The sequence below is a fragment of the Nycticebus coucang genome, chromosome 4 (assembly GCF_027406575.1).
Source record: "Nycticebus coucang isolate mNycCou1 chromosome 4, mNycCou1.pri, whole genome shotgun sequence".
Classification (NCBI taxonomy): Eukaryota; Metazoa; Chordata; class Mammalia; order Primates; family Lorisidae; genus Nycticebus; species Nycticebus coucang.
In genome coordinates, this window is record NC_069783.1 from 63829417 (window position 1) to 63900947 (window position 71531).

Here is a 71531-nt window from a genome sequence, read left to right on the forward strand (position 1 = left end):
GGTGATGGATATCCTAATAACCCTGATTTGATCTTTACACGTTCTATGCATGTATCAAAATATCACATGTACCCCATAAACATATGCAATTATTACGTATCTTTTTTTTTTTTTAAGAGACAGAGTCTCACTTTGTTGCCCTCGGTAGAATGCTGTAGCATCACAGCTCACAGCAATTTCCAGCTCTTGGGCTTAAACTATTCTCTTGCCTCAGCCTCCGGAGTAGCTGCGACCACAGGTGCCCGCCACAACGCCCAGCTATGTTTTGTTGCAGTTTGGCTGTGACCCTGTTTGAACCCCCCACCTTCGGTATATGGGGCCGGCACCCTACTCACTGAGCCACAGGTGCTGCCCATACCCATTATTTTTTTCTAATTTCTTTTTTTTTTTCTTTTCTTTTTTTTTGCAGTTTTTTGGCGGAGGCCAGGTTTGAACCCACCACCTCAGGTGTATGGGGCAGGTGCCTACTCCTTTAGCCACAGGCGCCACCCGCCCCAATCCATTTTTTTTTAAAGTAACCCTAGGGAAATTAAGAGAGATGGACCTTATGCCTCCGGGCCAATAGAACTTAGTCTTACCAGGCTCTATTTTTATTTCAATAAACTCATGTTTTTATTTTAGACTTGTTTGTGAAGCTTCAAGGCCTGAAACAGCTTGTGAAAAAGCTCATTCTGTTCCAGACACTGCTTTTTGGGCACTTGGCCACGGAATATATCCCTTTTTAATTTTTCATTACATTTAAATGTATCACTGGCCTCACAAGCTTTGTGTTTGTTCTCTTTTCAATAGCAAATTATTAAAATCAGATTTTAATAACAAAGTTGAGGCTATAGAATATTTTATTTAGGTTAAATATACATAAAGTCTGAAATTTAATCGAATTTTATGCATCTTATTCGGATAACCTGAATAATTTTTAAATTTAAACATTAATTATTGCTGTCATTCATTTTTGGTGACAACAGATGACTTGGAGGTTGGAGCTTTCATTTTGATATTGGATACTACAGTTAGACACAATTTTTTCCCCTAAATCACATGGAAAGAGAAACTCAAGTTTAGTCATTTTATTTATTTTATAACTTATTTTAAAAACTACTTAGGGGCACTGGACACTTATTGAAAAGTTAGCTACTAAAAATCAAATTCTGAGAGCAAGAGAAATGATCTATCATTATGTAATAGATTCTATAGGCACTTTTTTTTTGAGACAGAACCTCAAGCTGTCGCCCTGGGTAGAGTGCTGTGACATCACAGCTCACAGCAACCTCCGACTCCTGGGCTCAAGTTGAGTCTCCTGCCTCCACCTCCCAAGTAGTTGGGATTATAGGCGCCTGCCACAACATCTGGCAATTTTTTTGGTTGCAGCCATCATTATTGTCTGATTCAAACCCGCCAGCTGGATTCAAACCCGCCAGCTCAGGTGTAATGTGGCGGTGCCTTAGCTGCATTAGTCACAGGCACCAAGCCTCTATAGGCACGTTTTATCACAGGAGTAGAATTGCTGGGGTATGTGGTAATTTGTGTTTAAATTTTTAAAAACTGTGAAACTGCTTTCCAAAGTAGCTGTACCATTTTACATTCTTACCAGGAACCTATGAGGATTCATTTTTTCACATCTTTGCTAAACTTTGTCTTTTTGATCATAGCCATTCTAGTCGGTATGAAGTGGTATTTAACAATTTCAATTTTCATTTCTTTAATGATTGAAAACAACCATTGGTAAATCTTTGATAAAATAACTATTTAAATTGCTTACCCACTTTCAGGTAATTTGTCTTATTTAGTTGATAAGTGTTCTTTGTTCTGGACACAAATCTTTTGAACATAGTTTGCAAATATTTTCTCCTAGTTCAGAGCTTTTCATTTTGTTTTACTCATACATGAACTAAAGTTTAAAATTTTATTTTTTTTTTTAGAGACAAGAGTCTGACTTTATCACCCTCCGTAGAGTGCCGTGGCATTACAGCAACCTCCAACTCCTGGGCTTAGGAGATTCTCTTGCCTCAGCCTCTCGAGTAGCTGGGACTACAGGCACCTGCCACAACGCCAGGCTATTTTTTGTTGCAGTTTGGCCAGGACCAGGTTTGAATCCACTAACCTCGATATATGGGGCCAGTGCCCTACCCATTGAGCCACAGGTGCTGCCCAAAAGTTTAAAATTTCTATTAAGTCCAACTATCAAATTTTTTCATTAGTCAGACACTCTGTTGAACTCAATACCAAAAGATTTTTCTCTTCGTTTGTAGAATTTATACTTTTAGGTCTTTTATCCATTTAAATTAATTTTGTGTACAGTATAAAGTAAGGTTCAAAGTTATTTTTTTCCTCCTATGTCATTTGTTGGAAAAATTACCCTTCCCCCTTTGAATTACTTCACCACCACCATTTTGAAAATCAATTGACCATGATGCAAGGGTTTATTTCTTTTTTTTTTTTCATTTGTCTTGTATTTTTACTGCCATGAAATTGTTTTCTTATATGTCCTTCAGTCCAAACAGACATTCACTGCCACTTATAAAGTGAAGAATGTAAATGAGGATATATGACTGTTTCTGTGAACAGAGTTTGTGAAGTGCCTTCTATTGTAGCACTTTAAGTTTATCACATTTTGTTGACTTCTGACATTCCATTTTCCTAGATTACAGGAAAGATCTGTTTATGTAGTTTGTTTTTAAAATGTGCCAATGCCTGTACATTAACAAGATTTTTAAAATAAAGTTATATAAAACATTTAATTTATTGGTCTTTTTGGGGAATTAGATGCATCGCCACTGTATTACAAACAGAGCCATTAATCTTGTAGTTTCAACATTAACTGGTTCACTTTCATGACGCCACTGAGGAATCAATTTTTTCTGCACAGGTTCAAGAGAAAGGCCTTTTGAGAAGTGTGCAAGTTCCTTTTGTATATTTACAAAAGCTTTATTCACTCTGTTAACTTTTTCAACATTCATAATATTTATCTTCTTAAGGTTAGTGGTAACTGGTTTTGCTTTGTTTTTAGCCCTAAAGTTTCTTTGGCTGGCTATGTAAAATACATTCCTGGACTTTTGTTCTCGTAATTTGTTCTTGGCTGTTGTCAGACGTTTGATCTCTGCGTGCTGGTTTATTTCTTAACTATCTTTTCCATTCCATTTCTCTGTATCTCTATACCAACATCACACTGTCTTCATTACTGTAGCTTTATATTAAGTTTTGAAATCAGGTAGTAGAAGTCCTCCACCTTTTTCTATTTCAAAAATCATTTTACTGGCTCAGCGAGTGTACCTCAGGGGCTAGGGCGCCAGTCACATACACAGGAGCTGGAGGGTTCAAATCCAGCCTGGACCTGCCAAACAATGACAACTACAACCAAAAAATAGAGGACCGTTAGGGCGGCACCTATGGCTCGAAGGAGGAGGGTGCTGGCCCCATATGCCGGAGGTGGCAGGTTCAAACCCAGCCCCAGTCAAAAACTGCAACAACAACAACAACAACAAAAAATAGACAGGCATTGTGGTAGGCACCCATAGTCCCAGCTGCTTGGGAGGCTGAGGCAAGAGAATCTCTTAAGCTCAATTGTTACAGGTTGCTGTGGGCTGTGATGCCATGGCACTCTACCCAGGGTGACATAGTGAGACTCTGTCTCAAACAACAAAAAAAAAAACAAAATCATTTTACTGATTCTGGTTCCTTTGCATTCTATGTAGATATTTTTAGGATCAAATTTGTCAATTTTTAAAAAGAAAAAAGCCTGCTGTCATTTTGGTTTTTGAGACAGTCTCACCTTGTCCTCTTCTGTAGAGGGCGGTGGCATCATAGCTCACAGCAACCTCAAACTCTTGGGCACAAGTGATCCTCTTGCCTCAGCCTCCCAAGTAGCTGGGACTACAAGCACGGGACACAACGCCAAGCTATTTTTAGAGACAGGGTCTTGTTCTAACTAAGGCTGGTCTTCAACTCCTGAACTCAGGCAATCCACCGCCTCAGCTTTCCAGAGTGCTAGGATTACAGGCATGAGCCTCAGCGTCCGGCCTACTGCTGTCATTTTTTCCTTTTTTTTGAGGTAGAGTTTCAAGCTGTCGCCCTGGGTAGAGTGCTGTGGTGTCACAGCTCACAGCAACCTCAAACTCTTAGGCTTAAGCAATTCTCTTGCCTCAGCCTTCTGAGTAGCTGGGACTACAGGAGCCCACCACAAAGCCCTGCAATTTTTTTGCTGTTGTTGTTGTAGTGTTATTGTTGTTTAGCTGGCCCGGGTTCAAACCTCGTTGTATGTGGCTGGCGCCCTTACCCACTGAGCTACAGGTGCTGCCACACTGCCCTCATTTTAATTGGGATTATCCTGTATGTATATATCAATTTGGAGAGTATTTTTTGTTGTTTGTTGTTGAGACAGTTTCACTTTATAGGCATGAAGCACTCCCTGCAGCCTAAGAGTATCTTGAGGATATCAGCAAAGTCTTCAAAGACATGAAAAACTGGGCTTTAGAGCATGAGCAGAAGAATAAAAAAGTGTGGTTACAGACACAATAGGATCCAAAGTATAGAATAATAAATAGCTACCACTGAATGAATTCCTACTCTACGCACAGAATTTTATCCTCATAACCACACAGGGAGTATATGTTATCATCCCCAATGCACAGAGAAGGGTATGCCTAAATCACAAAACTCTTGAGTGGCAGCGATTTGAAACTAGGATTGTCTGATTTCAAAGCTAAGGCTCTGGGTTCGAACAGATACTTAGGTGTGTATGTTAAAGAGGTGTGAAGCTAAGATAGGGAGCTACTGGAAGAGGAAAGCAGTGAGTGATGAGGCTGGAAACGTAGGCACCCGCTCTCGCTCACCTGACCACAGAGCAAGTTGGGCAAGAAAGGGCTGGGCTAGAATCGGAGGTACCGAATAAACCTATGTGTGCTATCCATGCCAGTTCAGTCTAGAAAACGCCTAGAAGCAATGACACATAAAGCCTTCCAGGTTTGCTCCCAGCCCTTCCGGCTGGCTTCCCCGCCATATTCCACTGCCACCTCGCGGTAGACCCGCTGTCCTTCACCTGCCCGTGTCTTCGGCAGAATGTTAAGCGACTCCCTTAACTCCTGCGACACCTTAGGGGGAAAGCCGCTGCAGCCGCAACACCAGCCGCCATTAACGCCCGGAAGCTAGAAGAACCCGGGTGGGCGGCAACCGTGAGAGTAGAGCGGAAGCTGGGGGCGGGGCCTCGGCACTTATCTTTTTTTATTGGAACTTACTGCTGCCAGTTAGCGGCCTCTTACCTCTTGTCCCGCCCCCTCCGCGAAGCCTTTATTAAATGACGGGCGGAGTCGGCCGGCAACTTCCGGTTAGGGGAAGAAATTTGGGCGGTAGGAGGAGCCGTGGAGAGGGAGGAGGAGGAAGAGAACAGGGCCGGGCGGTGGCGGTCGGTGTAGGTTGTGTGGTGGCAGCGGCTTTCCCCCGTGCGGACGATGGACAGCCAGGGCAGGAAGGTGGTGGTGTGCGACAACGGCACCGGGGTAAGCGTCTGGTGAGGAGGCTGCGGCGGCCACAGGCCCGGGCGGGGACGTGCGGGGGCCGCATGAGGCCTTAGCACCCCGGGCTGCACCTCTGGGCCCTCAGGGCGAAGGGGCGTGGAACGGCACTTCCACCTCCGCTGGCGTGGGGGTGAGGGAAGCGGGCCGGGCCCTGGTTTCCCCGGAGCCTGCCACCCCCAAAGCCCACCTCCCCTGTAGCCCTCCGGGTCAAGGCGGCGAGCGAGACTGGCTCTGAATGCGGATCCCGCTTGCTGACCGGCAGGGGCCAGAGTGCACTAGCGGGGACAATTATTGCCAAAGTGCCGGGAGGGGGTTGTGTATTTGGAAGGAGGTTCTGTTCCCCTGGCTCACCGGTGTGTAAAAAGAAGAACAAGAGGCCTTCCTCTTCCTGTATAGTTGAAGATACCGAACGGGAGACAGGAAATGAGTTTAACTTTAAAAAGGGGAAGTGCTGTCCTGCAGTGGGCTTTTGTGCTTTCTCAGTGTTTGTTGGGGTTTTTTCAAGAAAGTGGGAGGCCAGATCGGCAGCGCATCATTTACTTTTTGTTGTGCATGCTGGTAGTTTGGCCCAAGTGCAGGCCCTCAGAGAACAGCATATTCCATTAGATGATTACGGGAGACCTAGGATCTCCTTCCCCCGCAAGCCCCAAGTGTTAATTCCACTGACCTTGGCGAGGGGGGGCGGGGGGTAATCAGTTTTGCCATCCCAGCCCCTTTTCCCCCCCTTAGATTGAGAATACAGATAATGTTAGTCTTTAAGATTCAAAAATAGTAAAAATTTGTCTAACGCTCTGATTTAGAAACTATTTGAAAGTTGTTTCTTTCAAAAGTCTCCCTCCCCCCTTCCATTTTAAAAAATGTATTTTGAAGAGCAAAGTCAGCAAATTAGGAGATGGAAATAGTTCTTTTTGAATGAGTTCTGTGTGATGCTAACCATTTTGGATGTCGCAACATTTGTGACTTTTTCCCCTTCCATAATGTTACATATGAGTTAAAGTAGATTTTATTTGAACTTTAAAACACTGGAAACTGGATTGTTAAGGGTAAAAAAGAGCTGGTACTCAACTGTCATAATAGGGCACTTGATTGAATTTGTTACAGACTTTTACAAGCAATGATTATACTAACTTCATCTGAACTTTGTTAAAAATGGACTGGAGTAAAGAATGTTGTCATATAATGGAACTTTTATTCAAAGTGTAGTACTTGGCTCAGCGCCTGTGGCTCAAGCGGCTAAGGTGCCAGCCACATACACTAGAGCTGGCAGGTTCAAATCCAGCCCTGGCCTGCCAAATAACAATGACAACTACAAACAAAAAATTGCCTGGTGTTGTGGCGGGTTCCTGTAGTTCCAGCTACTTGGAGGCTGAGGCACAGGAATTGCTTAATCCCAGGAGTTGGAGCTTGCTGTGAGCAGTGATGCTTTGGCACTCTACCCAGGGCTGACAACTTGAGGCTGTATCTCAAAAAACAAAGTGTAGTACTTAAAGAAAATGCCAATCTGGGCAGCGCCTGTGATTCAGTGGTTAGGGCACCAGCCCCAAATACCGAGGGTGGTGGGTTTGAACCTGGCTCTGGATAGCTAAAACAGCAGTGGCAGCTGCAACAAAAAATAGCCAGGCGTTGTGGCAGGCCCCTTTAGTCCCAGCCCAAGAGTTTTGAGGTTGCTGTGAGCTGTGATGCCATGGCACTCTACTGAGGGCAACAAAATAAGACTCTGTCTCAAACAAAAATGTAGATCTAATGCTATGGAAACATCTAAAATTTATTAAGTTAAATTTTTTTTTTTTGGTAGAGGCAGAGTCTTTATCGCCCTCAGTAGAGTGCCCTGGTGTCACACAGCTCACAGCAACCTCCAACTTTTGGGCTTAGGCCATTCTCTTGCCTCAGCCTCCCGAGTAGCTGGGACCATAGGCGTCCACGACACCCGGCTATTTTTTTGTTGCAGTTTGTCCGGGGCTGGGCTTGAACCCACCACCCTCGGTATATGGGGCCCGCGCCCTACCCACTGAGCCACAGGCGCCGCCCAGTATTAAGTTAAATTTTTTAGAATGATTCCATTTACATGTGTGTTCTTCTGTAAAGATATTTACATGTCAGGCTGCGCCTGTAGCTCAGTCGGTAAGGCGCCGGCCCCATATACCGAGGGTGGTGGGTTCAAACCTGGCCCCGGCCAAACTGCAACCAAAAAATAGCCGGGCATTGTGGCGGGCGCCTGTAGTCCCAGCTACTCGGGAGGCTGAGGCAAGAGAATCGCTTAAGCCCAGGAGTTGGAGGTTGTTGTGAGCTGTGTGAGGCCACCGCACTCTACCGAGGGTCATAAAGTGAGACTCTGTCTCTACAAAAAAAAAAAAAAAGATATTTACATGTCCGCAAATTTGTATTAATATCTATATATAAAAGTTTTAGAGGGATGTATAAGAAATATTCATTTTGGGCGGCGCCTGTGGCTCAGCGGGTAGGGTGCCGGCCCCATATGCCGAGGGTGGTGGGTTCAAACCCAGCCCCGGCCAAACTGCAACAAAAAAAAAAAAATAGCCGGGCATTGTGGCAGGCGCCTGTAGTCCCAGCTACTTGGGAGGCTGAGGCAAGAGAATCGCCTAAGCCCAGGGATTTGGAGGTTGCTGTGAGCTGTGTGACGCCACGGCACTCTACCAAGGGCGATAAGGTGAGACTCTGTCTCTACAAAAAAAAAAAAAAGAAATATTCATTTCATAGTGGTTACCTATGAGGCAAGGGATAATGGAGTGTGGCAAGATGGGAGGACTTTGTTTGTGACCTTTCTGAATTATGGGGAAAATGTAGTTTTTTTTTTGTTTGTTTGTTTTATTGTTGGGGATTCATTGAGGGTACAATAAGCCAGGTTACACTGATTGCAATTGTTAGGTAAAGTCCCTCTTGCAATCATGTCTTGCCCCTATAAAGTGTGACACACACCAAGGCCCCACCCCCTCCCTCGTCCCTCTTTCTGCTTTCACCCCCATAACCTTAATTGTCATTTTGGCCGGGGCTGGGTTTGAACCTGCCACCTCTGGCATATGGGACCGGCGCCCTACTCCTTGAGCCACAGGCGCCGCCCTGGTTTTGTTTTGAACAAAGTATGTACTGTTAAACTGTAATCTAAATGAATTATAAGCACATATTACATTTACAGTTAAAATTCAGTTAGAAGTGCTTTTTAAGAAAGTATTAGCCTAATTTCCACTTTAGTCCCAAGTTGACCTCTAAATAAATTTAAAAACTTTAAAATTGCAGGACACAGTGGCTCATGACTGTAATCCTAGCACTCTGGGAGGCTGAGGTGGGTGGATTACTTGTGTGCAGGAGTTCAAGACCAGCCCAAGCAAGAGCGAGACCCCATTTCTACTAAAAATAGAAAAAAAAAACTGGGCATGGTAGCTGATGCTGGTAGTCCCAGCTACTTGGGAGGCTGAGGCAGGAGGATTGCTTGAGCCCAAGAGTTTGAGGTTGCTGTGAGCTATGATACCAGGGCAACAAAGTGAGATTCTGTCTCAAAAACAAACAAAAAAACTTTTAAGATTGAATTTATTACTCTTTAGAAACTCAAGCCATGGGTGGCGCCTACGGCTCGCGAGTAGGGCGCCAGCCCCATATACCGAGAGTGGCGGGTTCGAACCTCACCCTGGCCAAACTGCAACAAAAAAAATAGCTGGTGTTGTGGTGGGCACCTGTAGTCCCAGCTGTCCGGGAGGCTGAGGCAAGATAATTGCCTAAGCCTAAGAGGTGAAGGTTGCTGTGAGCTGTGACACTACAGCACTCTACCAAGGGCGAGAGAGTGAGACTCTGTCTCTAAAAAAAAAAGAAAAAAAGAAACTCAAGCCAGTTATGGCTGGGTGCAGTGGCTCATGCCTATAATCCCAGCAGTCTTGGAAACTAAGGCTGGAGGATTGCTTGAGGCCAGGAATTCAAGACCAGCCTGGGCAACATAGGGAGACCATGTCTCTATAAAAAAAGTTAAAAATTCGTTGGGGGAGGTGGTGTGGGCCTGTAGTCCCAGATACTCCAGAGGATGAGTTGGGAGGATCACCTGAGTCCAGGAGTTGGAGGTTGCAGTAGCTGTGATTATGCCACTGCATTCCAGCCTGGGCAAGAGAGCAGGACCCTGTCTCTAAAAACAAAAGTTAAAAAAAAAAATTGTAAATGAAATGCAAGCCAGTTCTATTTTAATGGATTTCATCTCTTAAGGGCTTATAAGTAATGAAGTCTATATTCGTAGTATATATGAGTTTTAGGTTACTATTTTGTTAGTTTAGCTAACTAGAGAGCTGGTTTGTAATGTATTATTTATTAGCCTTAGGTCTAATCCATAGCTTCATTGTATTGTTTTTTCTTCCAGGGGAAGGACTTAGGGAGGCATAGGTGGGGAGGTATTGAGAAACAAATCCAAAATTTTAAAAAAACTGTTCTTTAAGATCAAAGATCAATTACTATGACATAAATGGAAAAAGTATAGTTAATTTACTTATTTTTTAAAAAAGCATAGTTAAGTAAAAAATTATGTATTTTCTGTTACTTGCCTACTTGCTTTTAAATTTTATCCACATTTTTTAGAGACATGATTGATTTCAAATGAAGAAAAAGCTCTGGCAGGGCAAGGTGGCTCACTCCTGTAATCCTAGCACTTGGGAGGCTAAGGCGGGTGGATTGCCTAAGCCAGAGCTAGACCTCAACTCTAAAAGTAGCTGGGCATTGTGGCAGGTGCCTTTAGTCCCAGCTACTAGGAAGGCTGAGGTAAGAGAATTGCTTGAGCCCAAGAGTTTGAGGTTGCTGTGAGTTATGATTCCAGGGCATTCTACCAAGGGTGACAAAGTGAGACTCTGTCTCAAGAAAAAAGAAACAGCTGTGATTTAATACATAAATCATAAAAGAGAAATGCTATTATTTCTAAAATTTAGAGGACTAGGAATCATTTAAATTATGTATTTTATTTCTTTTCTTTCTTTCTTTTTTTTTTTTTGTAGAGACAGAGTCTCACTTTACTGCCCTCGGTAGAGTGCCGTGGACTCACACGGCTCACAGCAACCTCCAGCTCTTGGGCTTAATGTGATTCTCTTGCCTCAGCCTCCCGAGCAGCTGGGACTACAGGTGCCTGCCACAACGCCCGGCTATTTTTCGGTTGCAGTTTGGCCGGGGCTGGGTTTGAACCCACCACCCTCGGTATATGGGGCCGGCGCCCTACTCACTGAGCCATAGGCGCCGCCCTCTTTTCTTTTTTTTTGAGACAGAGCCTCAAGCTGTCACCCTGGGTAGAGTGCTGTGGCAACACAGCTTATAGCAACCTCCAACTCCTGGACTTGAGCGATTCTCTTGCCTCAGCCCCCCAAGTAGCTGGGACTACAGGCGCCCGCCACAATGCCTGGCTTTTTGTTGTTGTTGTTGTTGTTGTAATTGTCATTGTTGTTTGGCAGGCCTTGGCTGGATTCAAACCTGCCAGCTCTGGTGTATATAGTGACTGGTGCCTTAGCCGCTTGAGCTATAGTTGCTCAGCCTCTATTTTTTATTTCTTATAGTTTATGTACTTTTGGACATAGTCATCTTGATTTTACTTAGGTACCAGAAGTTATAGTGATTCTTTTACAAATTAAATATTAAAGAAGATATTCAGACTTCTCAAAAATTTGTAGAAATTGTTACCCTAAAGTGTTTTCATTTGCTGTCTAGCATACTTTTAAGTTTTGGAATTATGAGCTATTTGAGATTTTGATGATTTTGGCGGGGGGGGGGGATGGGGCTGGGTTTGAACCCACCACCTCCAGTATATGGGGCCGGCCGCCCTACTCCTTTGAGCCACAGACGCCACCCGATGATTTTTTTTTTTTTTAATCCTTCTGGCATGCCCCAAATTGAATGCTGTAAGAGTAAGTTTATCCTTAAGATTACATGCCAGATGTTGGTCCTGGTCCATTTTCTCATCTCCCAGCTCAACCAATGTCTCGTTGGAGTGACCTAGAGGAGGAAAACTCATCTGATTCCAAAAATTTATGCATTTCTGCCTCTTAACCATCCAAACCTACCTTCTAAAATTGAAACACTGAAAGTAACCCAGGTAGGTGAAAATTTGAAGATATGTGAAGCTCTAGGTTTAGGTCCCCTGCAAGAGTTGGGCCTAGGCCCCTGGTGTTAGGTATCCTGAAACTAAACTTGGATGATGGGTGGTGCCTGTGGCTCCATACCAAGGATGCAGGTTCGAACCTGGCTCCGGCCAAACTGCAACAAAAAAATAGCTGGGCATTGTGGTGGGTGCCGATAGTCCCAGCTATTTGGGAGGCTGAAGCAAGAGAATCACCTAAGAGTTGGAGGTTGCTGTGAGCTGTCACACCAAGGCACTCTACCGAGGGCAATAAAATGAGACTCTGTCTCTAAAAAAAAAAAACTTGGATGATTTCATCAGCAGTGAGTTAGTTCATCAACAAAATGAAGATTGTCCCAGGGCCTACAGTGTTGCTGGCACAATACTTGATAAGGCCTAGTCATACAGAGAAGCTTATAGTACTATAAAAATTATATTTCCATTTATAGTTTGTAGAGACATACGTCATTGATTGTGGCCTGCTTTATCAGGCTTAATGCTTATTTAATTTAGTAGCCAGACAGTGAATGAAGGTTTATGCTCGTTTATGTTGAATTTAGGAGTGTTTGAAATAGAAACAAACCAAAACCAAATTTGGCTTTACCCTGCAAAATGTTTTGATGTAAATAGAATAAATATTTTGGTGGCCTAAGATCAGAATGGTCACTAAGCAACAGTTAAATTAATAAGTACATCAATACTATCAGTTAAAATTTGTAAGGGAAAAATGCAAATTAAGTAACTCTAAATGAGGCTGTATGCATCCCCAGTTTATTTTTTTGAAGGGTAAAAAGTACTTTTAACTTTTAGAGCAGATGTAGATGAAATTTTTCATTTTTGCTTAAAAGAACATGTTCTTACCATTTGTTGACTCAGTGGGAAGTAAGGAAGCTAGTTTAAACCACAGTGCTACAAAGAGGAAACTATATATGGTAAAATCTACTTCTTAAACACAACCTTACGCCACGCAAGAGAACTAAGTCACCAAGCCTTAAAATGATTGGCATGGGGAGGAATTTTAAGAATTTAAACAAGGCCTTGCTCTCACTGTAATCCTATCACTCTGGAAGGCAGAGGTGGGAAGGATCCCTTGAGCTCAGGAGTTCAAGACCAGCCTGAGAAGAGTGAGACCTTGTCTCTACTAAAAATAGAAAAATTAGCTGGGTGTGGTGAAGGGAGCTTGTAGTCCTAGTTACACAGGAAGCTGAGGCAGGAGGATGGCTTGAGCCCAAAAGTTTGAGGTTGCTGTGAGATAGGCTGAGGCAACAGAGTAGATTGTGTCTCAAAAAAAAATTGATAGAAAAGAATATTTTTGGGCGGTGCTTGTGGCTCAGTCGGTAAGGTGCCGGGCCCCATATACTGAGGGTGGCGGGTTCAAACCCGCCCCGGCCAAACTGCAACCAAAAAATAGCTGGGTGTTGTGGCGGATGCTTGTAGTCCCAGCTACTCGGGAGGCTGAGGCAGGAGAATCGCCTGAGCCCAGGAGTTGGAGGTTGCTGTGAGCTGTGTGATGCCATGGCACTCTACCGAGGGCAATAAAGTGAGACTCTGCCTCTACAAAAAAATAAAAAATAAAAATAAAAAGATTTCTCATGTAATAAAATCATTTAAATTTAGTGTACTTAATATGGCCCTTAAAAACCTTTAGATTCTCTTTTCATTCTTTCATTCTATAATTTTCTTTGAGAATATTTATACTCATATAAGTGAGCATTTTCAGCCTGATAAATGGATACTTTTGACCCACTAAGTGTCCATATCTGTGCAGTACTTTGAGGTAACATAAGAATTTAGTATTCAAATAGTATTTACTTCCTATATTTGGGATATTTGCATAAAGTACAACTAACTGACATTAGGCTGGTGATCGTGACAAATTTTATTTATATAGAAACTTGGGTATGGTTGGGATAATGATGAGAACACATTCTCTACCCTTCCATGTTGTTTCAGTTTGTATGAAGTGAGCTGGTTTTGACTTAAGAATAAAAAAAGAGTTTGTGATTTGGGAGAGAAGAGTGTATGGCAGTTTGTCTTTTCTTTCTTTTAGTTGGAATATATTAAAAAGTACTAGGTATCAATCTTTTACCCCAAGGTAATTGTTCCTCCAAGTCTTTCTAGGTCACATTAATAAATTATTTGAGAAGATACAGAGGAAAAAATGAACTAGTACTCCTGAGTTCTGCTAAACACTCCTTTTGGATGGGAAGTATTTTCTAGTTCTTTATTGTCGACCACTGTAAGTGAGGAGGTAGACGTGAGCATGCAGGTTATCTGTTGGACTATTGCATATGCCATCATTTCACACTGACTTCTGCCTTGAAAAGTAGTCCCCTGAGGATTGTATTATACTTTTACAAGTGGGTAGCTGGCTGGGCGTGGTGGCTCATGCCTGTAATTCTAGTGCTCCGGGAGGCCGAGGTGGGTGGATCACCTGAGCTCATGAGTTCAAGACCAGCCTGAGCCAGAGCGAGACCCCATCTCTAAAAATAGCCAGGCATTGTGGCAGGCGCCTGTAGTCCCGGCTACCAGGGAGGCTGAGGCAAGAGAATAGCTTGAGCCCAAGAGTTTGAGGTTGCTGTGAGCTGTGATGTCACAGAGCTCAACCAAGGGCAACAGCTTGAGACTCTTGACTCAAAAAAATAAATAAATAAAGTGGGTAGCTATATCTGAAAAGTGTGTTTCTAAAGTATAAACATGAGGTGAGAGGATGGGAATTCAGGTGATATTAAGAATGTGAAACTTCCTAATTTCAGATGATATTTCATAAAAGGTTACTCTGTTTATCATGACTTTGACATATTTAAAAAGCTCTGTTTTTGAAAGACAAATGAAATTGGGTGACAGGATGTTCTAGGCTATTTATAATTGAATGTGGTTCATCAACATTTCCAACAACGTTTCTGTAGAGATCTTGGAAAATATAATTTTTTTTTTTTTTTTTTTGAGACAGAGCCTCAAGCTGTCACCCTGGGTACAGTGCTGTGGCATCACAGCTCACAGCAACCTCCAACTCCAGGGCTTAAGCGATTCTCTTGCCTCAGCCTCCGGAAAATATCAAATTTTTATATTTTGGAGGGCTAGTCAAAAGTCAGTGAGTTTAATATGCTGCTAAGTTTTACTACATCCAACCCAGCAGTTCCTTGTCCATAGTAGCTTTCTGTCAAGAGGTACATTAATATTTTCTCTCCGCCTTTGTGTTATTACTGTCAGGCATCACATTCAGGTATTGTTTTCCTCCTTAAATTTTCTGAGAATGTAAGATGCCCAGAGCCATAGAACAATAGACTTTTTTTTTTTTTGAGACAGAGTCTCACTTTGTCACTCTGGGTAGAGGGCTGTAGCTTCACAGCTCACAGCAACCTCAAACTCTTGGACTTAAGCGCTTCTCTTGCCTCAGCCTCCCAAGTAGCTGGGCCTACAGACGCCTACCACAACGCCCAGCTATTTTTTGGCTGCAGTTGTCGTTTGGCAGGCCTGGGCTGGATTTGAACCTGCCAGCTCTGGTGTATGTGGTTGGTGCCCTAGCTGCTGAGCTACTAGACTTTTTCTGAATACTGAATATACATAGTGGACATAAAGTTTGTGTACAATTTAAAATAGTTTAACAAATAGTTTAATAGTTTAAAATAGTTTAACAGGGCTATGATCCTAGCATTCTGGAATGCCAAGGCAGGTGTATTGCCTAAGCTCAGGAATTCGAGACAAGCCTTAGCAAGAATGAGACCCTTGTCTCTTAAAAAAAAAAAAATAGCTGGGTGTTGTGGTGGGCACCTGTAGTCTCAGCTACTTGGGAGTCTTGAGGCAAAAGGATCGCTTGAGCCCAAGAGTTTAAGGTTGCTGTGAGCTGCAACCCCAGGGCACTCCATTGAGGGCCACAAAATGAGACTCTGTCTAAAAAAAAAAAAAGTTTAACATAGTGAATTGCACACAAATTTTATGGATACCCTGTATTTTAAAATAATCATAGTGTCATAGTGTCTTGTCAACAGTGAAAAAATATTTTTTTTTTTTTTTTGAGACAGTCTCACTTTGTCACCCTCAGTGGAGTGCTGTAGCAGCATAGCTCACAGCAACTTCAAACTGGGGCTCAAGCGATCTTGTCTCAGCCTCTCAGGTGGCTGGGAGTATAGGCACCTGCCACAATGCCTGGCTATTTTTAGAGATGAGATCTAGCTCATGCTCAGGCTGGTCTTGAACTCCTGAGCTCAAGCAATCCACCCGCCTCAGCCTCCAGGTGCTAGGATTATAGGCATGAGCCCGTGCACCCAGTCAACAGTAACATTTACTGGTGAGTTACTTAATACATACTTATTACATGCCAGACATTGTTGTAGGCACTGGGGATTCATCAGTGAACACTCAAATCCTTGGACAGCTTACACTGAATAAAGGCTTGTTAAAGGGAGCGAAAACTATGATTACATTTCCTTTTTAATATAGTTTCCTTTTGAGGAAAGTTTTAATTGCCTTTTCCTTGCAGGGTGTGCTTTTTCTAAACAGACTGGTTTCATTTTAAGTTTTACTATAATTGTTAGTTAAATCTAGAATATCTGTTTCTTATGCATAAAATGGAAGTATCAGAATCAGAGATAACGCTCTTCCTGGAGAAGTATACCAGATATGAGATTATGTTATCTGGTATTACTAAATACAGAATGTATATATTTAAATATAAAAATGTAAAAAGCCAAGAATGCCTAATGAATGTTTACTTTTGTAATATGGTGATGTTAGTCCAAATGCCATTTTATTTTCTCCTTCTGGTAAATGAAAGTGCTTAAATGATTGCCAAAGGTGAATGAAAGTCTACTTTAGAGTTAAAACTTAGTTCTGTTCATTTTCTAACATTTCTCTCTCTCTCTCTTTTTTTTTTTTTTTAACATTTCTCATTTTAAAAATAGTTAGCATTTGTTCAGTGAATTTAACCATCCCATAGGACCTCTTAGATATTGGGCTTCTGCACAGACTGCTCAGCTAAGGTCCCTGTTCTTGTGGGACTTCCCCTTTAGCAGGGAGACTTAGGCACTAACTAAACAATACATAAATGTGAACTCTGGGAGCAGTCAGTGCCATGAAAGAAATAAAGGGATCGATACTCAATTATTGGGGGGGAGTAAAAGGAGATGATACAATAATAAGTTGGTTAGCTACTTTAAAAATACTGTATAAATGCAAAATGGTGTTTTTCAGGTACTGTTTTAGAATAAATGTAGTAAATACCTTGATGCTAACCTACTTTTACTGTTTCTTTCCAGTTTGTAAAATGTGGATATGCAGGCTCTAACTTTCCAGAACACATCTTCCCAGCTTTGGTTGGAAGACCTATTATCAGATCAACCACCAAAGTGGGAAACATTGAAATAAAGGTAATATTTTATTTATTGATACATGACAATCAAGGCATGTAACGTGTTCCTTTAATAGTAGTTTAACAGTTCTTTTAAGTAGTATTAAAGTGCAATGCCATGGAGAGCAAAGGGGGAGGGCAGAATTTCTCATATTTTAAATTTATATTGACACCTAAATAAGAGCACAAAACCTGAAGCTAGTCTCATCTGATTTTGTTTATATATGGCTTGATACTCTTACTCTTTGGAGTAAAATACTTAGGTTTTTTACATTGATACGAAACACTGTGTTAGTGATTTAAAGTCCAGTTAATTAAAAAAAAATCAACTGGATATTTTAAAAGAAATCAACCTGATATTTTTATGTTTTTCAATGGCATATATTTGTCATTATATATTATTGTCTCTTTGGGTCCTTACAGTTTTTGTTTTCATGGTCAGATCCCCTACTTTTTTATATAGCAGGAAAACACAGGATGTAAATATCATTGGTTCCTCTTTTCGCTAATATAACTGATTTCCATAGTGCAGAAGGAAGTCATAACAAGTCTTTATTTGGCTTTGTATTATTTATCTTACAATATGGAGAGAGGAGGGAACATTTTTACTGCCTATTTGCTATACTTAACATGAAAGATTCTGCATTAAGGTTGATAGATTTTTTTCTTCCTTATTAAAGGGATGAGGTATCAAGTGGGAGTTATATTATTTTAGAAGAAAGAAGGAAATAGAACAATCAATAGGGCAGTGGTCACCAATTGACTTTAAGTTCTTTAAGTATTCTTGGGATCAAGTTTTACACAGAATGCATTAGAAGTTAGAGGCTCTTTTAGTGAATTATCTGTGAACAAGGTAGCATTGTTGGTCCTATCTGGAAAGTCTTTGGCAAGACTTCAGTGAACTATAAAGTTATGAGTTGTTTGAAATGTGAGTTAGGGTGTACCTTTTTGGAACCTTTGTTTGAGATATCTAGAAAGGTGGTAATAGGTGTTAGAGATTGCTACTTAGCTCTTTGCTTTTGGGACTAGAGAATTGAGATACATAAAGAATGAAAATAGAAACTTGAAACTTATGTTCTGTATTAGTTTTTTAAAGACTTAAAGTAGTAAATTATTCTGGCCTTTGTTGTGTTCCAATAAATAAAATGGGACACTTAATGTAAGTTTTTTTTTTTAAGGGTCTTTTTTTTGGGGCATTTTATGGAATTCTTTATTTTTTTGTGTGAACTTTCATCCTGATGCATTCTATCTTAAATGAACTTTGACTTGAAAATTTAGCTTAATAGTAGGATAAACTACTACTTAATTAAGTTGGAGGTAATACTTTTTATTCATTGTGAGGTTTTTAAAGAAAAATGTTTTTTTCTGTACTTATGAATAATAATGTTTTTGAGATAAAAAGTTGTATCATGTATAGCCATTTTTATTCTCTAATATAGGCACAAATAATTACACATCTCGTTACACCCACCTTATTTTTAAGGCCAAGTGATAGAAATCAAACTTGTCAGTATGCTAATACATTTTTGGTAAGGAATTTGCTAGTAGGATTTGCTTTTATGGTTTGTAATTCTGTGTTCTATTGGCTTAGTTCTGTTCACTCTGCCATCTTTTAAGCCTCCCAAGTTAAATCATTCTTCCGGTAGAAAACAGTAGAGCTTAGAAAAACAACTCTAAACTGTCTAATTCTCTACTTACTCAACTAGACCTTTGCTGTTACCCTTTAGTTTTCTTAATATTCTTAAATTCAGTAAAAGAAACTTGACTTTTGGGAATTTGTTTGCTTAGTACTGTGACTTATACATTTTGTGTCTTGTTAGCTAAAATGTGGTGGTATACGAAAAGAAATGGAAATTTAAATCGTTTAATGAGTTAATTTCATTCAGGAATAACTGTCCATGTTAACTTGGCCCTAATTATTAACACCATAAAATATAGTAATACTGCATCTGACCTCAACCTAATTTGTCTCTATTGCTTATATGTTTAAAAATTTCAGTGAGGATTTTATTTAGGCCTTTTCTGACTCTTACTTCTACCTTCTCTCTCTTCACCTTTCTTGACCCGTTGAAGTAGAATAACAAAAAGATGGTAAGTGAGGTTACACACATGCTCTCTGTTTGTTTTCCACTTTTGCTTGGTGGGACAGTAGTTGTTGTTTTGTGTCCCTTTAGTATTGGGGAGGGGGGTAATTCCATATTTTTATTTTTAAGTACTTTGATTTTTAATCTTTTTCATTGCTTCAGTTCGGTAGCAACTAATTAAGTCCTATACTTTCCTGATTGCATACAATGGACCAAACAAGACTAATTACTAACATAGTTTTGTTTGTTTTCCTTGTTTTTCTTATAGATGAATGTTATTATTAAAAATGGAATGTGTTGTGCATAATGTTAGAACCAAATGGCTTTATATAGGATAAGTGTGATTCAGAAAATTGGGATGAAGTTGTTAAATTTGTATAAATCCACTTTTTGACTGTTGTTAAGTTAAACAATGAATATCTTAGCCTGTGTATATATTTGCATCCAATACAGTATCATATGTGTACTTAGCAAACTGAGTAAAACTTTAATATGCCAATGAACTGCAGATAGAAAAAGAGGAGTAAATTAAAGTGACTTGTTTCCCTATCCTTAACTGATGAGCAGATTTGACAAAGTCAGCATAAAAAAGAGAAAGGTGGTCAGCTCCTGTGGCTCAGTGAGTAGAGCACCAGCCCCATATACCGAGGGTGACAGATTCGAACCCAGCCCCAGTCAAACTGCAACAAAATAATAGCCGGGCGTTGTGGTGGGTGCCTGTAGTCCCAGCTACCTGGGAGGCTGAGGCAAGAGAATCGCCTAAGCCCAAGAACTGGAGGTCACTGTGAGCTGTGTGACGCCATGGCACTCTACCAAGGGCAATAAAGTGAGACTCTGGGGGAAAAAAAAAAGAGAGAGAGAAAGGTAAAGCAGCAGTAAATTTTCTTCACGAACAACAAATTTTTTTTCCCCAAAAAAAATTAGCATTGCGTGGTCCCATGTTATTTTCAACTAGAAGCTTCCTGGGCTCATCTATATCTAAGGTAGCTAATTCTGTGATAGTCTAGTGCTTTTTTTTTTTTTTTTTTTTTTGGTAGAGACAGAGTTTCACTTTATGGCCCTCGGTAGAGTGCCGTGGCCTCACACAGCTCACAGCAGCCTCCAACTCCTGGGCTTAAGCGATTCTCTTGCCTCAGCCTCCCGAGCAGCTGGGACTACAGGCGCCCGCCACAACACCTGACTATTTTTTGGTTGCAGTTTGGCCGGGGCCAGGTTTGAACCCGCCACAACACCCGGCTATTTTTTGGTTGCAGTTTGGCCGGGGCCAGGTTTGAACCCGCCACCCTCGGTATATGGGGCCAGCACCCTACCGACTGAGCCACAGGCGCCGCCCGTCTAATGCTTTTTTAGAAGGTATTTTCAGGGCTTTTTTTGTTTGTTTGTTTTTGAGATAGAGCCTCAAGCTGTCACCCTGGGTAGAGTGCTGTGGCATCACAGCTCACAGCAACCTCCAACTCCTGGGTTCAAGCGATTCTCCTACCTCTGCCTCCCAAGTAGCTGGGACTACAGGCACTCACCACAACGCCTGGCTATTTTTTTTGGTTGCAGCCATCATTGTTTGGCGGGCCCTGGATAGATTTGAACCTGCCAGCTCTGGTGTGTGTGGCTGGCGCCTTAGCCACTTGAGCCACAGGCGCTGAGCCTTTCAAGTTTATTTTTAATGTTGTTTGTAAGAAGCACTTAAGAAAGGCCGGGCGTGTTAACTCATGCCTGTAATCCTAGCACTCTGGGAGGTCAACATGGGTGGATTGCTTGAGCTCACAGGTTTGAGACCAGCCTGAGCAAGAGCAAGACCCCATTCGAAAACTAGTCTGGCAGTGTGGCAGGTGCTTAGAATCCTAGCTTCTCCGGAGGCTGAGGCAAGAGATCACTTGAGCCCAAGAGTTTGAGGTTGCACTCTACCGAGGGTGTCAAAAACTGCCTCCAAAAAAAAAAAGCTCTTAACAAAAATAAATGTCAAGCATTTCTAATGATGTAATATATTTTAACTAGTGACAGTAACTTTACAAAGTCTTCTTTTGAATAAACAAAAACATTTAAATTCTTGTATTCTAAATAAAAGATCATGCATTTGTTTTATTATTTTAAGGAAATTATGAAAAGGATGTTCTTGAGAGAAGAGTGTAGGCTTAATTTAACTTTTTTTTTAAAAACATTTTTTGGTGGAATTTCCTTCTAGGGATTTAATTGTGGTTTTACATTTGTGTTTGCTCTATTTTCTATCTTGAGGTGACATTGTTCAAAATGATTCTTGGCAAATTTATCTGTGCTACCCACTATTCATAAAAGGCATAAAATATAATAAGTGCCTTTGCAACAGCATTTCAGATGGTTACTATTATTTTTCATTCTTTCAGGTAATAGGTGATGGTTTCGGCTTGAGGTCCAGAATGGGGGCAGGTGGTAAAAACCTAAGGCCTAGGCTCATGCCCGTAGCACAGTGGTTATAGCACCAGCCACACACACTCAGGCTGGCAGGTTCCAACTTGGCCCTGGCCAGCTAAACAACAATGACAACTACAACCAAAAAAATAGCCAGGTGTTGTGGTGGGTGCTTATAGTCCCAGCTACGTGGGAGGCTGAGGCAGGAGAATCACTTAAGCCCAAGAGTTTGAGGTTGCTGTGAGCTGTGACGTCATGGCACCCTACTGAGGGCAACAAAGTAAGACTCTGTCTCAGAAAAAAACCTAAGGCCTGATTATTGCTTATAGTTTGTATCTGAGTGATGAGGGCAAGTTACATAATATGCAGGATTTTGGGGTTTTAAGAGTTGAAACTAGGGAAGATTATAGATTATAGGATTTTTTGATTAAAATTTTAGGTGTAGTAAATTGTTAATTAAAAGCTTCAGTACTCAAGAAATTTTGTGCTTTTCAGATAAGTTAATACTTTTAAGTGTCCTGTTTAAAGACATTTAAAAGGTAAGAATACTGAATGCCAGACTTTTTGCAGTTAATCCTTTAGAGTATGTGGGGCCCTAGAAGTAGACACGTGAGGCTTTTATTTTGAGATGGAATTGGGTCAGATAAAGTCCCTGTTCTTACATGGAATAAAAAGTAAATAATCTGTTGAAAAAATTGGTTGAAATATTGATTGTATAATCCTTCTAATTATCTATCTCATCTGTTTTCTTGAGCAACACTAAGATATAAAGGAAAGTAATTAACAAAGTCAAGTATTAAGTTAGATTTGTTAATGACCAAAAATAGCATAAATTCTTGAAGTTGTACCCTGTTTCCCCGAAAATAAGACATCCTCCGAAAATAAGACCTACTTACAGGAAAGATAGGACATCCCCTGAAAATAAGACCTAGCGCATCTTTGGGAGCACACCTTAAAATAAGATTTTGGGGGAAACAGGGTAGGTTTCTCACTTAACATTTTGTTATGTTTAGAATACATAACTATGTTGAAAGAATTTCGCAGTGAAACCTGTATACCTATCACCTAGGTTCTGACATTAATACGCATTATACTGGTTTATCACATATTTGTCTATCGCTTTCTCAGTGCATCTTGTTTTTTAATGTTTCAAAGTAAATTGCATATATCAGTATACTTCTCCCTGAATATTTCAATATGTTTATGTCATTAACTAGAGTTCACAAATAAAAATTTTTGCATATTCCTCATAGAAGATCCTAAACAGTTAAATATTTAAGAAATTTGAATAATAAGTTGTGGTAAATTAACTTTATAAGAGATTAGTCACAACAAAATTTTAGTGAACATTTCTAGCATCTGCTTTAACTTTGTTTTCCTTTTTTGTGTTGCTTTCGGTGGATTATCGAGAAATCTGTTTCTTTTGTTGTTGGTTTTTTTAGAGACAGAGTTTCACTTTATTGCCCTTGATGGAGTACCGTCACAGCTCACAGTAACCTCCAGGTCCTGGGCTAAGGCGATTCTCTTGCCTCAGCCTCCTGAGTAGCTAGGACTACAGGCTCCTGCCACAACGCCCGGCTATTTTTTTTATTGTTGCAGTTTGGCCAGGGCAAGGGTCAAACCTGCTCCCTCGATATATTGGGCCAGCGCCCTACCCACTGAGCCACAGGCACCAACCACTCTCTGTTTCTTTTTTAATAGGTCCTCACTCCAGTTTTACCTATAATCATTTTGTTTTTAATTTTTATTTTTTTAAAGTTTAAAAGTGGCTCACACCTTTAATTCTAGCATTTTAGGGGAGGCAGAGGCAGGAGGGCCACTTGAGCCCAGGAGTTTGAGGTTGGAATGAGCTCTGCTGATGCCATTGTACTCCTACTTGGGCAGCAAAGCATGACTCTCTCAAAAATAAACCAAAAAGCTCAATGTATATATGTTTTCAAGCCTCTGTTTTAAGATATCTCTTCTTAATTTTTGCTGCTTTTTTCTTAATTTCCCCATACTTTAACCTTTAGTAGCAAACCTAAGTAGCACATGGCTTTTTCTGGTACTAGGTTTTAAAATTGAGCTGTTTTCGAAAATAAGATTCCTTCCTTTCTCCCTCCCTCCCTTCTTTCATGGCTTCCTTCTTTCCTCCCTCCCTGCCTCCCTTCACCCTTCCCCCATCCCCACCCCACCCCATTTGGCCGGCAATAAAATAAGTTTACATTCTAAAACATCATTAGCCTTATTATATATACAAAGTGTGACTTTTCAAATGTGGGTCATCTTAAGTATGCTATCATTGGAGACAAGACTTGTGAGTATTACGCTTCATGTGTGATAGCATAGTTTTCCAAAATTACGTTTTAAGTTTGAGAATGTTGCTTATGAGATACTTTTAAAGAATGAATTGCTTCTCTGTGTCTTATTTTATTTCCATGAATTCTCATTTGTCTTGGTGAGACCTATGTAGAAACTTAATTTATTCTGCTTCCATATGTAGGTAGAAATTTCTGAAATTTGTAAGTTAGTTGGTACACATATATATATAATAGAGTAATAAAACAGTCCTTTTTGCTTCTGTCATTATGTTTTATAGTCCTTATATTTATCATTTTGATATTTAGTACAAAGAAATGAGCTGCATGCATTGAGCATTTTTCTGCAATTTTTTTTCCCTGATGTGCTATTTCACATATCACAGGCATTATTTTTTGAACATTTGAGCAAAAGAAACAGATGAAATCTCATATAAAACCCTCCAAAATATGAAAATGTGGGGTTTATTTGTGCTTATGCTCTATCTTTTGGAAACATATTGTGTTAAAGGTAAGGTCAATTTATCAATTTAAAGCACATTGACATAAACATTTATTAGCCATTTTTAAACTTTGTAAGACATTGTTTTTGATAGAAAAGATTTTTAATTTGTGGAATGAAACACTTTATCTGAAAGTGCCAGAAAGATTAAAATTAATTATTCCAAGTTTTCTTAAATATCATGGGAATATAATTTTATGCAAAAGTTTGGACTAAAACTTTGATATAATTTTCTAGGATCTCATGGTTGGTGACGAGGCGAGTGAATTACGCTCAATGTTAGAAGTTAACTACCCTATGGAAAATGGCATAGTACGAAATTGGGATGACATGAAACACCTGTGGGACTATACATTTGGACCAGAGAAACTTAACATAGATACCAGAAATTGTAAAATCTTACTCACAGAACCCCCTATGAACCCAACCAAAAACAGAGAGAAAATTGTAGAGGTAAGTTTTTAGATGGACTATGCATATATGTGTTTCTATTTGTAATGTTAAAACAAATATTCTTATTTTTACTATGGATAAAGGGAGTAAAATAATTGTTTTTTTCTAGAATCAGGATCCTATTTATTGAGCATATACTACATGCTAGTCATTATTCTAAGTAGACTATCAGTAAACAAAACAAGATCCTTCTAGTAGGGGAAAATAGACAAAATAAGTTTTTAATTTAGTGAGTTAATTGAGATTTTAATTAAGTAGTTTAATTAAATAGTTCGTTAGTAATACATTTGACCCTTGAGCAACACAGAGGTTAAGGGAACCTACCCTCCCACCCCCCAGCTCCAGTGCAATCTCAACTACCCCTCAAATACTTACTAGCCTGTTTTTGACCTTCAGCCTTACAGATAACATAGTCAATACACATTTAGTATGTTGTATATATTGTATGTCGTACTTTCAGAATAGAGTAAGCTAGAGAAAATAACATGTTCTTAAGAAAGTCATAAGGAGGAGAAAATATATTAATTACTCATTAGATCAAAGTAGACCATCATGAGGATGAAAGGTATTGATCCTGTTGTCTTCACTTTGGGTAGGCTAAGGTAGAAGAGGATGAGGAGGGGTGGAAGAAGTGGAGAAGTTGGAAGGGAAGGTAGCAGAGATTTACTGAGAGAAATCTGTATATAAATAAACCTGCACATTTCAAACCCGTGTTGCTCAAGGGTCAATTAGAGAGAGATACTAAGGGGGGAAAAATAGAGCAAGTTAAAGGGATTTAGAAGTTGCAGTTCTACATAGGTCATGTGAAGGTGATGTTTAAACAAAGACAAGGTAAGGATGTTAGCCAGGTTAATACAGGGAAGAGCATTCCAGAAGTCTTAATGTAGGAACAAGCCTTACATGCTAGAGAATTAGCAAGGAAGCCAGTGTGGTTGAGAGGAGAGCAACAGAAGATGACGTTGGCTAAGTATCTATGGGGACTATTGCAGGAAAGGATGTGCTATGATTTAGGGGGTTTTTTTTGGCTGTTGTGAGTGGACTATACCATAGGGAAGCAAAAATAGAGACTGTCAGTTTAGGGCAAAAGATATTAATGGTTAGGATCCTGATGGTTAGTAGTAGAAGTGGTAAGAAAGGACTGGATTATAGGTCTATTTTGAAGGTAAGGCTAAAGAATTTTCGATGCATTAGGTATGGATAACAGAGAATGGGGAAGTTAGGGATGAGTCTGATCGTTTTGGCTTGAGAAACTGGGAGATGAAGTTACCATCAACTGAGTTAGGTGGGGAGTGAGAAAAATAGAACAGAATTTGAGGGAATGATCAGAATTTTAATTTTGGACATGTTAAGTTGGTGGTCTTCATTAGACATACACACAGAAATGTTAAATAGTTTTATATATATATAAGATCAAATTCAGGAGAAAAGACTAGGGCTGGAGATAAAAACTTGATGATGGGGTGCATTAGAGAAGAGTTAGTAGACAGTGGTGAGAGGACAGGGCCAGAGAGAAAGAGCCAGTGGAGGAGATTGAAAAGGCTAATGAGGTAAGCAGTCAAGAAAGGCAAGAAGCCTTTGTTCCTAATAGTGTAGATAAGTAATTTATTTATTTTTTTAATTTTTTTTGTTGTTGGGGATTCATTGAGGGTACAAGAAACCAGGCTACACTGATTGCATTTGTTAGGTAAAGTCCCTCTGACAGTTGTGTCTTGCCCCCAAAAGTTGCGGCACATACCAAGGTCCCACCCCTCTCCCTCCTTAGATAAGTAATTTTTTAAAGATTCTCTTTCATTTTATTATAGATAAGGTAAAAATTTTTGCTAATTATATTTTAGTAGCTTTCCAGTCATTCCTTAATGTAAGTATTTGTCCTACTCTATAAATATGTTTGGGTGTTAATGGAAACTTTGAAAAGGGTTTAGAAGAAATTCTTGTTAGACTATACATATATATATATATTTTTTAATTTCAAATTAATATGAAAGTACATATAGTTAGATTCCATAGTTTGCATTTGTAAGGCTAAAGTCTGATTTGTAGGTGTGCTCCATGTGCCTGTGCAGTAAGTACATCATTTGGGTGAAGACGATATTTTTGTTAAAGTCTAAATTAAAAATCAGTTTTTGTTTTGTGTTTTGAAAATATGAGGCCATCGTTTTAGTTGCAGAATCCATGTTGTTTCTTATGGTTCATATTTTAATACTCTTATTTACATGTGAGAGCAAATTTGACTTGACTGATAATACCCTACTTTAATCTCAACAGACTTTTAAGTTGGTATATGCATATATTCTATCATTCTTCCTTTTTTTTTCCTGTGGAGGGGAAGAAAGGATGATGGAATACTAGTAATACTATTAATAATTGCTTAATTGATTTTCTTTTCTTTTAGAGACAGAGTCTCGCTTTGTCACTCTTGGTAAAGTGCTGTGGCATCACAGCTCACAGCAACCTCCAACTCTTGGGCTTAGCGTTTCTCTTGCCTCAGTTCCCAAGTAGCTTGGACTACAGGTGCCCGCCACAATGCCTGGCATTTTTTGTTTGTTTGTTTGCAGTTTGGCCTGGGCTGAGTTTGAACCTGCCACCCTCGGTATATGGGGCTGGTGCCCTGCCCACTGAGCCACAGTCGCCACCCATGCTTAATTGATTAGTATGTGTTTCAGAGTTGTAAAATTTGAATTCTGTATAATTCTCATTGTGGCAAATTGTAATATTTCTTTTTTTTTGTATTTTTTTTTATTTTTTTTTTTGTAATATTTCTTAATATTTAGATATTCAGAGTAATAGGTAGCCCTACCAGTCAAGGAACGTGGTGTGCTCACTAGAAATCACCAAAAAACATCATGAAGAATGTTCCCAGCCTACCTGGGTTACAGAGAATGTGCATGGGTTTGACCAGTGAAGGCACAAAGAAACTCCTTACTGCAGGGTAGTTAAACGAGGAGTAGAGTTACAGCCATGACTCTAGTAGGGTTGCTTTCTGTATCTGCCAACAATTATTAACTTTTGTATTTGCCATCCCATTTTACTTTTTTTTGAGACAAAGTCTCACTTTGTTACCCTTGGTAAAGTGCCGTAGCAACTCTGAAACACATACTAATCAATTAAGCATGGGTGGCGACTGTGGCTCAGTGGGCAGGGCAGGGTTGTTTAGCAGCAACCTCATACTCTTGGGCTTAAGTGATTCTCTTGCCTCAGCCTCCCAAGTAGCTGGGACTACAGGCACCCACCACAAAGCCCAATTTTTTTTTTTTTTTTTGAGACAGAGCCTCAAGCTGTCGCCCTGGGTAGAGTGCTGTGGCATCACAGCTCACAGCAACCTCCAACTCCTGGGCTCAAGCAAGTCTCCTGCCTCTGCCTCCCAAGTAGCTGGGACTATAGGCACCCGCCACAACGCCTGGCTATTTTTTGGTTGCAGCCGTCATTGTTTGGCAGGCCCAGGCTGGATTCGAACCCGCCACCTCAGGTTTATGTGGCTGGCACCTTAGGCGCTTGAGCCACAGGCGCTGAGCCCACATTTTTTTTGTTGTTGTTGCAGTTGTTGTTGTTTAGCAGGCCTGGGCCTGGCTTAAACCTGCCAGCCTCAGTGTATGTGGTCAGCGCCCTAACCACTGAGCTATGGGCACCAAGCCTAATTTTTCTACTTTTAGTAGAAACAGGGTTTTGCTCTTCCTCAGTCTGGTCTGGAACTCTAGAGCTCAAGCAGGCCACCCACCTCGGCTTCCCCGAGTGCTAGGATTACAGACATGAGCCACAGCACCCGGCCACTTTTTACTTTATGTTAACTGTTGGAGGTAGAGCCATGGTCTGAGTCAAGATTGGAAGAGAGCAGGTGGAAGGCTCATTAGTTAAACAATTTCTGTTGTTTGCCTTTGAATTAAAAGATACTTCTTTTCAGGGATGTCCATTAAGAAAGTCTTGTAAAATGCAGAAAGCTTTCTTTCACACTAATTAACCACTAATACACTCAGAAATCTTTGCTTCAGAGCATTTATGTAGGGGCAGTGTCTGTGGCTCAAGGAGTAGGGCCCCAGCCCCATATGCCGGAGGTGGTGGGTTCAAACCTGGCCCCGGCCAATAACTGCAACAAAAATAAATAAAATAAATAGAGCACTTATGTAGTGTTTGGGGACTTAGTATATATCCAAAAATCTGTCCTCAGAAATGGAGCTCTGTGATAATAGGACTTTAATTGAGGCAAAGGGAGCTGATAAGAATGGAGGACTCTTTCAGTTCCCTTTGGTTCTGTTTTAGGCAACTATTGTAGTCTACTCTGTGACCGTGAATAAAAGCATGCAGATATTTATTATGTAACATTCTGAATACCCATTTTTTTTATCGTCTCTGCATTTTTAGGTCATGTTTGAAACTTATCAGTTTTCGGGTGTGTATGTAGCCATCCAGGCAGTTCTGACTTTGTATGCTCAAGGTAGGTGAAGCTTACATGTTAGAAAAATCAATTCAATAAACATTTATTAAGTACATTTTATGTTGGAGAAATTTGATTTCTCAGTAAGTTATAAATCCCTGAAAAGTATGTTATTTTCATTCTCTAAAATTAGTCAGAAAAGATTGCATATATTTTTATTGATTTACTAAACAATGAAGGATTTAAGATTTAAAAAGGCTTAATTTAGTTTTTAAAAAACAGGATGTACCCTGCTTTAGGCTATTTTAATTTTTAATGCATTAGAAAATAAACATAGAATTTGGCCTCAGGATTGGCTTGAGTAAAAGAAAAAGCCCATGGTGATCCAAAAAGGTTAGCAGAAATCATTGCTTGACGAATATATAATAGTATATAATAGACTAAAAGAGAGAAAGTAGACATTTTAGAATGTATTTCTAAGTTTTTGTTTTGTTTTGTTTGTATTTCTAACTTTTGAAGTGTGTTTAATGGAAGAGGCTGCTATATTCTCGTGGTCCTTAGCAACTGTCTTTCGGTAATAAAATATTGGCTGGATGGGGAGAGCTCTTTATATTATCTGATGGTCTTATAAATGCAGCAGGAACATGGAGAGTTTATGGGGCCCATCAAATAAATATGTATCAGGTAGTCTTTTGGGTATTCGAAATGTAAAGATGCCCTCAAGAAACTTACAGGGTCTGGTGGCTCATGCCTGTAATCCTAGCACTCTGGGAGGCCAAGACAGGTAGATTGCCTGAGTTCCTTGGTTCGAGACCAGCCTGAACAACAAGGAGACCCCCATCTCTGAAAAAATAGCTGAGCATTGTGGTGGGCGCCAGTAGTCCCAGCTACTCGGGAGACTGAGGCAAGAGGATCGCTTGAGCCCAAGAGTCTGGGATTGCTGTGAGCCATGATGCCACCGTGACAAAATGAGACTCTATCTCAAAAAAAAAAAAAAAAAGAGTATCATTGTTAGGAAACACAAACTGGCAGAGAACTGATGCATTCAGCCTACTCACATGGCTCAGGAAGAAACAGAATGATACAATAAACATACAGAATATGAGACAGTAGAATAGTGAAACTGGATGAAGAATATACATGAGTTTTGAGACTCTCAAAAAAAAAAAAGTAACTTAACGTGAAAGAAAGAAATACACAGAAGCATAATTTTGATTCAGCACATCAAAGAAGCTTCCTTACGGAGCTGATGCCTAAATTAAGTCTCGCTGCTTAAGAGTGAGCAGACATACTACTTAAATATGTGTATAACTTACATACTTAGAAATGATGTATCCTTTGCCCTGGTTGCTTATTTTACAACTTTAAGAAGTTAATATTATGGTTCTGATTCTACATGTGGATTAGTAAAAATCACCTTGTAGAAACATAATGGGTTTTTAAAATATCTTTAGTCCTATATTACTTTAGTAAAAATACTGAGTTTTTAAAATATCTTTAGTACTGTATATAAATACTTAGAAAATACTTGAAGGAATTAAATTTTTAAAGCAGCTTTATTCATTCAACAAAGGTAACACGTGCCTTGCATTTTGCTTAGTACAGAGGATATAACAGTAAGGTAGATGTGGTCTCTTTGCCCTTAAGGAGGTTATAGTCAGCTGTGGGTAATTTTGCTTTTGAAGGAGAAATCAAAACTCTTTCATTTTACCATGGGAAGAAATGCTTGTTTCCATCTAGGTTATTTTATTTTATTTTATTATTTTTCTTTTTTTTTTTTAGTTTAGTTTTATTTTTTTATTTATTTTTATTAAATCATAGCTGTGTACATTGATATAATCATGTGGCATCATTCACTAGCTTCACAGTTTACCAAGTTTCACATACACCCTTGTTTTTTCTTTTTCTTTTTCCTTTTTGAGTCAGAATCTCACTCTGCTGCCCTGGGTAGAGTGCTGTGGCATCATAGCTCATAGCAACCTCAAACTCGCGGGCACAGGTGATCCTCTTGCCTCAACCTCCCAGGTAGTTGGAACTGTAGGCACCCACCACAATGCCCAGCTAATTTTTAGTAGAGATGGGCTCTTGTTCTTGCTCTTTCTCAGGCTGGTCTCAAATTCCTGAGCTCAGGCAATCCACCCACCTTAGACTCCCAGAGTGCTAGGATTATGGTTGTAAGCCACCATGCCCAGCCAATTTTATTTCATTATTTAAAAATAACCTTAAAAAGAAAATTATCAAACACAATATAATGGTTAAAATGTTATATTCAACCTTATTATCAAATATAACATCTAGTAATTGTAAAAAAAAAAAACACTTATTTTATAAAATACTTTGGAAAAGGATATGTTAAAATTTTTTAGTCTAAGCTTGAAACATAATAAGAATTCCATTTTGTGGGGTGGGGAAGTTCTGCTGAAATAAATTTTGTTTGAATTGTATTTGAAGGCCCAGCACCTGTAACTCAAGTGGCTAAGGCGCCAGCCACATATACCAGAGCTGGCGGGTTCGAAACCAGCCTGGGCCTGCCAAACAACAATGACAACTACAACTAAAAAATTGCCGGGTGCTGTGGTGGGCACCTGTAGTCCCAGCTACTTGGGAGGCTGAGGCAAGAGAATCGCTTAAGCCCAGGAGTTGGAGGTTGCTGTGAGCTGTGATGCCACAGCACTCTACCCAGGGTGACAGCTTGAGGCTCTGTCTCAAAAAAAAAGAATTGTATTTGAATAAAATTGATGCTAATGTATTTTTATACCAATATTTATAAATTAATTTTTGTCCATTAAGAAGATACCTTCTCTAAATTCCTGACATTTAGCTTTTTTGTTTAATTATCGAATCCTTAATTTTGAGAAATAATAGTTCGGTGATATTAGCCAGATTACAAGCCTTTATTAATTTCTTCCTTCTAACATGGTGGCTAGTGTTATCAATAAAAAGAAGGTAAATAAAAATGAGAAGAAGCATTCAGAGCTATAAAAGGTTTTTGGATAAAAGAAGTGATATGATTTAGGAAGGTGTGTTTGGCTGCATGGTACAGATGAGATTTAGGGAATAACTAAAATTAGGCAATCTGGTTTGTAGATTAGAGTAGTCAGGGAAGATAGAAACAAAAATGTAAGCATCTAGTTGAGCCTTAAAGTAACTGTAGGACTTAAAGTGGAAAGAAGGGATAATCCAGTGACTAAAGGATGTGGTCTACTAATACTAGTTAGGTAGAAATCTGAGAACAATTAATCTTGGCCAGCCAAAGCATCACTTCAGTTATTCACCTGAAACCAGAATGGCAATGTCAGTTAAACCTCATAAAGGAAAAAACAGCACAGAAGCTGCTTTGTTTTCCCTATGTGTTATCTAAACTAGAAATGGCTACAAAAAGTTGGTGTTCTACCTTTGGCACCAGGATTAATTAGAGGAGGATGCCAAGGGAAAAACTAGTATGTGACCTGATAGAAGTGGTGGAGAACAAGGTGAGGTTGGCAGGGAGGGCTGTTTGGGAAATAAAATGTAAATTCCTGCTTTAGTTGGTGTTAATGGAAGTTAATGATAATGTGGATTCATTTTTTTTTCCCCCCAATGGAAGGTCTCATATTAAAAAGATTACAGTTTTGGAAGACCGTATTAGAGATTTATGAGGCTTACAGCATAAATCAAGGAAAAACAGATTTTATCACTGTAGAAAGGGGGTGGTTTGAATAAATGTATTCCAAGGCAAATCATTACAATTAGATACTACAATGCATGCAAATTGTATTAATAAGAAGGACAAAGGGGAGAGACTATTCAGAGATGGAAAAATAATAAAATAATATTTAGTTATAGTTAATGCATATTATGGCTAAAATGTTTTTCTTTAAAAAAAATGAGTTTAAAAAGCCCCTTCCCCCCCCCCCCATTTAATCCTGGTGTGAAAGGTAGAACAGTAACTTTTTGTAGCCATTTCTACCTTAGGTATTACATGTAGGCAGCAAGGCAGCTCTTTTGTGCTGTTCGTTCATTATAAGGCTTAACTGACCTTGCCATTCTGGTTTCAGGTGAAAAATTGAAGTGATGCTTTGGCTAGCCAAGATTAATTGTTCTGAGATTTCTAGCTAACTAGTGTCAGTAGGCATTTTTCCAAACCAGCACAGAGTTTTACACATACTATGTGACAAAAATAATAATAGAGAACTAGGTAATTTCAACAGATTCACTTAACAACTTTGTGAAATATTTTTTTGGGGGACAGAGTCTTACTGTGTCACCCTCGGTAGAGTGCAATGGCATCACAGCTCACAGCAACCTCAAACTCTTGGGCTTAAGTGATTCTTTTGCCTCAGCCTCCCAAGTAGCTGGGACTATAGGTGCCCGCCACAACGCCCAGTTATTTTTTTGTTATAGTTTCCGTTGAGGTTTAGCAGGCCGGGGTCAGGTTCAAACCCGCCAGCCCTGGTGTATGGGGCCGGTGCCCTAACCACTGGGCTACGGGTACTGAACCTGTAAAATACTTTTCACCGTGCTTTTTATAAAAATTATTCATGATGCCTTAGAAAATTTCACTTTCAGGGAAGTCAGTGATCAAGTTGGAAAGAAAAAGACTTGTACTGAGCCTTTGGAAATTGTTCTGATTTTCTTTTTCAGTCCTAGGTCTCTGGGTCTGTTCCTTCTCATCTCCATGGGGTAACATGTGATTAGACTTAAAAGTCTGAGAAGAGAATGCTCACTTTAGTATCTATACATTAGAAACAATCTGCAAAATAGTAAACAATAAATTCTGGCTTCTAGATGTTTCCAGTTGGTTAAGTTTCTTTTTTGGCTTCTATACTTACTATATTTGAAACTTGCTGGCTTTGATTTTTCTAATTTGACTTTTTAACAAAAATCTCGTTTTTATGCAGGTTTATTGACTGGTGTAGTGGTAGACTCTGGGGATGGTGTAACTCACATCTGCCCAGTTTATGAAGGCTTTTCTCTCCCTCACCTTACCAGGAGACTGGATATTGCTGGGAGGGATATTACCAGATATCTTATCAAGGTAAGCAAAAGGAAAATACCACAGAAGTTGTTATAGATTGTTAAAAATTGAGTGTATCATTGGGCTAGGTGGCTCACACCTGTAATCCTGATACTCTGGGAGGCCAAGGCAGGTAGATCCCTTGAGCTCAGGAGTTCAAGACGAGCTTGAGCAACAGCAAGACTTGGTCTCTACTAAAAATAGGAAAATGAGCTTTGCTTTGTGGTTGGCACCTGCAGTCAGTCCCAGCTACTCAGAAAGCTGAGACAGGAGTATAGCTTGAATCCAAAAATTTGAGGTTGCTGAGAGCTATGATGCTACTGCATTCCACCCAGGTCGACAGAGTGAGATTCTGTCTCAAAAAAACAAAAAAACTGAGTGTATCATTTAGGATTCTAACAAATCTTCACCCCTAGAGAAATAACCCAGTTACCACATTGTGCATATAAAAATCCACCTAAAGATTTACAAACATAATCTCTTATATGCTGATGAGAATGCATTATTTTGGGGCGGCGCCTGTGGCTCAGTGAGCAGGGTGCCGGCCCCATATGCCAAGGGTGGCGGGTTCAAACCCAGCCCCGGCCAAACTGCAACAAAAAAATAGCCGGGCATTGTGGCAGGCGCCTGTAGTCCCAGCTGCTCGGGAGGCTGAGGCAAGAGAATCGCGTAAGCCCAAGAGTTAGAGGTTGCTGTGAGCCGTGTGACGCCACGGCTCTCTACCGGAGGGCGGTACAGTGAGACTCTGTCTCTACAAAAAAAAAAAAAAAAAAACAGCAGAGAATGCATTATTTTGTTTACATAATTATATTTGTTATGCCTAAGGAATAGCCAGATAGGTGTTTCAAAGATGGAAGAGACCCTGAACCTGAACTTTTGTTGGACAGCCTTGTTAGATGGCCTTTTCTGCCAAAAAACCTTTCTTTGAACAGGTATATTCTCTAAGCCATAATCTCTATTGGATTACCTTTTCTTGTTCTTTTCCACAAAATATAGTGGTAGTACATTAATCATAATTTGAGATAAACAGGGCCCAAATATGACAGATTTTGTCTAGTAGTTTTTATGGAATATATACATTTTTAGTGTTTACTATTTTAAAGTTTACTTCAGAATACAATTTATAATAATCTTCTTTAAAACATTGCTGAAGAAAGTACAAGGCCTCTACTTGGTGACATATGTAGTGTTTTTTTTTTTGTTTGTTTGTTTGTTTGTTGAGACAGAATCTCACTTTATCGCCCTCAGTAGAATGCCATGGTATCACACAGCTCACAGCAACCTCCAACTCCTGGGCCTAGGTGATTCTCTTGCCTCAGCCTCCCGAGTAGCTGGGACTACAGGTGCCCACCACAATGCCCAGCTATTTTTTTGTTGCAGTTTGGCCTGGGCCGACTTTGAACCCGCCACCCTCAGTATATGGGGCCACTGAGCCACAGGCGCCACCCCATATGTAGTGTTTTTTAGTGGGTTTAAGGTTACCAGAAGAGGTTCTTGATGCAAGGAATGAAGAGGCTTGATACAAAGTGTGGGGGTCCTTATTTATTATCACAAAGTAGGGAAAAAGTAGTTACTTTTCAGACATCAGCATTAAAAACGGAATATGGAAAGTGTCAGACAGAATGTCTCCAGTTTGTTTTGCAAAAGCTCAGACCTTGAGCACAACCTCTGCCTCCAGCATCAAGAGACCTTTGGAATCTAGAGAATCTTTACCATAATTTTATTATCACACCTCACGTACGTTTTCTCTTGGACGCCAGTTTTCTGATCTGCATATATACGACTCACATGCCATTCTCGTGATTCTCCAGGTCTCTCAAGTAGGAAGTGAGTTTTATGCTAAAGATAGGGCACAGTTTCCCCTGCATATTTTTAATATTTTAAAAAGTTTAGGATATTGTTCATACCAGAATTCTATAATCAGCAGTTCTCAACCAGGGACATTGCAATGTCTGGACACATTTTGGTTATCACAAATGAATAGAGATGCTGTGAATATTCTATAGTGAACAGGGCTTGTTCCACAAGGAATCAACAGTCTAAAATGTCAGGGGTGGCTGCTGCCTATACTGACGTGGCAGGTTTGAACCCGACCCCAGCCAAACTACAACAAAAAATAGCCGGGCATTGTGGTAGGCGCTTATAGTCCCAGCTACTCTGGAGGCTGAGGCAAGAGAATCACCTAAGCCCAGGAGTTGAAGGTTGCTGAGAGCTATGACACCATGGCACTCTACCGAGGGCGATAAATTAAAACTCTGCCTCTTTAAAAAAAAAAAAAATGTCAGGAGTGCTTCTGCTGAGAAACTCTGTCTCTGCTTTCAATTGGGTTGTGTTGTTTTCATCGTGTCATTGAGTTCCTCATTCTCATTTAGAGTAATCCTCATCACATGAGAGTCATAATTAATTCTAAGCCAAAATTTTGAGGGTAGCCAACAGTTTCTGGGATAAGAGATTTAAGTTTTTCTTTAGAAAGCCCAGTTGTGTTTATGATACATATTATCTTTCTTTGAAAGCAGGATGCTGGGCTTGGTGCCTATGGCTCAAGCAGCTAAGGCACCAGCCACATACATCAGAGCTGGAGGGTTCGGATCCAGCCTGGGCCTGCCAAACAACAATGACAACTACAACCAAAAAATAGCTGGGCGTTGTGGTGGGTGCCTGTGGTCCTAGGTACTTGGGAGGCTGAGGCAAGAGAATTGCTTAAGCTCAGGAGTTGAAAGTTGCTGTGAGTTGTGATGCCACGGCGCTTTACCCAGGGTGACAACTTGAGGCTCTGTCTCAAAAAAAAAAAGAAGAAGAAGAAAGCAGGATGCTGGGCGGCGCCTGTGGCTCAGTGGGTAGGACGTCGACCCCATATACCGAGTGTGGTGGGTTCAAACCCAGCTCCGGCCAAACTAACGACGACAACAAAAATAGCTAGGCGTTGTGGTGGGAGCCTGTAGACCCAGCTATTCGGGAGGCTGAGCCAAAAGAATCCCCTAAGCCCAGGAGTTAAAGGTTGCTGTGAGCTGTGATGCCACAGCTCTCTACCGAGGGCAATAAAGTGAAACTCTCAAAAAAAAAAAAAAAAGAAAGCAGGATGCTTTTAAAATAGTAATGTTTTCTGGCATTTAAGAAATACGATATTAGGGCTGGTCATGGTGACTCACCTATAATCCTAGCACTCCGAGAGGCAGAGGTGGAGGTGGATGGATTGCTTGCACTCAGGAGCTTGAGAGCAGCCTGAGCAAGAGACCCCACATCTAACTAAAAATAGAGAAACTATGGGCAATGCCTGTCGCTCAGTGGGTAGGGTGCTGGCCCCATATTCTGAGGGGGGCGGGTTTGAACCCAGCCCCAGCCAAACTGCAAAAAAAAATAGCTGGACATTGTGGCGGGTGCCTATAGTCCCAGCTACTCAGGAGGCTGAGGCAAGAGAATCACCTAAGCCCAGGAGTTGGAGGTTTCTATGAGCTGTGATGCCATGGCACTCTACTGATGGTGATAAAATGAGACTCTGTGTCTAAAAAAAACCATAAAATAAAATTGAAAAACTAGCCAGGCATTGTGGTGGGCGCCTGTAGTCCCAGCTACTTGGGAAGCTGAGGCAGGCGGATCTCTTGAGCCTAGCAGTTTGGGGTTACTGTGAGCTATGATGCCACAGCACACTACCCAGGGAAACAGAATATATTTTTTTATATCTCAAAAAAGGGGGGGGGTGAGAAATACAATATTAGAGATTATACCTTTGAGCAAGGATCTTAGTTACTTTTATCACTCATTTATTTAACAAATCCTGTTTCCCTTCTAATGTGCCAGACACAATACTAGAAGTGAAGGGTGCAACTTTCTTTTTTTTTTTTTCTTTATTGTTGGGGATTCATTGAGGGTACAATAAGCCAGTTACACTGATTGCAATTGTTAGGTAAAGTCCCTCTTGCGGGTGCAACTTTCTAAGTCCTCCAGATATTTCATAAAATGGCATTGATTATACAGCCAAGTTGCAGATTACAGGGGTACAGTACTAAAATATTTATTCGGTAATATACTTTTCAGTTACTAAAATTATCTAAATATTGGGCGGCGCCTATAGCTCAGTGGGTAGGACGCCAGCCACATACACCAAGGCTGGCGGGTTGGAACCTGGCCTGGGCCAGCTAAACAACAATGACAACTGCAACATAAAAACTAATCAGGTGTTGTGGTGGGTGCCTATAGTCCCAGCTACTTGGGAGTCTGAGGCAAGAGAATTGCTTAACCCCAAGAGGTGGAGGTTGCTGTGAGCTGTGACGCCATGGTACTCTATCTAGGGTAATAGCTTGAGACTGTGTCCCCCCTCCCCCCAAAATTATCTAAATATTAATACTCATACAGTACTCGAAAAACTAGCATTTCTGCCTCATTTTATTTATTATTCATTAAGTGCTTCTTTGTGTTTTTTTAGGGGGGGGGACAGAGCCTCAAGCTGTCGCCCTGGTTAGAGTGCTGTAGCATCACAGCTCACAGCAACCTCCAACTCCTGGGCTTAAGCGATTCTCTTGCCTCAGCCTCCCAAGTAGCTGGGACCACAGGCACCCGACACAACGCCCAGCTATTTTTTGGTTGTAGTTGTTATTGTTGTTTGTCAGGCCCAGGCTGGATTAGAACCTGCCAGCTCTGGGGCCTTAGCTGCTTGAGCTATAGGCGCCAAGCCTATTCATTAACTGTTAATTCTGTTATTCTCTGTGAAACTGAATTATAAATCCTTTTTTGGAAGGTGAAATTCTACTGAAATACAAGGGGCTGAGGATCCACTGCTCCTTGTATTTATAGATGTGACACATTTGGTGAGCATTAATAGCTTCTGCAGAGTGGAACTCCTTCAAATCTGCTGTGAACTTACTGCCCTTTTTTTTTTGTACCAGCTGCTTCTGTTGAGAGGATATGCCTTCAACCATTCTGCTGATTTTGAAACAGTTCGAATGATTAAAGAAAAACTGTGTTATGTGGGATATAATATTGAGCAAGAGCAGAAACTGGCCTTAGAAACCACAGTATTAGTTGAATCTTACACAGTAAGTTTTTCCAATATATAATGTATGTGTTTAAAATGGATAGTCATAATTACTGATGTCAGCTTAAGGAGGTTTTCTTCAAATCAGTGTTTTTGTTTTGGGTGATTCTAATATGTGTATGTGTGACTTTTTGTGTTAATTTCTACATTAAGATTCTGTGCTTTAATTATTTCAGGACACATGTAGACATAATTTTTACACAAGGATATAATTAGATATGTTATTTTGAGATTTTGATAATGGTTTTCTCAGCATGTGTTTTACAGAATGTTATTTCCCTGAGATGTTAATAAATGTTACACAAAAGGTAGTGCTGGTGACTCAGTGAATAGGACGCCGGTCCCATAAACCGAGGGTGGTGGGTTCAAACCCGGCCCCATCCAAACTGCAACAAAAAATAACCAGGCGTTGTGGCTGGCTCCTGTAGTCCCAGCTACTCTGGAGGCTGAGGCAAGAGAATTGCCTATGCCCAAGAGCTGGAGGATACTGTGAGCTGTGATGCCACTGCACTCTTTCGAGGGCAACAAAGTGAGACCCTGTCTCTAAAAAAAAAAAAGTTACACACAAAAAGGGTTACATTGTCAGATAAGTTTGGGAAAGAGTAGATTTCACTTTATAATGTTGAACGTCTCTCTGAGAGTGTGATATCTTTCCATGCTCTGTTGACCAGCATGGGTCAAGTTTTTCATCTGCCTTAATGAACTATTAAAACTAATTGTAGCTGGGCAGCGCCTGTGCCTCAGTGAGTAGGGCACCGGCCCCATATACCAAGGGTGGCGGGTTCAAACCCGGCTTCAGCCAAACTGCAACAAAAACAACAAAAAAATAGCCGGGCTTTGTAGCAGGCACCTGTGGTCCCAGCTACTCGGGAGACTGAGGCAAGAGAATCGCCCAAGCTGAGGAGTTGGAGGTTGCTGTGAGCTGTGACACCACAGCACTCTACTGAGGGCAATAAAATGAGACTGTGTCTCCAAAAAGTATATAATAATAATAAATAAATAATTAAAAAATTAAAAAAATAAACTTATTGTAGGCATCCCATGTCTTTGCACCATATCTTACAGGCTGGTTTGTCCACTCTTGTCCCTTTTCACCTACTCATCACTTCACACTTTTATACTTGTCTGTATTTGTTTTTTTTTTTTTATTTTTTTTTATTATTAAATCATAGCTATGTACATTAATGCAATCACGGGGCACCATACACTGGTTTTATAGACCGTTTGACACATTTTCATCACACTTGTTAACATAGCCTTCCTGGCATTTTCTTAGTTATTGTGTTAAACTTGTCTGTATTTCTGTAACCTACCTCAAAGTTCTTTGAGAAGGGATGGAAGAAACAAGATATGCTATGTGAAGTCTTTCTGGCTATTTTGGGTGATTTCATGTGAATTCACCTGAGGGTTATTATTTATAAGGGTAAAATGTTTGGATTGACATCCTTTTTTAAAGGAACTTGATAGAATTTATGAAAAGATAATCATAAAGTTTTTACATAATGTGATTGCTTTTTATGTATCTGTAAACAGTTACAACAAACATGGAGTAAGTGTTTTAAGGAATTTGCTTTGTCATTTGGAAAGTCTGTTTTGGAATAGAAATATTATTATCATATAAATATACGGTTAGAAATGTTAATGTAAAAGTAATTCTGGCATTTTGTATAGAAAGTGTCAAATGCCAGCGTACATGGGCATACTTATTACTTAGGCTAATCCAGTGAATTGTGAAGTGGTATGAGAGGGAGTTTCTACTTAACTTTTCTCTTTAAATTAAATATAAATATGTTATCCATAGTAAGAGTTTTCTGTGTAATGTCATGTTACGATTTTGACTTACTGTTTAAATTTTACTTGTTAAAATTATATTTATTTATATTCAGTTACTTAGAATTTATCAGGACTTGGGTGGATACAACAGAATTACCCAGTAAAAATACTGAGTCTAGATCAGTATTCTGTAAACTTCTATGATCATAAAACATTTTTTTTCTTTCATTAAATCATAGCTATGTACATTAATGCAATTATGGAGTACAATGTTCTGGGGGTTTGTTTGTTTTTGTTTGTTTTTGTGACAGTCTCACTTTATCGCCCTCGGTAGAGTGCTGTGGCATCACAGCTCACAGCAACCTCCAGTTCTTGGGCTTAGGCCATTCTATTGCCTCAGCCTCCCGACTAGCTGGGACTACAGGCGCTCGCTACAACACCCAGATATTTTTTGTTGCAGTTTGGCCAGGACCAGGTTTACACTCGCCACACTCAGTATATGGGGCTGGTGCCCTACTCACTGAGCCACAGGTGCCGCCCAATGTTCTGGTTTTATATACAATTTGAAATACTTTGCTCGAACTGGTTAACATAGCCTTGACCTCATTTTCTTAGTTATTGTGTTAAGACGTTTATTTGCTTAGTAGATTTAACATGTACCCTTGTAAAATGTACCATAGGTGTGGTCCCACCAATTACCTCCCTCTCGACTCTTTCCCCTTCATCTTGGGCTATAGTTGGGTTAGAGCAAATGGAAGTGTGGGTGTTTGTAAATCATAAAACATTTTTTGAATTAAATGATTTCTGGTAAAAGCACACATTTAATAAAGTATTTTGATGGCAAAGTAATAGTTTCACAGAGTAACTATTATCGAAAGTGTTTAATTTTTCTATTCTACATGGCAGAAATATCCACAAAATCACAAATATGTTGAAATTATTAAACAAGTGTCATTAACACATGCCAGCACTAGTCAGAATCTACATGCCACCTGTTTATGCTTTGCTGCACACAGACAGAAGATTATTCACTCATGTGTTAATGATTTTTCTAAGAAATTCCTTACATTTGGGGTATACATACTATTTTTAAAAAAACAGAGCATGATGATAATAATATTTATATGTATTTATACGTTAATATATATATGTTATTTATATGTATTACTTTTACCTTTTTTTCCCCTACAATGTAATTTAGGAAATTTTGTTGCTGATAATTGGTTAACAAAACAGATGTGTTTTAAGGCACTAGTGTTCTAGAGAACACTAGGAAATTTTAATCTTTTGCTGACTAGTAACTGGTTGTTCTTGGTTTCTAGCTCCCAGATGGACGCATTATCAAAGTTGGGGGAGAGCGATTTGAAGCCCCAGAAGCTTTATTTCAGCCTCATTTGATCAATGTTGAGGGAGTTGGTGTTGCTGAATTGCTTTTTAACACAATCCAAGCAGCTGACATTGATACCAGGTACATTAGAAATGATGGCTTCAAACTTATTTATCAGAAATAGAAGGAATTAGGATGGCGCCTGTAGCTCAGTGGCTAGGGTGCCAGCCACATACACCAAGGCTGGCAGGTTTGAACCTGGTGCAGGCCAGCTAAACAATAATGACAACTGCAACAACAACAAAAAATATAGCCAGGTATTATGATGGGCGCCTGTAGTCCCAGCTACTTGGGAGGCTAAGGCAAGAGAATCGCTTAAGCCCAAGAGTTTAAGGTTGCAGTGAGCTGTGACACCATGGCACTCCACCAGGCAACAGCTTAAGACTCTGTCTCAAAAAAAAAAAACAAGTAGATGGAATTAAATAGTTGTAATGATCAAGTTTATTTCATTCATGTTTTTTTAAAGGATATTATGGATATCCTTTTATCCTATTTTACTGGATATTATATCTTATGTCTCAAAAGCTATTTTAAACTTACTTTGAAATAATTTCAAACTTTTAGAAAAGTTGCAAAAATAAACTCATATATAGTCTTTTTTTTTTTTTTTTTTTGTAGAGACAGAGTCTCACTTTATGGCCCTAGGTAGAGTGCTATGGCCTCACACAGCTCACAGCAACCTCCAACTCCTGGGTTTAAGCGATTCTCTTGCCTCAGCCTCCCGAGTAGCTGGGACTACAGGCGCCCGCCACAACGCCCGGCTATTAACTCATATATATTCTTTATCCAGTTTCACTATTCTACTAAGTTTCATACGCTGTATGTTTGTTGTATCATTCTCTGTTTTTGTTTTTTTGAGACAGAGTCTCACTTTGTCACCCTCAGTGGAGTGCTGTGGTGTCATAGCTCATAGCAACCTCAGACTCTTGGGCTGAAGTGATTCTCATGCCTCAGCCTCCCAAGTAGCTGGGACTACCGGCGCTTGCCACAATGCCCGGCTATTTTTAGAGATGAGGTCTCGCTCTGGCTCAGCCTGGTCTCAAACCTGTGAGCTCAGGCAATCCACCTGCTTTGGCCTCCCAGAGTGCTGGGATTACAGCCTCATTGTCTTTTTTTTCCTGGGCCATATGAGTAGATTGAATACATCAGTTCTTTACTAGTTTGTGTTTCCTAAGAACAATGATACTCTTTCTTTTTTTTTTTTTTTTTTTTTTGAGACAGAGTCTCACTTTGTCACCCTCAGTGGAGTGCTGTGGTGTTGTAGCTCACAGCAACCTCAGACTTTTGGGCTGAAGCGATTCTTTTGCCTCAGCCTTCCAAGTAGCTGGGACTATAGGTGCCCATCACAATGCCCAGCTGTTTTTTCAGAGACAAGGATGCTCTTGGTTAGGCTGGTCTTGAACCTCAGCCTCCCAGAGTGCTAGGATTACAGATGTGAGCCACCGTGCACAGCTGATAACTCTCTTATATAATTATACTGATCTCAAATCTTTTGGTTATATATGCCCTATAATAGGACTGCTGGATCATATGGTAGTTCTGTTTTTGATTTTTTGCAAAACCTCTATGCTGTTTCTCTCTCTCTCTCTTTCTTTTTTCTTTTTCATACTGTTTCTTTTTTTTTGTTTTTGAGACCGAGTCTCAAGCTGTTGCCATGGGTAGAGTGCCGTGGGATCATAATTCAACAGCAACCTCCAATTCTTGGGCTTAAGCAACCCTCTTGCCTCAGTTTTTAGTAGAAACGGGGTCTCAAGTTTGTTGTTTTTTTGTTTTTTTTGCTCAGGCTGGTCTTGAACTTGTGAGCTCAAGCAATCCACCCTCCTCAGCCTCCAGAATACTAGGATTACAGGTGTGAGCCACCGCTCCCGGCTCCATACTGTTTTTCATAATAGCTACATACCAATTTACATCTCCACCAACAATATATAGGGGTTGGTTCCCTTTTCCTCACATCCTTTCCAGCCCTTATCTTTCATCTTTTTTTGAAGACAGAGTCTCACTATGTCACCCTCAGTAGAGTGTTATGGCGTCACAGCTCACAGCAAACTCAGACTCTTGGGCTTAAGTGATTCTCTTGCTTCAGCCTCCCAAGTAGCTGGGACTACAGGCGCCCACCACAATGCCCAGCTATTTTTGTTGTTGTTGGTTATGGTTGTTTGGCAGGCCCGGGCTGAGTTTGAACCCGCTACCCTCAGGTATGTATGTGGCTGGCACTATAACCACTGTTCTACAAACGCCATCCCGTGTTTCCTCTTTTTTTTTGCAGTTTCTAGCAGGGGCTGGGTTTGAACCCACCACCTCTGGTATATGGGGCCGGCACCTTACCCCTTTGAACACAGGTGCCGCCCCTTTCCTCTTTTTGATATAGTTATTCCATTAGATGTGAAGTGATATCTCATTGTGGTTTCATTTGCATTTCCCTGTGGTTTAGGGATATTGAGCATTTTTTCATATACCTTTTGGCCATTTCTTTTTTTTGTTTTGTTTTGTTTTTTTTGTTTTTGGCCGGGGCTAGGTTTGAACCTGCCACCTCTGGCATATGGGACCGGCACCCTACTCCTTGAGCCACAGGTGCCGCCCATCTTTTGGCCATTTCTGTGTTTTCTTATGAGAAATAATATATTTAGGACCTTTACCCATCTAGTAATCAGGTTGTTTTCTTTCTTTTTAGACAGAGTCATTTTGTCACCCTCAGCAGAGTGCTATGGCATCATAGCTCACAGCAACCTAAAACTCTTCAGGTCAAGCCATCCTCTTGCTTCAGCCTCTCAACTACCCAGCCTCCCTGGGTAATTGTGGCTACAGGCGCCCACCAGAACACCCAGCTATTTTTAGAGATGAGATCTCACTCTTTCTCAGGCTGGTCTTGAACCTGTGAGGTCAGGCAGTCAATCCACCTCAGCCTCTCAAGTGCTGGGATTACAGGCGTGAGCCACCATGCCCAGCTGCAGAAGCTTTTTAGTTTGGTATAAATACATGTATTTTTTGTTAGATAGTGCCAAATTTTTCTCTATGGGTTAGTTATACCATTTTTCTCTTCACCAATCTGACTGAGATGTTATCTCAGTGTAGTTTTAAATTTTCATTTTTATCATTAAGAATGAAGTTGATGGGCAGCGCCTGTGGCTCAAGGATTAGGGCACCGGTCCCATATGCCAGAGGTGGCGGGTTCAAACCCAGCCCCAGCCAAAAACCACAAAAAAAAAAAAAAAAAAAAAAGAATGAAGTTGAGGCTAGGCATGGTGGCTCACACTTGTAATCCTAGCATTCAGGGAGGCTGAGGTGGATGGATCACCTGAGTTTGACATCAACTCAAGCCAGAGCGAGACCTCTTCTTTAGAAAAACTGACTGGGCATTGTGGCAGGCACCAGCAGTCCCAGCTACTTGGGAGGTGGAGGCAAGAGGATCTCTGAGTCCAAGAGTTTGAGGTTGCTGTGAGCTATGGTGTAACAGCACTCCACACAGGGGATAAAGTGAGACTGTCTCAAAAACAAAAGTGAGGTGGTTTAAGGGACTATATTTATATATACACACACATTTTTTTGTGTGTGTGAATTATCTCTTAATGGCTTTTGCCTATTCTATAGTTGTTTTTTCTCAGTTTTAAAACATTCTTTTTAGCTTTGTAGTATCTGTTGCAGATGTTTTCTCTAATTTGCTATTTGTCTTTTGCTCATTTTGTTTTTGGCCATGCAAAAATTTGTTTTTATTTAGTTTATGATTTGCAATCTTTTATTGCATTTAGAGCTTAAGTCATAATTAGAAAGCACCCTCCCAGGTTATAGAGGAGTTCATGCAGAAGTATTTTGTAAAACCTTTGTTTATTGGTTTGTTTAACCCTTGAATTAAATAACCAGTTAATTAATTTGATGGGATGACTGGAGAGTCAGAATAATAATAGATAACACTCAGTAAACCTACTGAAAGATGATCAGAAATCAAGCTTTTGTTAATTATGGTTTTTTGTGTTTTTTTTTTTTGAGACAAAGTCTCAAGCTATCATACTGGGTAGAATGCTGTGGTGTCATAGCTTACAGCAACCTCCAACTCTTGGGCTCAAAGTGATCCTCTTGCCTCAGTTTTTTTTTTTTTTTAGTAGAGACAAGGTCTCTCTTTTGCTCAGGCTGGTCTTGAACTCCTGAGCTCAAGCAATCCACTGGCCTCTTCCTCCTAGAGTGCTAGGATTACAGGAGTGATCCACCACTCCCAGCCTCTAATGATGGTAAATTGTCATGGTAGGGATTAGGTAGATGTTTTTGTCCCTTGATTTAATGATCATTATTAATAGCAAAATTATATTTTAAAGCGCATGCCTTACTCAGGAGGCTGAGGCAAGAGAATTGCCTAAGCCCAAGAGCTGGAGGTTGCTGTGAGCTGTTTGTTATGCCACGCAGTCTGCCGAGGGCGACAAAATGAGACTCTGTCTCTAAAAAAAAAAGTGCATGCCTGCCTGTTGGTGATGGTTGGAGTTTTGACATTCCTGAAGCACAGGAGTTTGAGTTAGTGACTTGGCCACAGAGTTTTCATTGATAATGACACAGTTCCAATTTCACGTCTTCTGCATAGTGAAGATATGCATGTGAACGCCTATGTGTCTAGCTCACATGTGGCTTTTCTTCAGCTGCTTGATTTTGCTGCATTAACAATGCATGCTTTGGCAATTAAATTAAAAAACAGTGCTTTTCCAGAAGGTAGAATGGCAGTAGCAAACCTGAAAGCCAGTTTGAATGAGGCCAAAGTGGATGTGACTCAGCTTATGTGGAGAGCATTCCTCATGGCTTAGCGTCTGTATCTCAAGTGGCTAAGGCGCCAGCCACATACACTAGAGCTGGTGGGTTCGAATCCAGCCTGGGCCTGCCAAACAACGACAACCAAAAAATAGCTGGGCATTGTGGCAGGTGCCTGTAGTCCCAGCTACTTGGGAGGCTGAGGCAAGAAAATCAGTCTCTGAAGCATAGGAGTTGGAGGTTGCTGTGACCTGTAATGCCACTGTAATGCCAGTACACTCTACCCAGGGTGACAGCTTGAGGCTCTGTCTCAAAAATAAAAAAAGCATTCCTCAGACCCTCACGCAGCTTCTGTTACTTTTACTAAATATTTTCAATTTGAGTATCACAGCTAACAGCATATTTAAAGAAGAAAGAAGGGACTGCTATAAGAAGTAAACACATCAATCTAGCCAAAAATAACAGCAGACAGGCTCCTCGCCTGTGGCTCAAGCGGCTAAGACGCCAGCCACATACACCTCACATACACCTGAGCTGGTGGGTTCGAATCCAGCCAGGGCCCGTCAAACAACAATAACGGCTGCACCAAAATAATAGCCGGGCGTTGTGGCGGGTGCCTGTAGTCCCAGCTACTTGGGAGGTGGAGGCAGGAGAATCTCTTGAGCCCAGGAGTTGGAGGTCGTTGTGAGCTGTGATGCTACAACATTCTACCCAGGGCAACAGCTTGAGGCTCTGTCTAAAAAAAAAGAAAAAGAAAAAGAAAAAAACAGACAAAAATAACAGCCGATAGCCTCAAAGGCAAAAGAACAAAAGGAAAAACTGCAAGAGACAAATGGAAAAATTAAAAAGCAAGAACTTGAATCAAGGTAGAATATAGCTAATGATAGAGGGCAGGTGCAGTGGTTCACCATTATAATCCTAGCACTTGGAAGGCTGAGGAGGGTGGATTGCTGGAACTTAGGAGTTTGAGACCAGCCTGATCAAGAATGAGACCCTGTCTCTATTAAAAATAGAAAAACTAGCTGGGTGTTGTGGCTGGTGCCTGTAGTCACAGGTGCACCTGTTGTCCCACCTACTTGGGAGGCTGAGGCAAGATCGGCGGTCTAGGAGTTTGAGGTTGCTGTGAGCTATGATGATGCCATGGCACTCTACCCAGGTGACAAAGTGGGACTGTCTCAAAAAAATAAATAAATAGATAGATAGATAGATAGTAAACAACCACATCTCAGTGGCTGTAGGGGAGGAGCACTATGATAACATAGTCCAAATACTAGAAGTTTGTTATGGAAATCTTGGTCATTAGAAGACTCAATTACAATTCAAATAAATTGTATCATGTGCTTTTAGAAATATTTTTGTGGAAATTATAAAAACATTTTATATGTAAAGAGGGGTTGGGTGGCGCCTGTGGCTCAGTCGGTAAGGCGCCGGCCCCATATACCAAGGGTGGCGGGTTCAAACCCGGCCCCAGCTGAACTGCAACCAAAAAAAAAAAAATAGCTGGGCGTTGTGGCGGGCGCCTGTACTCCCGGCTACTCGGGAGGCTGAGGCAAGAGAATTGCTTAAGCCCAGGAGTTGGAGGTTGCTGTGAGCTGTGTGATGCCACGGCACTCTACCGAGGGCCATAAAGTGAGACTCTGTCTCTACAAAAAAAAAAAAAAAAAAAGAAGGGTTGTTTTCTTGCAGTAGTACTACTAGCAAACATTCAGCCGTGTAATTTACATGTGGAATTTTATTTTATTCTCCCAGCAACCACCTGAAGCTAATAAATAGCAGTAAACCTGAGATACCATTTCTCTAATCTGAAACCCCAAATAAATAATCATTGTGCCTTTCTAGATCTGAATTCTATAAACACATTGTGCTTTCTGGAGGGTCTACTATGTACCCTGGCCTGCCATCGAGGTTGGAACGAGAACTAAAACAGCTCTACTTAGAACGAGTTTTAAAGGGAGATGTGGAAAAACTTTCTGTAAGTATTAACAATACCACTATTGGCGGCGCCTATGGCTCAAAGGAGTAGGGCACCAGCCCCATATGCTGGAGGTGGCGGGTTCAAACTCAAACCTGCCAAAAGCTGCAAAAACAACAACAATACCACTATTAACAGTCTTAAAACCCTAAAGTAGCTTTGAATCTTGACAACCACCAGAGGGAGCAAGAAGTCTTCTTAAACAAATTCCTACTGCAATCAAGTGCAGCCTGGAAGAGACGGGTTAAAATAAATGGTTTAGGGTAGCACCTGTGGCTCAGTGAGTAGGGCGCCAGCCCCATATACCAAGGGTGGCAGGTTCAAACCCGGCCATGGCCAAACTGCAACAACAACAACAACAACAAAAAATAGCCAGGTGTTGTGGTACGGGCACCTGTAATCTCAGCTACTCGGGAGGCTGAGGCAAGAGAATTGCCTAAGCCCAAGAGCTGGAGGTTGGTGTGAGCTGTGATGTAACGGCACTGTACAGAGGACAGCAAAGTGAGACTCTGTCTCTAAATAAATAAATAAATAAATGGTTTAAGGTAAGTTCTGACCCAGAAGGGTGGTACTATATTCAATAGATGGAGACAGCTAGGTCAAGGCCAAACGTTCTGGTTCATCTTTACTGACCAGCGCAGAATCATAGGTGTCTCTAAGTATGTGGAAAAAATCTGCTATTCTCTGTGGAGAAATAAACATCCTACTTGATTTTTTTGTTGTTATTTTTTGTGGAGTGTTTGGGTAATTTTTGGATGTGTAATCAGCCTTCAGCACTACTCTTGGACTATCTCATATTTCTGATTTTAGGTTATTTCCTGGCTGTTTGTTGCATGTGTTTTATTTCCCCAATCAGATTGTAAAAACCTCATGTCTTCAGTAATTTTGCATTCCAGTGATTGTCATAGCTCTTGAAATCAACTTTAATTGATAGTTATTGATAAGTATAGCAGAAAGAAACTTTTAAACTAGTATGTAATAGTTGAAGTTTCTTTGACATGGGCTTTTTTTTCTCCCCCAAATTCTGGTCCATGTGAAGTACACTATACTCAAGCAAGAATCATGCAATCCTGGGTATGTCTCACTGACTTTGATCCATTTTTAGATAATGAGATTACATACTACAGAGTACAGTGTGTTTTGGTGACACTAATGTGACATTTTTCTTATATGACTTAAATTATTGAAATTGAGTATAGGCTCATATACATTAAACAAATTAAAGGCTGGAAAGAAGCCATACAGTCTAAGTACTTCATTTTTCTGATTTTATTGAGTTATACATATAATTTTAAATAAATCACTATCTTTTATTCAGCAAATAATTTTTTGAACTTTTGGGTGACACACTTCTAGTTACTGAGGACAAAACAGTGGTGGAGTCTAAATAATGTATCTGTGGTAGTTAAGTGCTGTGAAGAAAAGTAAAGAGCTAGAAAGTAGTGGTTGGGGAAGGCATGTGCTCCATAAACTGTGGTCAAGGAAGGACTACAGTGAGGTGACTTTTGATCAGAGATATGAATCAACTGAGGGAGAGAGCTGTGTGGCTATTTAAACCCCCGGCTATGTGGGGGAAGAAACACAGGCAGCCACAGTGCAAAAGCCCCAAGTTGATGGGTGTGTTCCAGCGTGTGGAGAGAGCAAGGGAACGGATGGGAGGTAAGGCCAGAAGGTAGCAGCAGCTCTTGTTTAACCATGGTAAAGGGTTTGGCTTTACTCCTAGTGAGATGGAAGATCTTGGGAGGGTTTTGAGCAGAGAATGATGGGATTTGACATATGTTTTTAAAGGGTCGTTAAGTCTGGCATGGTGATTAGGTTCTTGGAGGAAGGGAACAAAGGTGGAAATAGACCTGTTAGGAGGCTATGAGAGGAAGGAACAGGTTGTAGAGATTTAAAATTGAGAAAGATGTTGAAGTGGTTGTTTTGGAGGAGAATGGAAAAAAGAGAAATACAGTAGCCTTGCCAAGCAGCACTAAGGGATTATTTGAGGTTAAAGATACATTTAAAGCAGGATGTTGATTTCTTTTCTGTCTTGTTCAGAGGCTTGAGAGCTGGTACAAAGAGAGTAGAGAGTTAATAACTTATTTTGCCAAATGAGTATGAGAGGCAGAGAAGTATAGAGTCACTAAGAATGATATCAGGATGTGATGGAGAAAACATGTGCGTGGGTGTGAAGAGAAGCAACCTGGAGATCTATAGATGTCTGCCGGGATCTGTAAATGACTTCAGCAAAGAGGAGTGGTAGGTGGAATAGTCTCATAGAGTGAGTTTCAGAGGGGCTGCAGAGTGTTAGGGAAGAGGAATATAAAAGCAGCATTGAAGAGCAAGTACTCTCTTAACTAAACGTCCAGGGTTAGGAAGGTAGTGTGAGAGAGAACCAGCCACCAGTGGAGAAATATACCAGGGAAGCAGCATCTTCAGGGGCTAGCTAAGTTTGCCTTAGAGCAGGGGTGGACAAGCTACAGCCTTTGTTCCAAAACGGGCTGGTTTTATAAATAACATTTTATTATAGCAGCCAGGCCCATCTGTTTACATGGTGTTGCCTATTGTCATATATTGTCTGTGTTGCTGCCTTCTAGCTATCTGCATGTAGGGTTGGGCAGTTGCCAGAGAGACCCACAAAGCCTCAAGTATTTACTTTCTAGCCCTTTACAGAAAAGTTTGTGGAGCCTTACCTAAGAATGAAAAAGTAACTAGAACAATTAAAACAGTAGGTTAGTCTCAGAATTGATTGATAAGTAAAATGACGGGTTTTTTTGCTATAGATTATCAGAATCTTGTCGTTATTTATGTGACATAGACATAATTTAGACTCAGTCTTTTTTGCAGGATGTGTGACACTGTAGATAAAAACTGCTATGTCATTTGAAGGTTTTTCTTTCAGATACTGCCCTCTCATAAATTATTGTTTGTGCCCTTTCTAGCAATTAATAAATAATAGCTATAGGGTATAAAGCTTTTCCCAGTTGTCTTTAATTTTGGTTACTGTGTTTGGTTTTTCCAACATCCCCATGATTTGTCTTGACCATATTTGGCCTTGTTTATTTTGAGAACATTTGATTTGAATTTGAGACCATAGAAAGTGAGCTTTGCTTAGAAGAAACAACTTAAATTTTGCTCTATTACATTGAGTCATAATCATAGCTAGACCTTTGAGAAATTACACAAGTCTTTTTATCCAGACTTCATTTGACAGTTGAGTGACTTGCCATGTGGTCATCTGCTAGCTGATGAGAAAACCTGCAGTGATGATGCCTCCGATGCTTGGGCTCTGAGTAGGATGTGCGTCTTGTCAGTCTTGTAATTATCTGTCAAATCGGGACGCTTGAGAGTGAATAGGGGTGCTATTAATGATGGGACAACAGTTGTAAATCAGGACTGTTCCAAACTCACTAGGATGGATATGTGGTCTCCTAACGTGAGCTTTGGGCAATTTATGAAATGGCTGTATACCTCAGCTACCAAATCCTGATGTCTTACTTATATCACAGGACTGTTGTGAGATTCAGTGAGAAAATACATGAAAAAATCATTTTCGTAAAGCATAAAGTGCTATGCACATGTGACAGTTTATTATCCTGTCTTTCTCCTTTAGAAATTTAAGATCCGCATTGAAGACCCACCCCGCAGAAAGCACATGGTATTTCTGGGTGGTGCAGTTCTGGCAGATATCATGAAGGACAAAGACAACTTCTGGATGACCCGGCAGGAGTACCAAGAGAAGGGTGTCCGTGTGCTGGAGAAACTTGGTGTGACTGTTCGATAGACTGCAAAGCTTATCCCCATCCTGCCCCTAACACTTTCTTCTTTCCTTTATTGCCAATCTTTGAACTCATTCAACTCCAGGACATGGAAGCGTCCTCTCTGTGCCCTTTGACTGGAAAGGTCAAGTTTTATTCTGGTGTCTTGGCGAAGCTTTGTTAAATTTTTGTTAATGTGGGTAAATCTGACTGTTTAATTCAACCATTTGCCTACAAAAACAAAGAGGGCAAAGGGCCCCTCCTCTGCTTTGTTTCTTCTAAGTAATCATTTAGATCATTCCTGTAGGCTTCCTCTTTTCACTTTACTGCTCTAAGGCTGCTAGTTTTAGTCTTTAGCACACTAGGTGGTATGCCTTTATTAGCATAAAAAACTTTAACAGGAGCTTTTACATATTATTGGGGTGGGGGTGGTTAGGGATGGGTGGGCAGCCTCTGACCTCTTTAGGGCATTTCCTCTGTAGTTTGGGCGCTTTCAGCAGTTACTGCTGCAGCTTTAAGTACCTTAAAGCTTCTCCTGTTAACATCTTAGGGAAACGTTAGGGTCAGAACTAACGTGTTTGGGGTGGGTTTTTGCGTGGGGAGGGGAAATGGGTGGTCTTTTGATTTTGATTTTTGAGATTTTCTCTTCTGGGTACCCAAGATAAACTTAATTTACAATACTTTGATTTGGCAAGTTTTCTTCTACTTTTGGTCTGCCTGGAAGTGTTTCCATATGGTGTAAAAGGCAAGTGTAGTATTCCATTACCATGTGGCTTTGGGATTTTTAAAAATCAAATATGTTGGCTGGGACTAGACTCCCTAGAATCTCAATGGAAAAGTAACGTTCAAATGTTTTTGGTAACTCAAATTACAGTTTTAAAAGTGCTTAAGACTGGTGTTTTCTAAATGCTTCTATTTATTCCAGAATGATTAAGGTAATGGGGGGCCAAGTACCATTCTTATAGATTATTCTTTTATATAGTTGAACAGTGTTTATTTAATAAAACAAGCAGGTACTTATAAATAATTACTGTAGTAGGTTATTCTAATTGTGGGGTTAAAAATTACATTGGAATATGGGACTTGTTGCCAGTTGGGTAACTTCATTAGGTTTTCTTTTGTTTTGATTTGAAACTTGGAAACGGAGTAAAATTTGACTATTTAAAATGTCCCCCCCAAATCAAGATTAAATTAGTGTTTGTACCAAAAACTAATCATAAATGTTAATTCTCAGCCATCTTTTATGCTCGAGTAGAGTAGTTTATATTTTGTAAATGTGAGCAGACTTTTCTGCCTGTGTCAGAAAATCCTATAACTCAAAGCCATGAGAAATTGTATCACACTAAGTACAAAATATAAGTTCTAGAAAAAAGTTTCCCTTCATTTCAAAACATTTTTTACTAAAATAATGGCTTTGAAAGAAGTGGCTTAATTTGGAGAGTGACAAAATCAAGGAATTATTGACTTAAGTCTCTCTGAGAAAATATAATTCATTTATGTGAAATAAGTAACAAAAAGTTGGTTTTAGTTATGCAGCTTCTGTTAATATTGAGAATTTTTTTGTCTTTCTTACCTCAGTTTCAACAAATAAGTTTGCCTGCATGCTGGACATGCTTCAGTACACAAGAATAGCCAGTGAATAACGTCTACTAGCTTTTGGGAACGTGGATCTCAGAGTCACTCTAGATTCCTCAAGTTCCTAAATCAAGTTCTTTAAATACCCCCAGCCTTCTGAGTACTGGGCTTGTTAAAGAAACACACATGGAGGACTAGCACCTACTGGGTGTTCAGTTTGGGGAAATAGATTGACTCTCGACCTTTGGTCATGATTTTAACATATGTGGAAAACAACAAAGAATTGGATGGACTCTTTTGTAAAACAGTGAAAGCATATATCATTTGTCCCTTGAGTGTAGAATTGTTTTATTTTGTAATTCTGTTAGCAAACATGACAGTTAAAATGGTATATTAATATATAATTTAGAAGCTCCATTTTATAATTTTCCTATTCCATGGTAAAATAATGCACTTAGTAATTTGGGAGTTGGGTGGAGTATTATGTTTAATTAGAGTCATTGTCAGGAAAGAATCCCTTGTAAATTAAAAAAAATTCTGTTTTAAAAAATCTGATTTTTAACTCTTAAAACCATTGTCAAATTACCAATAATTAAAATTCTTTTATTTTTAAATCAGAATTGCTAGTTCCTTGACTTTTGAGAAAGGTTTGTTAGAAATAGGACCTACATTTAAACTTTTTTCTTTAATACATGGTATTGGATATTAACTTTTACACTGTTCTGAGCACTATTAATATTTGCAATGTATTTTGAGAGATCGTTGAAATGGTAATTATTCTAAATTTACCATGAATAGACTTCTTTTGGATTCAGAAAATAAAAATCAGATTTTTCAAAGTAATCTTGTCTTTCTTTTTCTTAAAAGTTTTTGTATTTAGTTTCATTTTCTTATTCATATTTTTGATAATGCAAGATGGATTGACAACTTTATGCTACTTGTTAGGTCAGGTTCACCTAACTAGAGTTCGGTAATTGACAATGGAACTCAACGTTTCTGGTATACTTCTAAATACATTGTTAAAAAAAATAGAAATAGTGGCTCTTGTAATTCTAGCATTCTGGAAGACTGAGGCAGAATGACCAATCAGAAGTTCAAGGCCAGCTTGAGCAAGAGTTAAGACTTTTGTCTCTATCAAAAAAATAGAAAAAACTTAGCTGGGCATGGTGGCACATATGCCTATAGTCCCAACTAGTTGGGAGTCTGAGGCAGGAAGATTGCTTGAGCCCAGAAGTTTGAGGTTGCAGTGAGCTGTAATGACAGAGAAGGACTTTTAAAAGAAAAAACAAAACAAAAGTAAATTACAGCTACATTAGAGATTTTTTTTTTTCCAAAAGACTTGTTTCTGAAAAAATTTGAAGTTGGACTTCACAAAATTAGGAATGATAGAATTACATGAGTAACATGCGTGGCTCTTTTCAAGGCCATTTTAACTCATCTGTAGACTTTTAGGCATATTACTACTTTTTGTGACAGAGCCTCAAGCTGTCGCCCTGGATAGAGTGCTGTGGCATTGCAGCTCACAGCAACCTCCAACTCCTGGGCTCAAGTGATTCTCCTGCCTCCGCCTCCCAAGTAGCTGGGACTACAGGTGCCCTCCACAACACCCAGCTATTTTTTTTTGGTTGCAGCCGTCATTGTTTGGCGGACCCGGGTTGGATTCGAACCCGCCATCTCAGGTGTATGTGGCTGACGCCTTAGCCGCTTGAGCCACAGGCACTGAGCCTAAACATATTACTTTTAACAAAATAACTAAAGAGATATGAAAGTACATTTAATTGACCTCTTTATAGTATCTTTTGAGAACAAGGGCTGGGGAGTAGAAAAGAGTATTTTTGCCTTTCCTTCTTCATGAACGTGTATACTGGAACCTCATCGTCCCCTTCATGGCCAGAGTCCCTCAGGAGATCTTAAGGGTTGCCACTGGTGTCTTTCATCTAGTCTCTTCTGAGTTGTCAGGAGAATGTGCTGACAGCTATCTCCATGTGTGGAGGAAGAAAATGCCCAGCATTGCACAGGGCATTGCATGGTGTCCTTGGTGGAATGAAGGTCTCAGTGCTCTTCCTTTTTTCCCTCTACCTGCAAATATGGATGTCTGTGCTGTTGAGTGAGTTTATTAAATATATTAATTTTAGGGTGGCACCTGTGGCTCACAGGGGTAGGGTGCCGGCCCCATATGCTGTGGCAGGTTCAAACAGCCCCGGCCAAAATAAATATATTTTAGAACCATCAAAGAAGTATCCCAGAATCTATTTACTTTAGTCTGATACTTAACATGCTATCTAACCTGGAGCTAATTGACTACTCACAGTACAGTGATTTGGAGGATTGCTGTTTTTCTTCTAACTCAAATTCCTTGGCCTCTTCAAATACTGAAAATGCTACATCAAAGGTAAGTTGGAGGAAGTGAGAGGTAAGATGTGGGAAAGCAAGTTGGTTGTATGTGAATTACCTTGCTAAGGGCTACAATTAGTGACCTTAACCACTACATGCAAGTAACTTCAGTCATAGCATAGAAACAAATCAGGGGAGATGAAAACAACGCAGCTAATACATAATGGTGAAAACGATTGACAATTAAACTTAACATTTTAAAAGCATCCTAAAGAATCTCTGCATTGTTTAAATAACATACTATTAGGAAGAAAGAAGCTGGCTTGCTGCCTGTAGCTCAGTGAGTAGCGTGCCAGCCACATACACCAAAGGTGGCAGGTTCAAGCCTTGCCCAGGCCAGCTAAACAACACTGACAACTGCAACCAAAAAATAGCCGGGCTTTATGGCAGTCGCCTGTAGTCCCAGCTACTCAGGCTGAGGCAAGAGAATCACTTGAGCCCAAAAGTTTGAGGTTGCTGTGAGGTGTGATGCCACAGCCCTCTACTGAGGGCAACATGGCAGGACTCTGTCTCAAAGAAAAAGGAAGGAAGGAAGAAACTATTGCACCATACTTTGATTTGAATATCTGAGTTGGGGAAATTCAAATGATTTTTGTCTTACTTTTAGAAGAAGGGGAGTTTCTGTCTCTTTCATATCTGTTCCCTGTACTGCCACCCACAGTAGAGGGAACTGGGAAGAAAGAAAGACTGGGAAAGACTTTGCATATAATTTTCCATGAAATACTTGAAGTAAGAAAAAGATAATTAGAGAATATATATATATATCTATATATATATATATATATATATTTTTTTTTTTTTTCAGTTTTTGGCCAGAGCCGGGTTTAAACCCGCCACCTCCGGCATATGGGACCGGCACCCTACTCCTTTGAGCCACAGGTGCCGCCCCAAATAGAGAATATTTTAAATACAGTTTCGTGGATCAATTGAAAGGTTTCGGTTTAGGTAGTGTAGAAACCAATCACAGAGGTAATAATAAAGTATGGCTTTCGGGTGGCTCCTGTGGCTCAAGGAGTGGGGCGCCGGTCCCATATGCTGGAGGTGGTGGGTTCAAACCCAGCCCCGGCCAAAAAAAAAAAAACCACAAAATAAATAAATAAATAAAATATGGCTTTCAAGTGCAGGGTAGTTTCGAACATAAAGTTCAGCTTTTGCCTGATTAGTAAAAAGAAAACTCTAATGAGCTGCTTTGATATTCCTTGAACAGAGGTTTGGGAAAGAGGGCCCCCAACTCTCAAGAATTCTGCTCATAAAAGTAATTATATATATCTTTTTTGTTTGTTTTTGTTTTGTTTTTTGCAGTTTTGGGCTGGGACCGGGTTTGAACCGGCCAGTTCCAGTATATGGGGCTGGCACCCTACTCCTTTGAGCCACAGGCGCTGCCCTAGAAGTAATTATATATATATTTCTTTTTTTTTTTTTGAGACAGAGCCTCAAGCTGTTGCCCTGGGTAGAGTGCTGTGGCATCACAGCTCACAGCAACCTCCAACTCCTGGGCTCAAGCGAGTCTCCTGTCTCTGCCTCCCAAGCAGCTGGGACTACAGGTGCCCACCACAACGCCCAGCTATTTTTTGATTGCAGCCATCCTTGTTGTTGGGCAGGCCTGGGCTGGATTTGAACCCGCCAGCTCAGGTGTATGTGACTGGCACCTGTGGCTCAAGCAGCTAAGGCGGCAGCCCCATACACCTGAGCTGGCGGGTTCGAATCCAGCCGGGGCCCACCAAACAACAATGGCTGCAACCAAAAAATAGCCGGGCGTTGTGGTGGGCGCCTATAGTCCCAGCTACTTGGGAGGTGGAGGCAGGAGAATCTCTTGAGCCAGAAATTGGAGGTTGCTGTGAGCTGTGATGCCACGGCACTCTCCCCAGGGCAACCAACAGCTTGATGCTCTGTCTCAAAAAAAAAAAAGGGCGGCACCTGTGGCTCAGTCTGTAGGGCGCCGGCCCCATATGCCGAGGGTGGCGGGTTCAAACCCGGCCCCGGCCAAACTGCAACCAAAAAATAGCTGGGCGTTGTGGCGGGTGCCTGTAGTCCCAGCTACTCGGGAGGCTGAGGCAGGAGAATCGCTTAAGCCCAGGAGTTGGAGGTTGCTGTGAGCTGTGTGAGGCCACGGCACTCTACTGAGGGCCATAAAGTGAGACTCTGTCTCTACAAAAAAAAAAAAAAAAAAGGAAAGGCATTAATATCAAAGGTTTTAAGGAATTAGTTAAAGAAATTCTGAAGTTATGGTCTGCCACAATATTAATTTGTTCATTTTGTTAAATGAGTACTTGATGTTCTGTAGGGGCGTTAGGATTTATTTTTAGGCACACCTGAATTAAGCACAAGAAAATCCGAGGGGTCTGTATTCCTTTAGAAAACCAAATCTAAGGGTTTCAAGAATGAGTTATGTCAATTAACTACTCTTATTTTGTGCTGACTTAGTTTTTTGAGGGTTTTTTTGTTTGTTTGTTTTGAGACAGAGTCTTACTATGTCGCCCTCAGTAGAATGTTGTCACAGCTCACAGCAACCTCCAACTCCTGGGCTTAAGATTCTCTTGCCTCAGCCTCCCAAGTAGCTGGGACTATAGGCGCCTACCACATGCCTGGCTATTTTTTTGTTGTGATTGTTGTTTAGCAGGCCCGGGCCACATTGGAACCCACCTGCCTTGGTGTATGTGGCCTGTGCCCTAACCACTGAGCAACGGGCGCCAAACCAACTTAATATTTTTTTGTTTTTGTTTTTGAGGAATAACAAACTTTTTTTTTTCAACTTAGTATTTTAAAGAGTAAAAAAATTGGGCCTTAACCAAGGTTCAAATGTCAAAAGTAAATCAATAATACATAACTTGACCCCTTGATTTGAAGCCTTCAATCTACTTGCAGATGTGAGTTATTTCTTTGTAACTTAGATCTGTATTTGAAAGGTCCTAGCACTAGTTAACTTTGATGTAAGACCTACTGAAAAGGAGCAGCACCTAAATTTTGGAACCTAAAAACTATGATGACTACAATTCAAAGGATTTTAAGTCAAATGATTAATTAGGGAGACTGTTTTGCTTGCTTGTTTTGTTTTTGCTTAGCAGTTTATGGAATTCAAGCAGTTATGTTCAGAATTTGTTCCCTGCTTATATAACTTAGAAGTTTAAAGGGAGCTCTAAAGTGAAATCACGTTTTCATTTTTATGTGTTAAGTACCATCTAGAAAGTGATGTAGCTGGAGTATAATTACCTAGATTCTTTTAAAATGTAGAATTATTTCCCCCTCTAGTACCCTGTTTCCCCGAAAATAAGACAGTGTCTTATTTTAAGGTGTGCTCCCAAAGATGCACTAGGTCTTATTTTCAGGGGATGTCTTATCTTTCCTGTAAGTAGGTCTTATTATCAGAGGATGTCTTATTTTCGGGAAAACGGGGTATCTTTTTCTTTTCTTTTCTTTTCTTTTTTTGAGACAGACCCTGGGTAGAGTGCCGTGGCATCACAGCTCAATGCCCAGCTATTTTTTGGTTGCAGCCGTCGTCGTTTGGCAGCCCCGGCTTGATTCAAACCCGCCAGCTCAGGTGTATGTGGCTGGCTTGAGCCACTAGTGCCGAGCCTAATATCTTTTTCAATATGAGGTACCAGAATTGCCTTCAGTGTTTGTTAAAAATGCAAGCCTCTGAACCCCACTCTGGACCTAAGGAATCTGGGGCCTGAGGGTTTGCTTGTTTTCCAACTGTGTCCTAAAAGCTTACACTTTGGGCTCCGGTGTGAACCACTCCAGTCCCATACCTGCATGCCCTTTTTTCTTCCTCTTCCTCCGGAAAACTCAACTTTTAGCAGCTAGCTTCAGAAGTGAAATGGGAAAAAGCTCCAGAAAGCCAGAACCACTTAGAGATCAACTCCCAAAGCTGATCAGCAGTGTGCTGACCTCCATCCCTCCTCCCCCTCAAGGAATCTTCAGTTAAGTGGGTGATAAACACCCTTTACTCTAAATGCAATTTCTGGGAAGGTTAAAGCACCACCAGCCATTGACACGTCTGTGTGGATTAAAAGGAAGTCCAGTGACTCACATCATACCTAGGAAAGATTAGCAACTCTTCGTGATTTAAGTAAAGGGAAGGCCTGTAACTTTGGCCTAAGGAGTGTGTTGGAGAAAATTAGCAGACTTGAGGAAACTGTCGTCATCAGAGCAAGCTTACTTTTTAGGGGCCTGGGAAGATGAGAGTTGGGTGCTGGAAGTGGTAAAATAACCAGAGCAAATAACATTCCTTTTAGAGAGGCTTTCTCTTCCCTTCTGACACGCAGGGCTCACAAGTCCCTGGACTCAAGCTAGTACAGCTACAAGTCAGTCCCCTGATAGATGAAAAGGATCTGTAATCTGGCCAAGAAACACACCTGCCAGATGTAGCTTTACTTCTGGAGAGGATGTGTATGTTTTAAGTTCATGCAACTGACCGACAAACTTTTGGGTTTTTTTGTTTGTTTGTTTGTTTTTGGTTTTTGGCCAGGGCTAGGTTTGAACCTGCCACCTCCGGCATATGGGACCTGCGCCCTACTCCTTGAGCCACAGGCACCGCCCTGTTTGTTTGTTTGTTTTTTGGAGACAGAGTCTCAAGCTATTGCCCTGGGTAGAGTGCCACGGTGTCACAGCTTACAACAAACTCAAACTTTTTTTTTTGCTGGGACCAGGTTTGAATTTGCCACCCCTGGTATATGGCTGGCGCCCTACTCCTTGAGCCACAGGTGCCGCCCAACCTCAAATTCTTGGGCTCAAGCAATTCTCTTGCCTCAGCCTCCCAAGTGGCTGGGACTACAGGCACCCAGCTATTTTTTTGTTGCAGTTGTCATTGTTGTTTTCTCAGGCCCAGGCTGGGTTTGAACCCACCAGCCTCAGTATATGTGGCCAGGGCCCTACCCACTGAGGTACGGGTACCGCCTGACTTAAAACTTTTGGATGCAACTTGGAGATTGCATGTATATAGTGCCTTCAAGTCTTTTGACTAGTTTTAAAAGTGTAAATCCAGTTGGTTCCAAAATTTGGAAGTCTGTTGAATTATTTTAGTTGGTAGTTGCTACAGAAAAAAATTTTTCACCTACATTTGCTCTTTTATCTTTTAGGCAAGGATAAATTGAACCATAGACTTGAAAGGCTGGGGGTGGAGGACATATGCCATGACAGTATCTTACAGGTTGATTATCCCTAATCCAAATCTGAAATGCTCCAAAATCTGAAACTTTGAGTGTCGGCATGCATGATGTTCTCAGGAAATGCTCATTGAAGCATTTCAGATTTTGGAAATGTAAATATAAATGACCATATACCGTATGTAAATATGTATTTTACATATATATTAAGTAGGTGGTGCCTATGGGTCAAGGAGTAGGGTTCCAGCCCCACATGCTGGAGGTGGCAGGTTCAAACCTGGCCCTGGCCAAAAACTCCAAAAAAAAAAAAAAAAGATTAACTGGCTACTAGTAAGTGTATGAACAGGGTAGTTAGTTTTCAGTGCAGGAACCTTCTCTTAGGAGCAACTCAATGGAACTTCTAGGTGAGCCAAAAGTAAATTTTATCTCCTGAACCTAATTCTACAGTTCATACAAGTGAGCTCTAGAGTTGTGTCCAGAGGGAGAGTGTGAAGTTGGTGCTGGATACATTTTCCTGCTATTTGTTTACCTGCATTTCCCATTCCTAATGCTTTTGCCCTGAAATCATCATCCCTTAAATTTCCCATGTTATTCTAGAGCAGTGGTCTCCAACCTTTTTGGCACCAAGGACAATTTTCCATGGACTGGTGAGGGGAGGGGAGTTTCAGGATGATTTAAGTGCATTACATTTAGTGTGCACATTATTCTTATTACATTATATCAATAACATGTAATGAAATAATTATACAACTCACTATAATGCAGGATCAGTGGGAGCCCTGAGCTTGTTTTCCTACAACTTGATGATCCCATCTGGAGGCGATGGGAGACAGTGACACCTGAAATTGTTGCTGCTATAAAACCTGCCACCAGATGAAGCTTAATTGTCACTTGCCACTTACTGATAGGGTTTTGATATGGGTCTGCAAATAGTTGATTTGTGGTCTGTATAGTCAGAGCTCTCAGCCGTTCCCCAGCACTAGCATCATCATCTCAGCTCCACCTCAGATCATCAGACAATTGCTTCTCATAAGCAACGTGCAGCCTCTCTTCCTCACGTGTGCAGTTTACAGTAGGGTTCGAACTCCTAGGAGAACCTAGTGCTGCCCTGACCTGGCAGGAGGGCTCAGGTGGTGATGGAAGCGCTGGGGAGTGGTTGCTCACTAGCTGCTCACCTCCTGCTGTGCAGCCTGGTTCTTAAGGAGCCATCCACAGGACTGGTACCAGCCCTGGAGAGTAGCTCACAGTTCCAGAGCACACAACAAATATCATCCAGCCTTTTAAAGTGCCATCTATGATAGTACAGTTAGCTAAAATGCACATCAGATATTTAGAAGCCTCGTCGTTAGTTCTGAATGTTGACCTGAAATTTGTTTAAAAGTAGAAGTGTTTAGGGGTGGTGCCTGCAGCTCAGTGAGTAGGGCACTGCCCCCATATACTGAGGGTGGCGGGTTCAAACCCAGCCCCAGCCAAACTGCAACAAAAAATAGCCAGGCGTTGTGGCGGGCACCTGTAGTCCCAGCTACTCGGGAGGCTGAGGCAAGAAAATCGCTTAAGCCCAAGAGCTGGAGGTTGCTGTGAGCTGTGACGCCACCACACTCTACCGAGGACAACAAAATGAGGCTCTGTCTCTTAAAAAAAAAAGTATAAGTGTTTAACTTTTCAGTGACCAGTAGTCCACACATTAATTCTAGCAACTGCTACCAATGTATTTCTTATGACATCAAAACTGACAAGGTCCCCTGATATAGAGTGCAATTCATAATGTGTATTTTGAAGGTATTAGTGTTTATTATTTGTGTTTCTCAAACACAAGGTATAGGTGGTACTAGGAAAGTGGTCTCCTATTTTAAGCTACTATTTTTTGTTTTTTATTTTTTCAGACAAAGCCTCAAGCTATTGCCCTGGGTAGAGTACTGTGGCATCACAGCTCACAGCAACCTCCAACTCCTGAGTTTAAGCAATTCTCTTGCCTCGGCCTCCCAAGTAGCTGGGACTACAGGTGCCCGCCACAATGCCTGGACATTTTTTTTCTTTTATTTTTTGGTTGTAGTTGTCATTGTTGTTTGGCGGGCCCAGGCTGAATTTGAACCTGCCAGCTCTGGTGTATGTGGCTGGCGCCTTAGGCACTTGAGCTACAGGCACCGAGCTGCTACTATTCTTTTCTAAATAATGTGACTGTTTTTTTTTTTTTTTGCAGGGGCCAGGTTTAAACCCATCACCTCCAGTATAAGGGGCCGACGCCCTACTCCTTGAGCCACAGGCCCTGCCCAATAATGTGACTATTTTATTTTTAGAGATAGGGTCTCACTCTTTGCCCAGGCTGGAGCACAGTGGCCCAGTCATAGCTCACTATAATCTTGAACCCCTACATTCAAGCCTTCCTGCCTCAGTCTCCCAAGTAGCTAGGACTACCACATGCACCATATCCAGCTAATTTAAAAAGAAAAAAAGGCTCAGCGCCTATAGCTCAAGGGGCTAAGGTGCTAACCACATACACTGGAGCTGGCGGGTTTGAATCTGGCCTGGACCCGCCAAACAACAGCAACTATAACTAAAAAAAAATAGCCGGGCGTTGTAGTGGGCACCTGTAGTCCCACCTAGGAGGGACTGGGAGGCTGAGGCAAGAGGATCACTTAAGCCCAAGAGTTTGAAGTTCCTGTGAGCAATGACACCATGGCACTCTACCAGGGTGACAGCTTGAGACTCTGTCTCAAAAAAAAGAAAAAAAAATTTTTTAATTTTTAATTTTTTTGGTAGAGACAGGGGTCACATTTGTTGCTCAGGCTGGTCTCAACTCCTTACTCCAAGGGATCCTCCTGCTTTAGCCTCCCAAAGTGCTGGGATTATAGGCAAGAGCCACTGCACATAGCCAATATGACACTTTTATATGTTATTTCCTTAGTTTTGGTTAATCTTACCACTTTCAGAAAAGAGTTGAATGAAAATGATCTTTATCTTTTCCACTTCATACTTGTATTTCTTTTTTGTGCCTACACATTTTTTTTCTATTCATACCATTCAAAAAAAGCTAAGATGTGTGATGTGAGCCAACAAAAATCCTCTCTCAGGCGCTTTAAAAACAATAAGAAAGGCTTCCTTGAACACTCTAAATGAAAGTTTTCTTTGTTTTGTTGTATTTGTGGGGTTTTTTGAACAAATATGTGAAGAGAAAGATATATGCAATTGCAATTCCCATGTTTTAAGAGTCTAAAGAGGTTTGGATTTATGGCGCTCCTACCCTTCCTCCCTCCCATCAAACTATGGAGACTGGAAAACTTTTGAATATGTCCCAGGTTAGGGTACTAAAGAACACCTTAAATTTAGAAGGCACGATTTGCTGACTGGCAGACCAAGCCAAATGGCAGCTCACTCCATAGCTGATTTTATTCAGAAACTGGGACCAGAGGAGGGACTTTTACTACCAAATTTCAGTACAGTCATTACTTTCAAGAATGTATCCTGTTTTCTTCAGGCTCTGAGCTTGTCTGCTAAAATAATTAGCTGTGAGGCAGACAAGAAAAGAACTGCGTCTGCAGAAGGCAGGCAGGCAAGGTCAGGAGAAGAGGAGATGAAGCCTCACTTGACTCGCAGCTGCCCACCCTGCAGAGGGGCAGAGCTTGCCAAGAATATCTGCAGTGATTTATGGAGGAAAAATGAGGAAACCATTTACCCCAGATAACTTGGATTTGTGACAAGATTGGTGTAAACTATTTCCACTTACACTGAGAGAAGCCTGAGTCTCTGTGGTGTTCTAGCTCCCCTGCCTCCACCTCTTCCCTAGCATTTCCAGCAGCATTCAGGCCAGTGGTTCTCAAATTTTGTGGCGCCTGCAAATCTCTTGAGCTGATTACAATGCAGATCCCTGGCCCCACTTCCAGAAATTAAGGTGACACTTTTAGAAAGGATGTTTTGTACTTGGAAAAACATGAATCGGAAAACAGGGAATTTCATTTTGGGAGGCTGAGGCAGGTGGATCGCCTGAGCCCAGGAGTTCGAGACCAGCCTGAACATCAGCGAGACTCTACAGCGGGCTCTACTAAAACAATAGAAAAACCATCTGGGTGCCAGGGCGGGCACCTGTAGTCTCAGCTATTTGGGAGGCTGAGGCAAGAGGATCGCTTGAACCCAGGAGTTTGAGGTTGTTAAACTATGATGATGCCATGGCACCCAACCTTGGGATGACAAAGTGAGACTTTGTCTCAAGAAAAAAAAATGGAATTATTGTGATCATTAAGCTACAGACTAAATGATAAAAATCTTGGTATGTTTGTCCAAGTGTTTCACTTAATTGGCAGTTTTCTAAGAGCCTGGAGGCAAAGATTTTCCCGCCTAAAATTTAGCCACCAGGGACTCTCGAGACTCCGGTGCTTCTCTCTCCAGGGCTCCCACTGTGTGCCTTGAGAAAATCAACATCCTTTATTATTGTGCCTTAATTTTACTCACAAAGTGAAGTGCCATTGGGTTTACCTGTTTCAAAGGCCTTTGCTCCAAATCCCTTCTGGAAAAGGATCACACTTTCCTGCCTTGGTTACTGCCTTTTGGAGAACAAGAATGCATTTTAAATATTTATTGAACTTTTAAACCAGTTGTTCTCAACCTTCCTAATTGCCCCGTTGTTACAAATGGAAAAAAGAGGTAGCGACCCACAGGTTGAGAACCACTGTTTTAAACACTTTTTGTGGGCAGAGCCACCTGAGGTCCTAAGGCCCAACAATAGTTAATAAAGCTACATGGGGGGCTGGGCGGGGTGGCTCATGCCTGTAATCCCAGCACTCTGGGAAGCTGAGGGGTGGATTCCTGAACTCACTGGTTGGAGACCAGCCTGAGAAAGAGCGAGACACCCCCCTCTTCCCTAATCCCCTCTCCCCCGTGCCTCTAAAAATAGCCAGGCGTGTGGCTGGGGCCTGTAATCCCAGCTACTTGGGAGGCTGAGGCAAAGGAATAGCTTAAACCCAAGAGTTAGAGGTTACTGTGAGCTGTGACACCAGAGTACTCTACCGAGGGTGACAAAATAAAACTGTATCTCAAAAAAAAAAGTTACATAGGGAGCAATAACAAGTATGAGGACACAACAGCAAGCTGTCCCGGTCACCACTGATTCCGGGCCAGGCACTGTGCATTAAGCATTATACCGCCATTCTCATTGGATGCAAGAAGGAGTTATCTTCACTTCACAGATGGGAACAAAACTGAGACTAACAAAGTAAAGTAGGAAAAACAAAAGACCCAGAGCCAGGAAGTTGTAGAGCCAGAGTAGAACCAGGCATCTTTCTGGCTATACCCTGCCCCCCAACAGCCAGTGATGGCTCTGTGTGATGATTGTCCAAGTCCTGACCCCTCAATGCCTTCACCAGCTCAGAAGCCCCCGCCCTCACTCAGGGGCCTTGAGTCCAGCCCCTGTTTTCATGTGCCTTAATTTAACTCGGTAAGTCAAGGGCCCCAGCTTAGAGTGGTTGGCGTCCTAAGTGCCATTTGAAAAGCGCTTTGATATGAAGTGCCCCATCAGAGCCTGCACTTCTGTTTATAGCAACCCATTCCCATAAAGAAAACTAAGGGGAAGCTCTGGGAATGAACAAGTGAATGGACTGTTGACCATGGGCATTTTGGTCCAGAGGAACTTACCACACTTTTAGGATTCACCAAGTTTGAATTTGTTTTCTCCCTCAGTACTTAGTTTTTGCCTTGCAGGTGCTCACTCTGGTCCGAGGCCCCCGATTTAGATCAGAACTTGACAAATGAGTCAGTGGAGTTCGTAAACTCTCCACTTACAAGAGGAAGCCAAGAAATGGAAAGAATGACCGTTACGAAGGTGAGCAGTGGCCCCTGGAATCCAAATGGCCCTTGAGAAGAACACACTGGGAGGGAAGCATGTGAGTGGCTCCTAAGACCTTAGCACATGTTTGTGGAACACTCTTGAGAGTGGCCATCTTTGGTGAGGACGACATAAAGGGAGGCTGTCTGCAGAGGCTAAAACGTGCAAGAGGATGTTGCTTTCTGGGAGGCAGTAACTCTGCTTCCAGGCAGAGTAGCTGTGTGTTGCTTATAAGATGCAGCTAATTTCACTATCTGAATTCAAGGATGTTCCCCAGATCAACATGCTGTGAATAGCAATGTTGTTTAAGATGGCCATTGCTGCTTACATCCTCCTCTGGCCCGGAGCAGAGGGAGGAGCCTGGACCTGGTCTCCTGTGACTGCTGCAGAAGGACATGATTAGTGGTTGGCCCATCTCTAAACGCCCAGGGGAGCAAAGGGTAGGAAGGAAGGAAGGAAGTCGTGTAGGATAAAAGAAACCAAGCAAAACCAAAAAAAGCCCGCAAGAAAACACTTGAGATGTGCAAGAATCTGTAATTCACATACTCATGAGATAGTTGAGGGTTAGGGCCTGGAGTAAATGTTTTCACATGAAATGGGAATACCAAGAAAAATGCAACCAAAAGGTGGAGTGACTGGCTTGGTTTGAAAGAGGTCCTAGAAAGAGATTTCTCTTATGTTTCTGGATGTTTAGACACATCAAGGCCTGTACATAAATTGTTTAAAAATATATCTACCGGGAGGCTGTGATGCCATAGCACTCTATTGAGGGCGACAAAGTGAGACTCTGTCTCAAAAAAAAAAAGAAAAATAGCCGGGCACGGCACTCTACCAAGGGTGACAAAGTGAGGCACTGTCTCAATTAAAAAACAAATAAAAATAGAAAACTTAGCCAGGCATCATGTGAAAGGTTGCGGACCCAAGGATAAAATCATTCCAACACAAAAGGAAGACGGAGATCCAGTTCCTGCGATTAAAGTGGCTTTTATTCCACCTGGAGTGCAGGCTGGGGCAAGATTCCTGGCTAGGGAGAAAGCCACACATGGGCTATGACAGACAGGAATTTAAAGGGTTAGGGCAGCCAGGATTGGTGGCATTCCTATTTCCTGGGAGGGACATGAGTCTGACCCTGCCTGGGCAGGGCAAGTTTATTTGGGCAGGTATACCTGATTCTGTCATCATGGCAGATGCCTGTAGTCTGAGCTATTTGGGCAGCTGAGGCAAGAAGATCACTTGAGCCCAAGAATTTGAGGTTGCCATGAGCCATGGAACTCTACCTAGGGTGACAGTAAGATTCTGTCTCAAAAAAAAAAACAAAAAGTACAGAAGTAGGAGTGGTGGGGGCATTTAAATAGGCTGCTAAATTTTCTTAATATCAAGTGTGCCAAGGATTACTAAACCAAATGGTATGCCTTGATTGGAAGCGTTAGCCTTGTGCAGCTGTTCTGGTGAGGGGTTTGGGGGATGGCTTTTGTAGGAGCCAATTTTCTTGCAGGTATTGTTCATTTATATGTGTTAAATTATTTTGAAGATGATCTGTCAGGTTGAATGTGGCAATGAACAAAAAAGCCCCCAAAATAAAACAAAAATCAGTTCATGACAATGTTTTAGTTCGTACAAAATAAATACATTTGAAATTTCACACATATTAAATTGCATAGGAAACAAGCTTTTTTCCCTCATTGAATAACATTATTTTATCATATTAGATACAGTCATTTGACCATAAAACTTGCCTTCAGGGGCTCTATTGCTGGAAGATCTCAAGTTACATTTCCTAAGTCAAATGGTGATGGGATAAAGTAACTTTCCAAAATATTCTGTTTTTAAGTCAGAGAACTTGAAAGGGACTGGTGTACAGTTCCCTCTTTCCCTTTCTAAAGAAAGAAGCCCTCAAAATTGTTCTGAAACCAGTGACATTTAACATCAATTGTATTTGCATGAAAGTCAAGGAGTTTCAAATTCAAAGAAGCCTCTGCAGCATTCCAATGTGAGGAAGAGGCAGCAAGGGGTAAGGTAGTGTGTCCCCAAGAGTGTTCTGTAAGTCTCTTAAGATGCCATGCATTCCAGGTGCTCTGTGGTCTAAAGGGTTAGAGAAATGTTGCATAATCTCCTTTGCAGCATATTAAGTCTTGGAGGAATCATGCAGGAAAGAAATGCAAGGGATCTCTTTCTATCTCTGTCTCCTTCTGTTTCTCTGTGTTTTGTTTTGTTTGTTTTAGACAGAGTCTCAGTCTGTCACCCTGAGTAGAGTGCTCTTGCAGCGTAGCTCACAGCAACCTTAAACTCTTGGGCTTAGGTGATCTTCTTGTCTCTGCCTCCCAAATAGCTGAGACTACAGGCACCTGCCACATGCCTGACTATTTTTTAGAGATGGGGTCTCGCTCTTGCTCAGGTTGGTCTCAAGCAGTCTGTCAACCTAGGTCTCCCAAAGTGCTAGGATTACAGGCATGAGCCACCACACCTGCCCTCTCTCTTTTCCCCTCTCCTTCCCTTCTCCCCCTTTCCCTTCAGCTCCCCTCCCTCTTTCTCTTCTCCCTCTGCCCCCCGTCCCCCATCCCTGTACTTCCTACTCTTGCCCACTACCTATTAATACTCTGCAAAGCCCATTCTTGGAAATCCTCATCCTAGGCAGTAGCACGACCGTAGTAGCTATGACCAAATCTCACATTTCTGGGCCCTGTTCGTCATCTGTAAACGACAGGTTTCCAGGTGCTTGGAATCATTATTGCTTATACTCCCTTCCTCTAAGGTTCAAGCATTTTAAAGATTCTTTTCATATTCAGAATAAGCTTTCGAATGCCAAATGGTAACAGACCAGAGGTGAGATAGGACTAGACCTGTGACTAATAAAACAAACACATCAGACTAATGAATGCAAAGAAAATCTAGAAACTAGGAGATTTTCTTGGGTCAGTTGTTACCACAGTGCTGTATTTGTAGACACTTGCAGCCCCTGGTGATCTTTTCAATGCTCTTCCCATAATTAGGGGCTTTTCTACATTGCAAGTCCTGCCTCCCCAGACACAAGTCAGTATCTTGTCCTTCTAACCTTTCTTGCAGCAAGGATCCGCCCCTTGGGCACACCCAGTTGGGAAGCAGGTACCCAGAACAATTGTTTCCCAGCTGGGGGACAGCGCAGGCCTGGGGGTTTTGCAGAGTTGGAGGAGTGCCTGGTATTCAGTGTCAGAGGTGTGAGTGACAGATACTGTGTCCACCAGGGGGTGGCAGGAGGCCCCACTGGAGGCCCACAGGCTGGTTGGGCCTTGATCCTGCCTGGGTGGTTTCCAGCTGAGACTCAGTGAACTCTTAAATATCTTTTAATAATATATTTTCTGCATAAAGTGTCTAGGACTGGTTATGTTGCTTGCAGCTAAGACCCTGACTGATATAGGCATACACTGCCAAAAAGGGTCAGATGCAATTCTCTCTCTCTCTCTCTTTTTTTTTGAGATAGAGTCTCACTTTGAGACAGAGTCTCACCATCATAGCTCACAGCAACCTCCAACTCCTGGGCTCAAGTAATCCTCTTGTCTCAGCCTCCTGAGTAGCTGGGACTACAGGTGCCCACTACAACACAGCTAGGAGACTGTAGGATTATAGGCATGAGCCACCTCACACGGTTTGCAATTTTCTGTTTTTTTTTTTTGAGGCTGAGTCTCTCACTATGTTGCCCTTGGTAGAGTGCGGTGGTGTCACAGCTCACAACAACCTCAAATCCCCAGGACCAAGTGATTTCTGAGCCCCAGTCTCCCAAGCAGCTGGGACTACAGGTGTCCACCACAACACCTGGCTACTTTTTCTTTGTTGTTGCAGTTGTCATTGTACCGCCAGCCTCGGTACATGTGGCCGGCGCCATAACCACTGTGCTACAGGCACCAAGCCTTGCAATTCTCTCTTAATGAAACTTAGCAATGAAAAACAAGCAGGTAGTTCAGAACACTCAGTTCAGTAACATAGAGTGCATTTATTCCCT

The 71531-nt window shown here is 41.0% G+C and overlaps 2 protein-coding genes across 2 annotated transcripts; one reads left to right on the plus strand and one right to left on the minus strand.

Annotated features, from left to right (window-relative positions):
• Positions 1–2759: 2759 nt before the first annotated feature.
• On the minus strand, positions 2760–3799 carry LOC128584317 (ribosomal biogenesis factor-like). The gene is made up of 3 exons (XM_053589339.1): positions 3770–3799; positions 2952–3104; positions 2760–2858 (listed from the first exon to the last, which is right to left on the minus strand). Exons 1-3 carry the CDS (start codon positions 3797–3799, stop codon positions 2760–2762), a joined length of 282 nt encoding a protein of 93 aa, XP_053445314.1.
• A 1488-nt stretch (positions 3800–5287) lies between these two features.
• ACTR2 (actin related protein 2) lies at positions 5288–55084 on the plus strand. Its single transcript, XM_053587775.1, has 9 exons — positions 5288–5492; positions 16860–16970; positions 24454–24669; positions 29026–29098; positions 33919–34055; positions 38918–39067; positions 42162–42307; positions 48794–48926; positions 52522–55084. Exons 1-9 carry the CDS (start codon positions 5445–5447, stop codon positions 52690–52692), a joined length of 1185 nt encoding a protein of 394 aa, XP_053443750.1. The 5' UTR covers positions 5288–5444; the 3' UTR covers positions 52693–55084.
• The last annotated feature ends 16447 nt before the right edge of the window (positions 55085–71531 follow it).

Coding starts and splice junctions, on each gene's coding strand:
- LOC128584317 (XM_053589339.1), bottom strand. CDS start 3,799: ATGCCACCGCCCTCTACAGAAGAGGACAAG. Junction 3,105..3,769: donor CCTCTACAGAAGAGGACAAG/GTGAGACTGTCT, acceptor GAAATAAACCAG/CACGCAGAGATCAAACGTCT. Junction 2,859..2,951: donor AGAAGATAAATATTATGAAT/GTTGAAAAAGTT, acceptor GAACCTGTGCAG/AAAAAATTGATTCCTCAGTG.
- ACTR2 (XM_053587775.1), top strand. CDS start 5,445: ATGGACAGCCAGGGCAGGAAGGTGGTGGTGTGCGACAACGGCACCGGG. Junction 5,493..16,859: donor TGTGCGACAACGGCACCGGG/GTAAGCGTCTGG, acceptor GTTTCTTTCCAG/TTTGTAAAATGTGGATATGC. Junction 48,927..52,521: donor GAGATGTGGAAAAACTTTCT/GTAAGTATTAAC, acceptor TTTCTCCTTTAG/AAATTTAAGATCCGCATTGA.